This window comes from Hyperoodon ampullatus (assembly GCF_949752795.1).
Source record: "Hyperoodon ampullatus genome assembly, chromosome: 7".
In the NCBI taxonomy this organism is placed as follows: Eukaryota; Metazoa; Chordata; class Mammalia; order Artiodactyla; family Ziphiidae; genus Hyperoodon; species Hyperoodon ampullatus.
The window spans coordinates 13,137,249-13,200,752 of record NC_136920.1 but is presented as its reverse complement, the minus strand read 5'-3'; the positions used below and the strand labels follow the sequence as shown (position 1 = coordinate 13,200,752).

The 63,504-nt window shown below is 49.7% G+C and overlaps 1 protein-coding gene across 1 annotated transcript; it reads left to right on the top strand.

The window, feature by feature from the left end:
* Positions 1–13,941: 13,941 nt before the first annotated feature.
* CD6 (CD6 molecule) lies at positions 13,942–54,577 on the top strand (the record flags this gene model as incomplete). The annotated part of the gene is made up of 13 exons (XM_079708210.1): positions 13,942–14,002; positions 42,521–42,589; positions 43,534–43,884; positions 44,532–44,843; positions 45,586–45,888; positions 47,042–47,107; positions 49,588–49,728; positions 50,081–50,179; positions 51,263–51,385; positions 53,066–53,137; positions 53,356–53,616; positions 53,905–54,009; positions 54,513–54,577. The coding sequence occupies 13 exons, from the start codon at positions 13,942–13,944 to the stop codon at positions 54,575–54,577; spliced, it is 2,028 nt and encodes a 675-aa protein (XP_079564336.1).
* Positions 54,578–63,504: the final 8,927 nt, after the last annotated feature.

Here is a 63,504-nt window from a genome sequence, read left to right as displayed (position 1 = left end):
ATTTTGTCTCCCAGGCCCACCCAAGGCCTGCCACACACGTGCAGGACAATTTGGGTTTTCCTTATACCGGGCCAACCTATTCCCTGTACCTGTAGGGGATCCTGGGTTAGAGGATAGGTAGGAATCAAAAACAGAGCTGGATGAAAGCATAGCAGCGGTGGAGTGAGGAGGGGCGGATTAGAAGGAAGGACAGCGACAGCCCGGGGCAGTTCCTGGACGGCTGTGCAGGTGTCCACCCAAGGCAGCTTCCTATGCCAGGGGTGGCCAATCCCAACACATCCTGGGGTGTAGCAGGCACACCAGGAATGGCATGTAACCTGCAGCTGACATGTCTGTGTAGGACTCACATTCTCCACGAGGTGGGTAGCAGCACACGGAAGACCCTAGTTCCTAGTTGGGTTGTTGTAGGACAAGGTTGAAAACTGCTGGTTTATTCCATTCCCATGACCATCAGGAGAGCCAGGGGCCTTTAAAGGAATGGAACAGAGTGGACGCCTTTCCAAGGCGATGAATGAAAGCAAGACATTCCCAGGGCTGAAGGTCTGGCATGGTTGCGGACTGGCCTGTGGAAGGCCGTGGCCCCCAGGGGGCAGATGGCAGTAGGGGATGCGTCCTCGCATTGTCTTCCTGTCCCCTTAGCACCCATGAGTGTGAACATCCATGGATTGGGGTTTGGGTGGGGCGGCAACACATGGCAGATGACAGTTGTTACATATTATTTCCTTTTACTAAATGTCCATTCTCAACCTTTTACAAAATTGATGGGCCAGCAAGCCTGCTCCTCTTTCAGAATTTCCAAGGGTCCTGCCCCCAAGTCCCAGTGATTTTGCCAGACAGCCCTGTCTCATCTCCACCCACCTCTCTCTGTCCCGTGGCACTTGGCCCATTCAGGCTGCGTCCTTCCGTGCCTGGACCACTGCAGCGATGCCTTCTAGTTCATGGTCAGCATTGCAGTTAGTGTGCTCGAAACCCTGCAAGGGCTCCTCCCACCCCCTGCCAACTCCTGAGTCTCATCCCTCGCAGCTCCCTCTCCACAGCCCCTGCCCCCACTCTGCCTTCAGCTTCCAGTCCTGTCTCTCATCTAGAAATTGGCACATGCTGCCCCAGCCTCCCCAGCCTAGAACCTCCCATGACTAATGAATCCTGGTCCCTCAGGACTTGACTGAGATGTCACCTCTTCCGAGAAGTCTCCCCTGATTTCCCAAGGTTGTGTTAGCCCTCAGAGCCCCCTGCATAACTCATGTCATAGTTGTCTGCTTACTTGTCTGTTTCTCCCACTGGACTAGAGACTTCTGGGGACAGGGGTTGTGTCTTCTTCATCTCTGTGTCCTAGAGCCTGGCACCCTGCCTCCACAAGGGAATATACCCTGGGGTTGGACACCTGAGAAAAGGCTCTGTCTTGACCTCTTAAGAGCTGTGCGATCTTCAGTAAGCTACTTAACCTCTTCAGTTTCTTTATCTGAAAAATGGGGGAGAATAATACTCCTTATCTTACGGGGTTTTTTGTGAGCATCCAAATGAGATAACCCAGCACTGTGGCTGGTGTACAGTAAAGGAAATACCTGCGCTTTATTTAATTAATAAATTAATTAATGCATGTTTTGAGTTTGCTTACTATGTGCTGAGTGCTGTTCAAGGCGCTGAGGACATAGCAGTGAACAAAACGAACACAAATCTTTGTCTTCATTGAGTTGACATGTTGGGGGAGATAAATGAATAGAAGAGAAGAGAATAAAATAAAAGAGAATAAGATGTATTTAGTGTCACATATAATAAAGGCTATAATGAGAAAGTTGGATAAAGAGATGGAGATGACAGTGGAGGTTTCTTAGAGAGAGTATAATATATATAATAATAATAATTTATTATAAATCAGAATTTCTCAATCTCAACACTACTGACACTTCAGACCGGTTAATTCTTTGCTACAGGGCAGTCCTGTGCATTGTAGGGTATTTAGCAGTATCCTTGGCTTCTATTAACAAAATGCTAGCTGCATCTCTCCACCTCCGTGTGACAACAAAAATGTCTCCAGACACTAGCAAAATGTCCCTGGGCGGTAAAATCATCCCTGGTTGAGAACTATGGCCATAAATAAATGTCTGCTGTGAGAGGGTATCATGGGCTGAATGGTGGCCCCCCAAAAGATATGTCCACATCCTAATCCCTGGAACCTGTGAATATTATCTGATAGGGCAAAGGATGTGATTAAATTAAAAATCTTCAGAGGAGGAGCTTATCCTGGATTATCTTTTTGGGTCCTAAATGCCGTCACAAGTATCTTTATAAGAGAAAGGCAAAGACAAGAGATAACAAGTATTGGTGATGCTGTGGAGAAAGGGAACCCTCACTCACTCTTGTTGGGAATGTAAATTGGTACAGCCAGTATGGAGGATTCTCAGAAAAGTAAAAAATAGAACTAGCAGCTGATCCAGCAATTCTACTTCTGGGTGTCTATCTGAAGGAAATGCAATAAGTATCTTGAAGAGATATCTGCACCCCCATGTTCACTGCAACATTATTCAAGACATGGAAGCAACTTAAATGTTCACTGATGGGTGAATGGATAAAGAAAATGTGGTATATATACACAGTGGAGTATTAGTCAGCCATAAAAAAGAAGGAAATGCTGCCATTTGCAGCAACATGGATGGAACTTGAGGGCATTATGCTAAGTGAAATAAGTCAGACAGAGAAAGGCAAATACTGTATGATTTCACACATATGTGGAATCTAAAAAAAATGAATTCATAGAAACCGAGACTAGACTGGTGGTTTTCAGAGGCAGGGGATGGGGAGTGGGGAAATGGGTGAAGAGGGTCAATTTAAAAAGGGAGAGAGGGCTTCCCTGGTGGCGCAGTGGTTAAGAATCCACCTGCCAATGCAGGGGACACGGATTCGAGCCCTGGTCCGGGAAGACCCTACATGCCGCGGAGTGACTAAACCCATGCACCACAACTACTGAGCCCGAGTGCCACAATGCCTGAAGCCCAGGCACCTGGAGCCCGTGCTCTGCAACAAGAGAAGCCACCCAATGAGAAGCCCGCCCACTGCAACAAAGAGTAGCCCCCGCTCGCTGCAACTAGAGAAAAGCCTGCGCGCAGCAACAAAGACCCAAAGCAGCCAAAAATAAAAATAAATAAATAAATATTTTTTTTTAAAAAAAAGAGAGAGAGAGAAAGGCAGAAAGGCAGAGGGAGATTAGACAGACCCATACAGAGGAGAAGGCACTGAGAAGACAGAGGCAGAGATTGGAGTGATGCTGCAACAAGCAAGAAATGCCAAGGAACTCCTGTTGTCACAAGAAGGTGGAAAAGGCAAGGGACAGATTCTCCCAAAAAGCCTCTGCAGCCCTGCCAACACCTCGATGTCAGATTTCTGGCCTCCAGAACTGTGAGAAAATAAATTTCTATAGTTTAAGTCGCCAAATCCTTGGTAATTTATGACATCAGCCACAGGAAATATATCTAGAAGAGATATATCATCAGTGAGTGCGGTTTCACCGTTAAACGTTATAATCCAAGATTCACATTTCCATAGGAGAATTTATGAAAGAGGCCGTTGACATGGATGATGGGGACCCCATCTGCAGATCACACAGAGCTGTAAAAACTTTAGCCAGTGGGCTCCAGACACCAAAAGATGTCTAAAGGGCAGCTCTATATGGATGAAGTATACAGATTTGAATGTCAGGCTCTCTTCTTGGGACCCCAGATCCAGCTAGAAAGGGCCAGGATGACGTGGCTTAGCACTAGTAGGACAAAAAAAGCCTTACGGATTTTCATCAATGGTAAATTCAGGATGAATCAACATTGTTTGAGGTCACCCTTGGCTACAACCTAACAGTGGTTGTCAAGTTGATGAGATTATAGTGATATTTTTCTTTTCTTAATTTTCAGAGTTCCTCTACTGTGCTTCTAAGGCTTTGATTGTTCACAAAGGTCAAATCTGGTATCGGGGGTATCATTCTGCTCAACGCCAGGCTGATCAGACCCAATATGGAGTGTTGGGTTCAGCAGGTACCACATTAAAATTTCAGTGGGGAGTGATCAGGAGGGGGAGTGGACTTGAAATCCTGCCCGTGGGAGAGGAAAGACACCTGGGCAGCATGTCTCCATTGTCAAATCTCCACAAGGCTGCTCCTCCGAGAGGGCTTACATGTCACTGGCAATGCTTAGGAGAAGAACCAGGATATTCAAGATGCTGGGTTTCAGCTCTAAGTACCATAGCCCTTCCCACTGAACCAGCAGTTCTCAAAGTGAGGTCCATGGAACCCTAATGGGTCCCTGAGACCCTTTCAGGAATCTATGAGGTCAAAACTACTTTCATAGAGAAAGTAATTTTGAGATAACCAACAAGGACCTACTGTATAGCACAGGGAACTCTACTCAATATTCTGTAATAACTTATATGGGAAAAGAATCTGAAAAAGTGTGGATATATGTATATGTATAACTGAATCTCTTTGCTATACACCTTAAACTAGTACAACATTGTAAATCAACTATACTGTAATATAAAATAAAAATTAAATTAAAACTTTAAAGTATGAAGACATAATTTACCTTTTTACTGACGTAATTTGCCTGGTACAAAAGCAGTGATGGGTAAAACTGCCGATGTCTTCGCATGAATCAGAGGGGGGGCATTAAAGTGTACTAGTAGCCATTGAATTCTTCACCCCCATGCACCCAGAGTAAAAAAAAAAAATTTGCTAACTTTACCTAAGCATGTCCTTAAGGAAGCAATTAAAATGATTAATATGATTAAATCACATTTCTAATGTACACAAATTTTTAATATTCTACATGACAAAATGAGCGGTATAATATCATAATACTGTATAAAACACTTCTGCTGAATATTGCAGTATAGTGGTTGCCTCTGGGAAGAGCAGTTGTGCTATTGTTTACTTTGCCAGCTGAACTAGGTGTTTTTTTTTTTCATGGAACTCCATATTTACTTGAAACTATGGTAATTCAGACTTAAGGACTGGCAGACAATTTTTTGAAAATCAGTGAAGTGAGCTTGTCACTTCAGAGAAATCAACTGACAGTATTTGTTGCCAATGATGAAACTGGAGCTTTTAAGTGAAAATTGGAATTTTAGAAAACTTGTAGTAGCCACCATGATCTTGACAGCCTCCCAATACTTAAAGTTTCCTGATGGGACCAGAGATGATATTAATGAATGTGATTTTTTTTTACATTGTATAATGAAATATGTCAACCTTTGGAAGATCTACATAACTCTGTGAACCAGTATGTTCCAGAATGACTGATGCGTGTTATTTCAAAATCACGCATGGATAAAAGATCCATTCAAGTGCAAGACAGACCAATGGATTTTAATTTAATAGTGTATTAAAGTTCATTGATATGATTTCAGATTCCATATTGCAACTAACCTTTAGAAATTATCACTTAAGTTTTGTAGTAGTGTCAGAGAAGACTATCTAAAATTACCTAAAAAGACAATTAAAATACTCCTTCTTTTTCCAACTACATATCATGAGGCCACATTTTTTCCATACACTTTAACCAAAACAACATATCTCAGCAGATTGAATGAAGAAGCAGATATGAGAATCCAAGTGTTTTCTATAAAACCAGACACTAGAGAGATTGGTAAACATGCAATACAATGTTACCCTCCCCAATAATTTTTTTTTGGTTTGGAATATATATTAATGTTTTCATAAAAAGTGTTACTTATGTTGATATGTAATGAGTTTATGGTTGCTATTTATTTACCTTTTTATTGAGGTATAGTTAATTTACAATGTTGTGTTAGTTTCAAGTGTACAGCAAAGTGATTTAGTTATACATATATGTATTCTTTTTCAGTATTGTTGCTATTTTTGAGCAAATTACATAAATATTTTAAATTTCTCAGTTTAATTTCTAATATGGTAAATATGGACAGATATAATCCACATAAACAAAAGTTCTTTGGCGTGCTTGATAGTTTTTAAGAACATCAAGAGATCTTGAGACCAAAAGAGGTTGAGAGCTGCTGGCCTATTTGTGCTGAACGATAGCAGATAAACCACACAGAGATTTAGGTGGCTGCCAAATTGAGGAAGATTTGGGAGATCCAAAGGTCTGGGGCATGCTGGGGCATTGCCTCTAGGGTAAAGAACAAGCTTTGCACCTTACATACCCTGCCACTAAGAACAGCACAGTACACGGTGGACCTCTTTGGATTTTGGAACATAGATCACCTTTGGGGATTCTGTTCTGACTACTTCTCACGTGACCTGGGGAGCTGCTCATTCTGAGTGGGGCTCAGAGCAAGAGAATGTTCTTGTAGCAGGTCCAGGCAGTGGTGCAAACCACTGTGCCATTCTGTACCTAAGACCCATACAGTTTAATCATGCCAGAGACACCAAGGTGGATAAGGATGCTGTGTGAAGTCTCTGGAAGGCTCTAATGGAGGAGAATTTGTAGCACAAACCTTTAGGGTCCTGGAGCAAAGCCATGACTCCTGCCACAGAGAAGCACCTGTCATTTGAAAACCATCTCCTGGTATGTTACCGGGCCCTGGTAGAGATTGTGCCTGATGATGGGTCACCAATGACCAGGCAACCTGAGGGCCCGTCATGATCTGGACGTTATCATACACACCAGGTTGTAAGATCTAGGGAGAGGGTAGCAGTGATTCGCTGTACAACAGCTTCAGGCCCAAAGAGGCCCAGAAGGTGCAAGTTAGTTACATGAACAGAAGGTCCCCACCTCTGTTGTCTCCATGTTTCTCTTTTAACTCATACCTGTGGCTTCAAGGGAGCTGCCCTTGTTGGAGGCAAACTTCAGGCCTGGTTCACAAATGGGACAGCACAATGGTTGTTACTAACTTGAAATGGACAGAAGCTGCCTTAAAAACCTCACTTAGAGGTGGTCCTAAAGGATAACGATGAAGGGAAATGCTCCCAGCAGGCAGAGATGTGAGAGTACAGTTGGTCATCCACTGACCATGGAAGGAAAAGTGGCTGGAGGTGTGGATATACATGGACTCCTGGGCAGCAACCTGGAAGGAGCATGACTGGAAAATCAGAGATAAGGATATTGGGGTAGATGAATAGGGACCTGTCTGTGGGAGTGAGCATAAAGCATGCAGTTCTTGATGTCTTATGTTAATGCCCAGCAGAGAAGGTGTACACAGGGAGACCTCCAACAAGCAAGGGGGCATGATGTCTTTTCCTGCAGGTGTTTCCAGCGTCTCTCCTTTGGCCACACCGGTGCTGCTGCAGTGGGTGACAGGAATGCAGGCCACATGTGGGGTGGACATTTCTGAGGACCATCTCATAAGTCTGAGTTGGAGCACTAGTTGCACATAGTGTGACCAACTCAACGGTGCATCCTCTTACTGACTTTCCTTCTTTTCCTATTTCACTGCTTCTTGCTCCTCTCTCTGCTCCCTGGGATCCCATTCCCAAATAACCTACCTGCAAGCAAAGGCTCTATTTTGGGGGGGCGGTGGGGGCAGGCTAAGATATTACCCTATTTAAAATTATAACCTCTTCCTGGCACTCCTAACCTCCCTTACTCAGCTCTGTGTCTTTTCTCCATATAATTTACGTATTTATTATGTCTACTGTTTATTATGAGACTCTCCCACTAAAATGTGAGCTTTATAAGAACAGGAACATCTGTTTGTTCTGTTCAGAGCTGTGTGTCCCCAGCACCTAGAACACATGATACAGTTGTTTGAATGAATGGCTAAGTGATTAGGGCTAATGGCATGTACATTAAGGGGCTGAATATTTAGACTGTGGTAGAGAACTCTGGACCTCAGGAAAGACAAGGGTTGGCTGTGGCTGGTTTGAAGATTGTGGTCAGGACTCAGGAGTCTCAGGACTTGAGACTCAGCAGTAGGCTTGACTTGGGCTGGGGGCAGGGCTGGTCCAAAATTCAGAGTCCCACGGAGCCAGAGCCTTTCCTGGCAGAGGTGCTATGTTTCGGCCCAAGTCTTTATTGTTGTCTAGTGACAACTCCCCCCACCACCCCCACCCCCAGCAAGGCTGAATTGCCTGTGGTTAGAGGCAGGGTCTTGGGTCAGACAGACCTGAGTTCAGAGCCCAGCCCTACTACTCTTAGGTATGGGAACTTGAGCAAACTACCTCTCTAACTTCAGTTTTCTTGTCTGCAACGATGTGTTAAGGTTGGTACCTATTTAGTTGGGTTGTTGTGAGACTTGAGGGGGGAATCCCATGTCAAGTGTTTAGTACAATAGGAAGTGCTCACTAAGTATCAGTTGGCATTAAACTTTCCCCTATGTCACATGGCAGGGGGTGCAGCCCTAGGGCCTCCCTTCCTTCTGGTCAGAGTCAGATTTCCCTCAATAATGTTGCTTGTTCTTCTCTGCTGGGCCAAGGTCAGGAGAGAGATTCAGTATGGATGAAAAATGCCTGGTTGTCCACATGATGCAGGAAGATAAGGTGTTCTTGCAAATTGAGTTTAAAAAGTCCTGGCTCCAAGAGTTCTAAAAATGAGCACATAGATTTGGGCACCCAGCTGGGTACATCTGCCAGCTTCCTGTTCAGAGTTTTGTGTCCATGAAACATAGGCTATTTCAGGTGAATCATATGAGTTCCCAGTGATGCTTCCACCATGTGGTCCTCCCTCATCTTACCCTGTACCCTCCGCCAGGAGCACCCTTCCTGCCACCCTACACCTGTTTCTACCTGATGAACCTACCCATCCTACGGTTTGTCCTGCCTTTCTTATTTCACTTCTTTTCCTTTCCTTTATTGGTTTTATAGAAGGCTTTCCCCACTAATTGTCCCACATTTAACATGCACATTTAATTTAACAAAGTTAAAAGCTACTCAAAAATTTGTGTTCCTGCAAGTAATAGACCTTTTTTTTTTTTTTAACTCTGATCACTCCTTACCAATTCCTTTGTTATTGTTTCCTGGTTCTTTGTTTTTATCTTTTTTATTTTCCTAACCCAACAAATTAGACATTCTTACATTTATTTATTTATTTATTTATTTATTTATTTATTTATTTATTTATTATTTGTATTTTAGTGGCTCCTGTCAGAGGCTATTTATTTATTTATTTTTTAAATAGACACCTAGCCATTTTATTTTATTTTATTTTGCCACACCACGCAGCATGCGGGATCTTAATTTCCCAGCCAGAGACTGAACACGTGCCCCCTGCAGTGGAAGCGTCGAGTCTTAACCACTGGACTGCTAGGCAAGTCCCTGTCAGAGGTTATTTAAAACATAATCTTAGGGGGCTTCCCTGGTGGCACAGTGGTTGGGGGTCTGCCTGCCGATGCACGGGATGCGGGTTCGTGCCCTGGTCTGGGAGGATCCCACATGCCGTGGAGTGGCTGGGCCCGTGAGCCATGGCCGCCGGGCCTGCGTGTCTGGAGCCTGTGCTCCGCGGCGGGAGAGGCCCACGTGCCACAAAAAAAAAACCAAAAAAAACCAAACAAAAAATCCCATAATCTTAGACCTTCAGGGTCCCCTAGTTTAGTGGATGAGACACCATGAGGTTCATTCTTTGCCCAAGGTCCCCTTTGCTGCCACTGGGGTCCCCTGTTCCCAGCTGTTCTCAGACCTACTAAGAACTGTCCTTACAATTATTTTATACCACTGATGCTTATTTAATTTATCTCCATGTTCACATATTCCTATGGTCAGTATTCCTACTTGAATCATACTTTCCTTCTGGGATTATTTTCCTTGTCCTTGAAGAACATCTTTTAGAATTTCCTTATGTGAGGGTCTGTTGTAAATGTTTTCAATTTTTATCTGAAAATGTATCTGAAACATATTCAAGCTTAACAGTTATTTTCTCTTTGCACGTTGAGATGTTATTCCACTGTCCTCTGGTTTCAATTATTGATATTAAGAAGTTAGCTGTCTGTCTACTTTATAGCTCGTCTTCTCTCCAGTGATTAGCAGTTTCGCTACTGTAGGTGTTGGGTGCAGATTTCTTTTTATTTATCACACATGGATTGGGGGAGCTTCCAGGATCTGAAGATTTTGTCTTTCATCAATTCTGGAAACTTTCCATTTAGATCTTTTCAAGTCCTTGCTCCATCTTCTATATCTCTTAAGCTCTGTTTCCCATTTTCCATCACTTTGTTTCTCTGTGTTGCATTTTCCATAAGTTCTTCAGATATATTTCCAGCCCATGAGTTTTCTCTGTAGCTATGTTATTCTGTTTAATCTGTCCATTGGATTGCTAGTTTTTTTTGAAGATTATATTCATCATTTATAGAAGTGCTATCTTGTTTTTTTCCAAATTTTCCTAGTCATTTAAAATAGTCTCATTCCTCTTTTTAGGATCAAGTACAAGGTTGAAATGTTCCTTCTTTCAGGTTTCATGCAGCATGGTCTGGGGAGGAACTGGGCACCGAGTGGGGCTGAGGAGGTGACCCAAACCAGCAGGTCAGCCTAGCCCTGGGTCCAGCCTCAGCCTGAGCTCCACCTTGGTCCTCAGCATTCCCCATGTTTCTTCCCCTCCTCCCCAGTTCCATTGGGAAAGTCCAAACCTCCAGATCTACTTCTCCCTACAAGACCATCGATTGACCTGGCTGGAGAACCTGAGTGTAAATCAACATCAGTCCAGGGGTCCGGTGGTAAAGCAGAGTCCACGTCTGTCTGAAGTGCTTAGCAATAAAGCAGGCATGGTGAGTTTTAAAAATTAATGATAATAAAAGAATAAAATAATCTCATTCCATATATATACCACTGATAATTAACTTTTATTTCTTTAAGCATATGAAATATCCTTATTTTATATTATGTATACCATAATTCCAATATCCAAAGTTTATGAAGGTTTGAGTCTATTATTTATTGCTATGTGTAATTCTCACTTAAAATGACTTGTTGTGATGGTTAATTTTATGTGTCAACTTGACTGGGCCATATGCCCAGATATTTGGTTAAACATTATTCTGCGTGTGTCTGTGAGGATGTTTCTGAATGAGATTCGCATTTGAACTGGTAGGCTGAGTGAAGCAGATTGCCCTCCCCAGTGTGCGTGGGCCTCATTCAGTCCATTGAAGGTCTGAATGGCACAAAAGGACTGAGTAAAAGAGAATTGTCTCTCTCTGCCTGTCTTTGAGCTGGCATACTGATCTTATCCTGCCTTTGGACATGGACTCAGACTGTAACTTACACCATCAGCTCTGTTGGTTCTTAGGTCTTCAGACTTAGACTAGAAATACATCCCCAGCGTTCCTGAGTCTCCAGCTTGCCAACTGAGATCCTGGGACTTCTTAGCCTCCATAATCATGTGAGCCACTTCTTATAATAAATCATATACATATATCCTACTAGTTCTGTTTCTCTAGAGAACCCTGACTAATACACTTGTGTCTTGCATTTTATGATTTTTTTTTTTTTTGGCATATGAACTCATGTTCCTGTGAAACTTTTCTGTGGGGGTTCTTTGAGGCCTAAGTTTAAGGTGAGTTACTCCAGAGAGGATTTTCCTATTTGATTCTGCTGAGTACCTAGGGAACAAATATCTACTTTCTTTAAGTTCTCCCATTGTTTTTGTTTTCTGTTTGTTTGTTTGTTGTGTTGTTGCCACACACGTGCTGTGAATTCCACCTCCAGGCCCGTTTGGGGTCAGGCTGGTGGTTAGGAGAATTCAGGGGTGATGTTCCTTTTTCTTTCACTCAGTATCAAGGCTGAGCTTAGCAAGTTCTGCATCAGCTCCCTTTCAGAGGTTTTCCTCTCCTAGGTCATCCACTGTGGGTGTTATTTTTCATCATTTTGCTTTAAGTGGGAGCTACTGATTCTGCTTTTCACTTTGCTCAAGCTCTAGGTTTTGACCCATTAAACTGAAGTTCTTGGCCAAGTGGGGTCAGTAGGTCCCACAGAACAACCTGTGCTTATGCTCTCAGTGATCTCTTTGGATGTTTGTTTTTTGTTGTTTCTGGCCTCTGATAATTATCCTTAATTTCTTGCCACCTCTGCTAGGCATTTCTAAAGATGCTTTAAAATATTTTTTTCCAGATTTTTTTTTTTTTTAGTGGTTTGTTTCTGGAGAGCTTTCCAGCACTTGCTATCTCCTGTATTGCCAGAAACGGAAGTCTAGCTGTCTTTCCTGTGCGATCAAACATGTGTCTCTCAGGATGCTGCTTATTAGCAGGAGACCACCCACTGTGTCCATCCTACCCTGGCCTGTGGTTGGTCACCTGTGTTTGTGAACTACCTGTTCTTTGAGGGTGGGGCTGTGGTTTCCTCTCTTCCTCCTGAAGAGGTCTCTCTAAGCGTCGGTTGAATGGAGTTGAGAATGGAAGCGGGAGGTATCCACCTGCTGCCTGTGCTACCAGAACTTTCCACAAGAGGGCAGCCTCAGCTGGTGCCAGAACTCCATCCACCCCACAGGGAGGGCCAGGGGGGGCCCAGTTCCCTGTGGCTCCAAAACCTGTAACTTCAGATACTCCCTCTCCATTCCACAGGACGGGGAGATGAAGACAAGCAAGGATGAGGGAAGTGTCGAGCCAGGCCAGGTGAGTCTGAGATGGGGTCATGATGGGGAAGGGTCAGGACAGAAGCAACCTCCTCTGGACTCAACTGCTTCAAGGGTTCTGTTTGGACGACCAAATTAAGTGACCTGTTCCTTCGTTCACTCAACAGCATTTGTTCGGCATCAACTGTAGGCCCCACAGGGAACGCAGTGGTGAATTAAACACCCTTGGGGCTTCCCCGGTGGCGCAATGGTTGAGAATCCGCCTGCCAATGCAGGGGACACGGGTTCGAGCCCTGGTCCGGGAAGATCCCACACGCCGCAGAGCAACTAAGCTTGTGTGCCACAACTACTGAGCCTGCGTGCTGCAACTACTGAAGCCCGCACGCCTAGAGCCCGTGCTCCACAATGAGAGAAGCCACTGCAATGAGAAGCCCGCGTACTGCAACGAAGAGTAGCCCCCGCTCGCCGCAACTAGAGAAGGCCCGCGTGCAGCAACGAAGACCCAACACAGACAAAAATAAATAAATAAATAAATAAAATTTTTAAAAAACAACAAAAAACCACCCTTGGTCCCTGCCTCTTTCCCAGTGTCCACTGCAGCCCAACTGAACAGCTCAGCATTTCCCAAACAGCCCTGGGCGGCCTGCCCCCGCCCCTTTGCTGCTCCTGCTGCTTCTGGCCCAGCGATGTCTGCCCGTCACTGCCTGTTGAAATCCTGCTTATGCTCCTGGGCCCGCCTCCCGTGCTTGCTTCCACAGAGCAATGAACCTCCAACCCAGGACCCAGGGGAGAGGGGACTGGAGCCTTCTGTGCCATCGCCGGGGATGGTTCCAGCCTGCAGAGGGGGTGGGGAAACCATCTATCAGACCCTTCCTGCTTTACCATTCTCTGAGGGGAGGTGGAGGTGCTCCCTCTTGAAAGTGCAAGGCCACGTCCTCCTTCTTCCCAGCCATCTTTGCACCTGAGAACAAGGTAAAGCTTGGGATTCAATCCCATGAGAGCCAGATCCCATGGACTAGGACAGAAATGGGTCACTCATTCACCCTTCTAATATGTACTGATGGAGCGTTCTACTTACTATGTACCAGGTCTCCAGAAATGAGGCATGCCCCCTCTGCTTCCCTCTTCCTTAGGAGACCCTTGAGGCCCCTGTGTGTGTGTGTGTGTGTGTGTGTGTGTGTGTCTCACTCTGCGACCCTTGGGGTTCAGCCAGGCTGGGGGGGCTCACAGTCGAGGCAGCTGGGTTCTCCTCGACTATATTACCAGCCTTGCTTCCTGGAGACCAAAACCACAAGTAGAGCACAGAGGCGTGAGAGACACTCACAGGCTGGGTTTGGCCGCATGCGTGCAAAGGGGTGCTGTCTCCTGCAGAGAGAGATACATAAACGGGAGCAGCTAAGGGCAGAGCAGCTGCGAGGGGCACTCGGTAGCCTGCCCACCTTCTGGCCCTAGGATGGTGCTTCCCACTGGCGGGCATGCATAGCGGTCGGAGATGACACCAGACATAATGCTCTTCTTCGTGGTTGCTGGATTGCTGACGACAGCTCTCTCAGGTAGCCCTCTCCCCACCTCCTGTGACTCCTGCAGGAGCGCCTGGGACCTGCCCTCCTGGCCCCTTTTCTGCTTGTTTTCTCACGCTCACCTGTCTGGAGCCTTTTAGCCAAGACTATACTCTGGTACCAGGATGGTCCCAGCTGTGTCAACAGCATTAGGGGCCCAGAGAGGGTACAGGGACCCCCGTGAGGGGCTGAGGCTGTGCCTGGGCAGCGCTAAGAGGACCCTGAGGGTCAGATAATGTGGGTCGCATGTGGGGTGTCTTACCAACGGGCTCCCAGGCTCGGAGGAGGGAGACACCTCCCACCCACAGGCTCAGGAACCCCTGCATCCCTATTTCTTGCCAACTCTCAGGAAGGAACCGTTTGCCTTCCAGAGAACTAGGACCACTGACGATCGTATTTTCAACCCCAAAGCTGAGGCCCTGGGTTCACCAAGCTTGTACCACTCACAGCAGAGCCATCCTGAAACAGAATTCGGAAAGCTAAGCAGAGCTGGGGACAGCTGGCCACTGGTTGCTCCACTGGGGGTAGTTTAGGGCACAAATGAACAGAAAGGCTCTTGAGGCTCAGATCCTCCCTGATCTTGAGCTCCGCCTGGGTGCCAAAACACCCTTGAAACCTGGGCCAGGCATCGGGTGGCAGGAAGTTTTGGGCGCTGGGTTGTGCTCATCGGATGCTTGTTGACCCCTGTGGAGTGCAGGGTCCAAAGTGGCAGAAGCTGAGCAGGAGATGCTGTTGCTCTGGGCCCTCCCACTGGGGGATAAGGAGGTGGGTACGGAAACAGAATCCTGGGCCTGGGGGTCTGGGTCCACCTGGCAGCAGAGATGCTAAATGCTTTGAGTGTGGTGTTAGGGAGATCCAGGAAGGCCCCATCAGGAAGGCTGGAGCATTCGGGGAGCCAGGGGGGGCTCTTCTCCCTGCCTCTGTCTATCTAGAGGCACGTGCTCCCAGCCTCCTGAGCTCACACTGGTTCAAGGAAAGCCGTTTAGCTCTGGGATCAGGAATAGGTGCTCCTTCGGCCCCATAGGGGCCCCGGAAGAGAGGCTTTGCCTGTCTCACTCTACCAGGAGCCCCTGGAGCTTGGCCACTTTCTGCCCCCGAGCTGAACAGACAGATGGTCCAAGAGTGGGGCCCTCGCTCTGCGTCTCCATCCTCTGTTCTCCATGAGCTGCTGGCCTCGGCTCAGAATTAAGTCTGGGTCTGAGAGGTCTGCGGACCGGCCCCTGGGCCCTGGGATCTGGCCTTGAACAGTGCCTGAGGGAGGTGGGAACCTGGGCTGGGCAGAGCCCAGGAAGGTGAAGCGGAGGGTCCCTTGGGGCCCAGTTCCTCACACATCACCTTGTCCCTGCCCGGCCCACTCCACTCTCAGGATAGTTATTTACTTACTTCGTGTTTTCAAAACTGTGCTTATAGTCAGTTGACTCACTTGTTACGAATACAAGTTCAGTTTTGAAAGGAAACTTTATGTCACAATTATAAATGGAAAACTGACATCATTTGCCACAAATAAGAGGTAAAGGTAAGCATAAAAATAAATGGCGGTGAGGGCTTCCCTGGTGGCGCAGTGGTTGAGAGTCCGCCTGCCGATGCAGGGGACACGGGTTCGTGCCCCAGTCTGGCAGGATCCCACATGCCGCGGAGCGGCTGGGCCCGTGAGCCATGGCTGCTGAACCTGCGCGTCCAGAGCCTGTGCTCCGCAACGGGAGAGGCCACAGCAGTGAGAGGCCTGCGTACCGCAAAAAATAAATAAATAAATAAGTAAATAAATGGCGGTGAAAACCAGTTCCTCTGATATGTTAGTGAAAAGTTAAAAGAATGTAACAGCCCTTGAGCCTGAAGCCTTTGCCAGCCCTCTTTGTTAAAGGGAAGATGAGGGGATGATAAACACATCCTGCCTCCAAATTGTTATTTTCTTCTTGACTTTTCAGGGAGTCTGAAAGCCCTTTGGGCGGGAATAGTCTCCTCGCTATACGATTTAATGGCATTAAACGCTGCTCCCTTCGACCCTCCTGAGGGTGCGCAGTGGTATAGGTCCTAGTGCTGGGAAATAGGGCCTGGCAGGAGGGGCACTCTGGGCAGAAGGGAACGTGAGAAAAGAAAAGGAAAGAAAGAAAAACAACGGGGAAGAGGGGGGAAGGAAAGGGAGCTGGGAGAATGAGGTCCCTAAGGGAGCTCCAGGGCATCACCCCGAGGGCTGAACGTGGCCCGGGCGGGTTACCAGGCTGTGCCCTCAGACCACAGGCACGTGGAGTCTGGCCCTCCTGGGTCCTGGTAGACCCGGCCTCCCCTTTCCTACTTCCCTTTGCAGTCCCACCTCCAGGCTCCATCCTGGGCCTCACACAGCTGTTTCTCTGGCCAGGCTGGTCTGGATTCTGGGCCGGCTTCTCGGCAGGCCTTGGTTTGTGCTGATGAATGACCAGGGCCTAGAGAGCCATGCTTCCGAATGCTCTGCTGGTGCTCCATGGAGGCCTGGGTCCAGGACCTCTTTGTCCACTTATCCTCCAGTTCTGCCTCAGTTTTCAGATCAGCCAAGTGGTGATGGAGAGGTGGAGAGAATGAACTAGAAGCCCCTGACCGGGGAGGTTGGAGGAGAGGGGAGTCAGGAGACCAGCCGATTGCTGCCACCCTGCCTTTAATTCACCTTGTGACGGTGCTTCTCGGCTCTGGACCTCAGTTTGGGTGGAATGGGGCTCTTTGGGCAGATGAGCCTTAAGAGCTTGGTCAGATCTGACACTCTGCATTAGATGCAGGAACAAAAGACCCGGCCATGCCCACCAGGGCTGAGCAGAGGTCGGTGACTCGAATTCCACCCGGACCGTGGTTGGCGAGGTCCTCAAGGGCTGCTGTTGTGCACTTGAAAAGGCTATTTGTGGTTTTACTTTAAAAAATAGTTTCTTTTCTTTTTTTTTTTTGCGGTACGTGGGCCTCTCACTGTTGTGGTCTCTCCCGTTGCGGAGCACAGGCTCCGGACGCGCAGGCTCAGCGGCCATGGCCGCTCCGCGGCACGTGGGATCTTCCCAGACTGGGGCACGAACCCGTGTCCCCTGCATCGGCAGGCAGACTCTCAACCACTGTGCCACCAGGGAAACCCCTAAAAAATAGTTTCTTAAATTAACACATTTAAAAATCTATTTTTCCTTACCTTGTAAATTCAATACACAGATCTCATATTTTTTGCAAGTCCAGTAGTTTTTAACAATGGCTCTCAAGGGGCCTTTGTTTAATATTTCAGCAAGTCAGGTTAACAGAGTAAGCCTCCTTAAATAATAAATACCACTGACAAATGTAGCTAATTGAGTTCCCTTAGGTCTGTGATGTCTAATCTAGCTGCTACTAGAATGTGCCATTTGGAATGCGGTCATCTGAATGGAGGTGTGTTAGGAATATAAAATACACAGCAGAGTTTAAAGATGTGTTCAAAAAAAGAATTGTAAAATATCTCATTAGTAACTTTTATATGATTACATTGAAATGATAATATTTTGGATATGTTGGGTTAAATAAGTGTTACTGTTACAATTAAGTTTACCTATTCCTTTTTCCTTCTTAAAAATGTGCCTCCTAGAAAATTTAAAACGACATATGGAGCTCACCTTACATTTATACTGGCTAACAACACCTTAGATACTCTACACTACATTTATAAATTTAATGAATTTGATTTTCTTATAAATGCTTCAAATACCTCTAAGAAACACAACCTTCCCAAGGATTTAAAAGAATGCGTATAGATCTGAAAAAATAACTTATTAAGAAAGTGAATATTAAGTTCTCTTAAGTAGTCTAATCAAGTTTACAGATTTCAACTGAAGTCAGTTACTCAGTCACAAACATGAGAAACTCTATGGCCAAAAGTTCTTAAACATTAAAATACAGGATTTTATACACCAACATACAGAACTTGACCCAACATAAACTTAACAGAAAGGTACAGATACTATGGGTTTTTGTTTATTTCACACCTCTATTTTTTAAATTCTAATATTCCTGGGCTTAAAAATCACTTACCAAGGAGAAAAGAATCATACCATTGCATGTAACTTGGCTTATCCCGAGCAGGTTGGAGTTTCCATCTCAGTGGACTGAGATGAGGATAGCTTTTTTGTTGTTTTGCCAAAATATAAGATATGATTCTCTTGTGCTGCTGATGGATAGCCCATGACCTCTGATTGGGCTGGTTGCTCGACCCACAATCCAGGTTTCAAAATCCTAGTTCTCTCTGTCTCCCCCCAGCCCAGGGAGTTTTACCACTTGATTGGATTAAATTAAACAAATGTTTACTATTCTTTTTTTCCCCCCATGTTCTTCCTGCCTGGCAAGACTCCAATTCATAGATCTATAAATAACATATGACAGACATCTGCATATTTCTCCTAGCTTAGTCTGGCTCTCTGGTCATATGACTGGTGGGGACAGTTAGCATGGCCGTGACCATGGTGGTAATGTGAGACAAGGCAGCTCCTAGGGCGTTGGGTCTGGCATATTTAGCCAAACATAGATGAGTCCAGAGGGATCTAGAATGAGTGAGAAACGCTGCCCACAGCCTCCTTCGTTCAGTTCACATTTATTGAGGCCTGCTCCGAGCCAGCCTCATTTCTCACAGGAATGCTCGAAAATTAAATTGGGCCCCCAGCTGTCAGATTCTGAGGCTGAAGCATCAGCCGTCCCCCTGGGACAGGGAGGGGTAAGCAGGTGGCTCCAGATGAGGCTTTGGGACAGGGACCTGGAGGAAAATACCCCCCTGGCATGGGGCCCACCCTCCCCCTGCCTGGATCACAACTAAATCCCATGCCAGATGTTCAGCCTTGCGCTGAACAGACGCTGGTGGGGCTGGAATGCCTGGGTCGCTTGCCTGCCCCAGTCTCAGTGTCCTCCAGACCATCCATCCCACCCTCAGCACTGGCCTCCCATCGGCCAGGTCAGGGCGAGGTGTGTCCGAGGAGCAGCATTTCCTGGGGGCCCTCATTCCTTCCCTTCCCGGTGATTCCTAAGGCTGCCATCCTACCTGACAGTTTGCTTGATACTCTCAATGGATGTTTTAAAGTAAAAGGACATTTATTTTTAGAAAAATCTTTATATTGCTGCCTTCAATATAAAGCCATTGTAAATCACCTAATGGTAACAATGGTGAAAATAAACATCATGGAAACAATGTTATTCATTTCTGGCCAGACATGTGGCATTTAATACCCTGTCAGTGACCACCTAAATGTGAGCTTATAAATGTTACCCAGACAGGACAAAGATCTCTTATACGTAAATACAGGATTTAGGGGTTAACATGATGCCATTTGCACAATAAACTCATTTACCCAAGTGACAACCCCATGGTGTAGGTGAGGAAACGGGGGGTTAGCAAGGCTGAGGCCTGTCCAGAGTCTGGAGCTAAGATGTGCCAACGCTTGAGCTGAGGTGTCCTGACGGGAAAGAGTGGCCAGGCCTGTCTCCTGGCTGGCTGCCCCCGGGGTTCCCTCTGAGGATGAGGCATCTCCCCAAGGTGTTGTACCCTCCCGGGTTTGCAGCCTCAACATTGCATCCAGGGACAGCCCCGAGGGGCCTCTGGGGTCCTGGGACCCCATGGAAGACTTCTCAGGATCGGATGGGAGCAAATGGGCTGCCTCTTTCAGCAAAGCCCAGCCTTCATGGGTTTGCTGTGCACTTACCCTGCCCACCCAGGCCAGGAACGAATGAAGTGAAGCTGAAGAGACACAGTGAGCCAAAGGAAAAATTGCCTGGCAGGGGCTCCATCTACCCACAATTTATTTAACACCTGCTATGTGCCAGGTCCGGGGCTGGCACTGAGAATATGAAGGTTTGACCTTGAACATATTAAATGTTGAGGAAGGTGGCAAAACATACAAGGGTCATTCTGGGATAGATGTGACAACAGGTGCAATCCGATGACAGCCATAACCACCATCCACTGCAGGGGACTTACATTCTCCAAGCGCCAGCCATGCTTATCCTGTCCTACATTGACACTGGGGCACTCGTCTCCATTTTATAGGTGGGGAAATGGAGGCTCAGAAAGTTCTGTATTTTAGCCCAAACTAGTGTCTGATGCTGAGTTTAAATCCATGTCTGTAGATCTCCAAAACCCATGTTCTCCATCACTGGGCTGCACTATTTCTGGGAGCCAGGAGTCAGAACAGGGAGAGCTTGAGCTTCCCAGAGAGGGGGACATCACTGTCCCAGAGGGGCTGGACACGGGGGATAAGAAGGCTTTTGCATATAAAAGAAAGATGGCAAAAACATCCTAGGCACGAAGACATTTTTTTAAATGTGTTCATGCAAAGGCTCGTGAGATAGTCGCGTTGTGCCAGTATCAACTTCCTGGTTTTGGTAATTTACTGTAGTTATGGAATAGGTCACTGTCAGGGAAAGCTGGAAGACGAGTGCATGGGACTTCTCTGTGCTATTTTGGCAACTTCTTGTGAGTCTATCATTTCAAAATAAAAAGTTAAAGGGGAAAAAAAAGGCATTTCAGGCAAAAGGGCCCATTTGAGCAGAATCTGGAGAGCATGGTCTAAGGCCTATTGGGTAGGTAGGGCCCCAAATCCCAGAGGAGCTGGGCTCCAGGCTCTTTTTCTGCTGACTCATCCAGACTGCTGTGCCATGAGGATGCAGTGAGCATGCCAGACACAGAGACCAGCCCAGAGAAGGCCCACACAAACCGTACATTTACATTTACATTTGCCAGGCCAACAGATATAAATTCATATACCTGTCTTCTCCTCATCACAGCCCTGTGAAGTATGAGTTATTGCCCCCATTTTACTGATTAAGCAACTGAGGCTCAGAGAGGTGAAGTGACTTTTCCTGGATGGCACAGTAAATAGACTGTTAAAAGATAAACTGAGGCATATTAAAATTCTTAAACTGAGCAAAAATCGATTCAAAAAGGCGGCATACGATCTAGCAGATAGAAAGGACAGGTATAAAAGGGGACTTTTATACGCAGAAGGGAGTAGGAACAAGAAAGTTATACTAGGCAAAAAAGCAGATTGGTTACTGCAAAGTTACTTTGTTTTTGTCGTTTATCGTTATTTTAATTTTTTTTTAATTGAAGTATAGTTGATTTACAATCTTGAATTAGTTTCAGGTGTACAGCAGAGTGATTTAGTTATACATACATATATATCTATTTTTTTTCAGATTCTTTTCCCTTATAGGTTGTTACAAAATATTGAGTATAGTTCCCTGTGCTGTCCTTGCTGGTTATCTCAAAGTTACCTTCTTTTAGGGGATGGCGGGGTCTAGCAGGCAGATGACCTAACTAGTGCTGGTCAGGTGATTCCTGATTGACTGGTTTAAGATTCCATTTCTGGGAGAGCTGAAACCATAATTAAGTCTCGGCTTGGTGATGTGGGGCTTTAGCATAAACAGCTCCACTTGGGGCCTATTGTCTTGTTTTTTGTTTTTTGGTTTTTTTTGCGGTACGCGGGCCTCTCACTGTTGTGACCTCTCCCGTTGCGGAGCACAGGCTCCGGACATGCAGGCTCAGCGGCCATGGCTCACGGGCCCAGCCGCTCCGCGGCATGTGGGATCCTCCCGGACCGGGGCACAAACCCGTGTCCCCTGAATCAGCAGGCGGACTCTCAACCACTGCGCCACCAGGGAAGCCCTGTTGTCTTGTTTTTAACAAGACCCACATTTAACTAATAGGCGCCAGATCTTTAACTTGACTTTATGACTCCAAATCCACTATGTTTCCCAGCCCTGGAAGATGGGCGGGGTTTGGAACTCCAGCCACCTCAAGATTTTTATAGGAAAGGTCCCCCATTCTCTGGGGAGTTTTCACCTCAGCTACCAACAGCTGGGCTGTCATGGAACTTGGGTGAAAAAACCCTTGAAGGAACTTATGTGTCAGAAGCCACTTCCTGGCCAAGCTTCCACTCAGCCTCAGTTTCCCCAGCCATAAAGTGGGGTCAGTGGTAACCTCCAGAGCCCAGGGCTGGGATGAGGCTCCATGAGACAATGGCTGTGAAGTACTTGGGGAAACACGGGGCTTCTTGGGCGCCAAAGAGCCCCATGGCCACAGCTACTGTCGGGCCTGGGGACAGGGCAGGAGCTCGCGGAGGGAAGCCCGGGTTTCCGCCCACCATTTTGTAGACTCCTGTGGCCCAGCTGCCTCTGCCTGAAAGTGGCAGCTGAGACAGCCTCCAAGAAGCTGGGCAGGGAGGCAGGGCTGAGGGGCTGAGGAGGAGGCTGCGGAGCCCTTGGGAGATGCTGGATTAGGGTACCATAATGGGAAAGTGACCCCCTTACTTTCCCCTGCAAAGGGGTTGCCCCCGGATCTCCACTGAGTGTTAGAAGATGGCAGGGCACGTTAGAAGTTCCAGCCTGTAAGTTTCCAGGACACCCCCGACCGCTCTATCATGACCCTGAGCTGGGCTGGGCTTTCCTGGCAGGGCCAGCATAGCCCAGGGAGTCTGCACCCGGAGCTGGGGGCCAGGGCTGTGCGGGGACACAGGCTGTGTGAGTGAGGGGGGGTCCTCAGAGCTAAGAGCTTCTCAAGGCGTCCTGGCGATCCCATCTGTGTGCCCCACTTACAGTTTGGAAGTCACCTACTGAGCCCCGAGCCAGGGAGAGCACAGAGGTGAAATCACCGTGTCATCAGCCGTGTGCAAAGCCAAGCATGGCTCTGTCCATCTTGCAGAAGCACAAAGTGATGCTTGGAAAGCTGGAGCCACACAGCGAGTTGCCAACAGAACTGGGACCAGAGTCACTTTCTGGGCACCAACCAACCCATCCCCGCCAGCTGCCTCTTCCTAAGTGGGGCTTGGGGAAAGATTTTCTCTACACTTCAATAAAATGTTTGCTAGGATGTTCATCTTTTCCAGAAGGGGTGCCTGGGACCTGGGCTGGGGCGGGGGCAGAGGTGGAGAAGCATGTCCCGGACAGGGAGGACATCTGCTCCCCATTCTGCTCAGCGAGACCACCTTCCTCTCTTTCCTTCAGCTAAACTAAGTAAACACACTTGCCAAATGAATCAAACTCCTTGGAGAGATGTGCTGCACTCTCCAGATGGGGTTCTAGAAATACCGCAGCAGTATCTGAGCTGGAAGACTCCATCCCCAGAGGGCTGCCAGTCATTGACATCTACCCATTTGTCAGAGGAGGAAACTGAGGTGCAAAATGGGGAGTGAGGCACCCAAGGTCAGGAGCAGGGGTGAGAAGGGTCTGCAGGCTCTGCCCGGGGCCCCTTCCCCACATTACCCAGAGGGTGTGGTGCTGGCCTGTGCCCACAGATGCGCCCTCAGCGCCCCCCGCCTCGATGTGGAGATGGCAGGAGAGGGCTGTGGTCTGACGTGGGTCTGAGGTGAACACAGCTGACCCTGGGCTCTGATATATCAGCTTTGTGAGGCGAGGAGCTGGCTTCCTGCAGCCACTTTGCCTCCACCATCTCAACGGCTCCCCGACTGTTTTGTTTAGTTTTATTTAAAAAAAAAATTATTTCAGCACAGTTTTAGACTTACTGAGAAGTTGCAAAAATATACAAAGATTTTCCATATGCTCTTTACTCAGATTCCAGACTAGTAATATTTTATCATTTTCTCTATTTTTCTGTCTATTACATTTTTCTTGAACCATTTGAGAGTAGGTTGTAGACGTAACTTCCCTTTCTCCTAAATACTTCAACATGTCTTAAAAAAAAAAATAAGGGGGCTTCCCTGGTGGCGCAGTGGTTGAGAATCCGCCTGCCGATGCAGGGGACACGGGTTCGTGCCCCAGTCTGGGAAGATCCCACATGCCGCGGAGCGGCTAGTCCCGTGAGCCATGGCTGCTGAGCCTGCGCATCCAGAGCCTGTGCTCCACAACGGGAGAGGCCACAACAGTGAGAGGCCCGGGTACCGCAAAAAAAAAAAATAAAAAAAAATAAGGTCATTCCCTTATGTAACCACCGTACACATATCAAAATCAGATGATTAACATTGCTACAAAAATAATCTGTAGAACTTTTTCAGATTTTTGCCAATTGTTCCAAAACAATTTGCCTTAGAGGCAAAAGAAAATTCCATTGAATGTGTTGCATTTCATTCTCTTTATTTTCCTTTAATCTAGACCAATTGCTCAGATTTTTTTCTTTCAAGATATTGATCACTTTGAAGAGTACAGGCCAGTTATTCTGTAAAATGTTCCTCAGCGGGGCTTGTCTGATGATTCCTCATGATTAGTTGGGTTGTTTCTGGCAGCAGTATCACAGAAGTGAAGTTGTGTCCTTCTCAGACATGGTATCAGCTTGTCCCATTACCCACGGTCTAACTCTGATTGCTTGGCTAAGGTGACGTCTGCTAGGTAAAGTCACTCTTCTCCTTTGTAATAAATATGTCTCTTGTGGGCAGATTCTTTGAGAATACGTAAATTTTTTGGTTCCCTTCAAACCTTTACCCACTCATAGTATTATGGCTGATTCTGGCCTGAATCAGTTATTATCATGATAGTTTCTTGATGGTGATGTTGTGACGCCATCATTGTTTTACAGATACAGTGGCCGACTCAGCTTTCTCTGCTGGCTCAGTGAGTGGGAACCAGCTGGCTCAGTGTCTTGAAGGCTGGTGCTGATGGGGCCAAGAGTGAGCTCTCAGGCTGAGCCTCTGACGGCCGCCATCTTGCCTTGCCTCCTTGTGGAGCCTGGCGGGGCTCCTCCCTGCTCCCCGGCCCGTCCTCCCTCCACCTTCACAACTTCCTGCCATTCATTTGTGGAGCTCCTATTACGTGCTGGGCACTGTTTTTAGCCACTGAGAATGTAAGACAGAGTCCCAGAATTCAAGGAGCTTATATTCTAGTGGAGAAAACAGACAAATGAATAAACGTTTAAAAAATAGTATCGGGGCTTCCCTGGTGGCGCAGTGGTTGAGAGTCCGCCTGCCGATGCAGGGGACACGGGTTCGTGCCCCGGTCCGGGAAGATCCCACATGCTGCGGAGCGGCTGGGCCCGTGAGCCATGGCCACTGAGCCTGCGCGTCCGGAGCCTGTGCTCCGCAACGGGGGAGGCCACAGCAGTGAGAGGCCCACGTACTGCAAAAAAAAAAAAAAAAAAAAAAAAAAAAATAGTATCGTTTCAAAGCAGAAATAGAGACACAGACGTAGAAGACAAATGTATGGATACCAAGGGGGAAAGGCCGAGGGGAATGGGAGGAATTGGGAGATTGGGATTGACACCTATACACTATTGATACTATGTATAAAATAGATAACTAATGAGAACCTACTGTATAGCACAGGGAACTCTACTTAACGCACTCTGGTGACCTAAATGGGAAGGAAATCCAAAAAAGAGGGGAAATATGTATATGCGTAGCTGATTCATTTTGCCATACAGTAGGAACTAACACAACATTGTAAGGCAACTATCCTCCAATAAAAATTAATTTTAAAAAATGACTACCAAAAAAATATAGTATCATTTCAGAGAGGAATATGTGCAACAAGGGATATAGAGCAAAGGAAGGAAGACAGAGAGACTGGAATGGGGATCCAGGTAAGGCCTCTGATGACACGTGAGCAGAGATCTGATTGATGGGATGAGCTGGGTGTGCCAAGATTAGGGAGCAGGACATTCCAGGCAGAGGGCATGGCAGGTGCAAAGGCCCTGAAGCAGGAGTGAATTTCACATGCTGGAGGAGATTACAGAGGGAAGGGGAGAGTGGAGGAGATGGAGATGGAGAGGTTGACACGTGTCAGGGAAAACAGATCACGTACGGGCTTGGAATTAATCCAAAGGAAATGGGAAATCATCAGAGAGTTTTAAGTATAAAAGGATGTGATTTGATTTGCCCTTATGTATATACAATTATTTAACAAATATTTTTTATAAAATCAACTTCGTATGTAAGCCTAAGTAAGTTTATTTAAACCTAGACAACTTCTAGGTTTCATATATCTCAGACCAATGTTGCTTCAATAAATTGAATATATCTATATAAACAGATAAGACACTCAGAACAACTGCGTCATTCATTAGCCTGACAGCCAAACCCAAGTCAGCTCTCCCTTTGTTAAAGGCTTGTAATCCCCAGGACTGAAGAATTGGAAAAGGAATCATCTGCTTACTGTGTGATTCAATACTATTTAATCTTGGATCTTAAATTGGTCTGGTGTTGGATATACTGCGTTAACTGGTGGAAAGAGCAGTTTGGGGGAGGCAGTGGGGACAGCGGGGCTGTGTTGTGAGGGAGGGAAGCAAGGTCTTCTTGGCAACCTCACATCAGGGGCTGTCGGAGGAGGGCAGAGGGGACAGGGACTCACCCAAGGTCATAGCAATGGCTGGTCTCAATTCTACCATCTCTCCTTGTCACTCCCACCTGGTTCCAGCTGAAAATTCAGACACAATGTAAACATTCGTCATCCTTACTGTAAGAATGTTATAACAGCCACATTAAAAGAGATCTCACCCAGCACGCGCACACAGTGAGGCCTTTCGTTCCTGAGGGAGGGAGTGTGTAGGTCTCTGTAGCGTCGTGGGCGTTTAGTCGCATCAGCGCGGAGGTGGGTGTGCTGAAGGGCACTGTGTTGGTTGTGATGAATATTTGTCAGAACGGCTGTGAGAACGTGGATTCTGGGGTCTCGGAGACCAGCATGGGATCCCAGGCCGCACCACCTTCTCTGTGACTTTGGGCAAGTTTCCAAACCTCTCTGAGGGGAAATGGGTACAACCGGAACGTCAACTCCCCAATTCTCGCTCTCTAGATAGACTCTAGAGCCCCCCCGTGAAGATCTTTAGAGACCATTTTTCATCACCTGCATCTGTGGGGGCTGGCTCAGTTCCAGCCACGTGTCCATGTAGCCATGAAACTCAGTCCCACAAAGCACTTGTGGATTTTTTGACTCTGGAGATCTGGAAGTGAAGGCCGGCACATCCATCCGTCCTGCGGGTTCCCCTCCTCCTCTCTCCCAAGACTCCCTAGAAGCAGCTGTGGGCTCTTGCCAGCTTTTGCCTCCCAGAGGTGACCTTTGTTGTAGGTACGTGTGTGACTTAGCTTCCTAGGGCTGCAAAGTACTACAAAGGGGTGCATGAACAACAGAAATGTATTGTCTCACAATTCTGGAGGCTGAAAATTCAAGATCAAGGTGTCAGCAGGGTGGGTTCCTTCTGAGGCTGTGAGGGAGAATCTGTTCCACGCCTCTCTCCTAGCTTCTGGTGGTTTGCTGACAATCTTTGGCATTTCTTGGCTTCTAGAAACAAATCCCCATCTCTGCCCTCCTATGTGCATACGTCTCCCTCCAAATTTCCCCTTTTTATTAGGACACCAGTCATACTGGATTAGAGCCCACACTAGTGACCTTATTTTAACTCTGGGAAGACCCGATCTCCAAACAAGGTTGCATTCTGAGGTGCTGGGAGGTATGGACTCCAACATATCTGTTTTGCTGGGACACGATTCAGCCCATAGTAGTGCACGCGCGCGTGTGTGTGTGTGTGTGTGTGTGCACATGACTCAGGAGTGGAATTTCTGAGTCACGACTATGGAAATGCTTTCTAGAGTGGTTGTGACGGCTTTGTTCCACGCCCCCCCCCCCAGCAATGTACAGAGTCCCTACTGTTCCCCATTCTCACCAACTCTCCATATTACAACCCTTCTTAATTGTCGACAATCTAGTGCCTGCGCAACAGTCTCTCCCTGTGGCCTGACGTTGCTTTCCTCTGCGGCTGTGTGGCTGGGTGTTTTTCATATGTTCAAGGGTTCTGTGTGTTTCTTCTTCTGTGAAGGGCCTCTTCCTGCCTTTTGCCCATTATTCTATTGCTTGCCTTTTCCTCACTGGTTAATGGAAGAAGATTCTTTTCTGAGGAGGGTTTCCACTGGGGAAGGTGAGGAAAGAAGAAGATAAAGGGGGAAGTTAGGTCATCATTTCTGGCCTTAAATTTCGAGAACTCATCCACACAGCTGCTCCTTCAAGGGAAAGACAGGAAACCATTTCAGGCCCTGAGTCTCTTTCTGGAATCTCTGGGGCCAGGTTCAAATCAGAATCTAGAATGTTAGGATTTTAGAGAAGTGACATGTTTACGTTATGTAATGTCTCAGCAGGGGCCTGAGCAGCCCCTGTAACCAAATACCTTAACATTTCTGCAACAAAATATATGATTTTTCACACCATGTAGAATAAATAAAGACCACGGACAAGCCGGCATCATTTCAGGTCAGGAAGGCCACCCACAGAGTTATGAAAAATCCAGGGGTATCTGGGGCTTCAGAATTGCATTAAAGATTGTGCAAGCGTGTTGCCAAATAGCTATTGAGAGTCAGGCCCCATGACGATCATTTTCTCTTTTAATCTCCCAATAGCCCCAGGAGGTGGCTATGAACATCACTGCTTACGTGGACAAAGGTCACTGATGATACTAGAGTTTAGGAAAAAGAGTGCATATATGTATATGTAAAACTGATTCACTTTGCTGTACACCTTAAATTAACACAACATTGTAAATCAACTATATGCCAATAAAAAATTTTTTAAAAAGAAAAGAAATCCAGATCCTGGTATTAAGAGGAAGAGATGGGATTCGAACTCACATCTGTCTGACTCCAAAGCCCACCTGCTTCCAGCTCTGCCGTGCTGCCCCCAACCCTATGGAGGCGGCTTCTTGACTTCTCTGCTCCCCAGGACTCTGGAGTTTAGAAGCAGAGTCACCAGCCAGAGGGGTGGATTGGGAGGGCGGGATGCGGCAGGGAGGGAGTAGGTGGGAGGTCTGTTGGCTGAGCCAGACCCTCACCCCAAAGCAGTGGGTGCTGGTTGCCAGAGCTAGAATGCCCACCTCAAACCTCTGCAAAGCTTCCCAAGGGTCCATCATACTTTGGCATTGACCAAACATTCAGCTGGCTCTCTCCTTGCCCCAGTGTGAAGGCCTCCTTAGACACCGGAGGGGGAGACACTGACCAGAGATCTTACCTGTTGCTGGGGTTCAGGGACTGAGAAAGCGACAATGTCTTCCCAGCATTTAAGTCAGAGCTCGAGCACCTTTGCAAGGAAGGATAGGGAAGCCCTGTGGCGTCAGGCCACTGGTGGGGAGAAAGGGTGGCATGGAGGGTGGTAGGTCACTGCCCCACATGATCTCTCCTCGGAGCCCGCTCACCCCCTGGAAAGGTACAAGTTAGATCTCCCAGGTTGTTTGGCAAAGGCTCGGATATTTCCTGTTCTCCATCATGTTCTCATCCTTGAGAACTCCTACTCATCCTCTAAGGCCCCTCCCAACTGTCAGAATGATTCCCTCTCACCTCTACTCTTCCCAGAGCACTTTATTCTGACCCCTGGGATAGCACTTCTACCTTATCATAATCAACTCTGAGTATATCTTCGTCCTCTACCATGGCTTGGTGCCTGGCCCAGGGTCTGGCCAAGAATGAGGAACAAATGAATGAAGGAAGGAATGGCACCTCCCTGCCTAAGGGCTAAGATAGGCAGAAACGTGAAAGATTTTGAGTCACTTCAGAAGTGCCCTAGACGTGACTTATGGAGGGGAGTGTGGGGTGACCGTATCACCAGAGAGCTAAGAAGTGGGCTTGAATTTAGAGAGACCGGAAGTTGAATTCTGGTTCCGCATCTTAGTAACTGTGGCCTCGGGCAATTCGCTCAGGTTTCTTACCTGGAAAACTGAGACTTCAGTGGGCCCAACGGAGAGTCATAGGAGAGTGCGTGCTGTATGTAAAGCAGGGACACACACATGCTACCTCCTCCCAGGGAACCCAAATTTATTTCCTGAACATGAATTCATGGGCCTGGTTGACCTTGTGGCCGTTGGCTGCTGCCGGCCTTCAGCTGCTAAGGACACAAGGTGGCCGTGGAGATTCAGGCTGAACATCCCCCATGCCTCCCCAGTTTCCCCTTTGAATCTGGATTTGGGCCTGGATTTGTTTAGAGAGAGGAGGTGGGTGGTGAGGGGGAGGGGCCCCTTGGAGCTGATGGGCAGGGCAGCTGAGCCAGGGTTGGTCCCTACATCCCAGGAGACATTCTGGTCCCAGCCTGCTTGGGAAGGGCTGTGTTTCCTTCCCAGGAGGGATGATGATGATGACTTCCAACAGCTGCTAGATGCCTGATATTAAGGGGGCCCTTCTCTTAAGGGGGCTTTCGGCCACCTCAGGAAGGTGTCAACATCACCCCTGAGAGCTGGGGGATTTTCACCCCTTGCCCACACTCAAGTTCATTCACCCAGAAACTGCTGCTCCAGCAGCTATCAGAGACTTCGAACCAGAGTCACTCCTGAGAGCCAGTGGGTGGGGACGGGCCCCCTGGAAAATCCTGCATGGCCCAGCAGAATTTCAGCTTCCACTGAAACCCAGAAACCCAGCCCTGCCCTTCATACAGAGGCCAAACTCTGGGGGATTTTATTCTTGAATTTCACAGACTTGAGTTTCTAGCTTAACACAGCAGGCCCTGTCCTGCCTCCAGGCCTTTGCATGTGCTGTACCCACTACCCAAAATGCCCCTCTGCCTTCTCTCACTTGTGGAAGCTGCCTGACACAGTGGAAAGAGTGAATCTGGGGAACAGGCTTGGATTTGAATTCTGGCTCTTTCACCACCAAACTCTGTGACCTTGGAGTAGTAACAATTTCTCTGAGCCTCTTTGTCAGTTAAATGGGTTTCATAATAGCACTTCCTCACAGGGTCATCATGATGCTTCTGAATGACGTCTATAAAGCTCTCTGTTCAATAAATATGGATCTGTTCCCTCTGCCCCAATGAAATGTTCCTAGACCCAAGCCCTGGCCCAAAGGGCACCTCTCTTGCAGTAACTTCCTGAACAGGTGTAATCAAGGCAGCCCAGGAAACCCTTTGTCTGGGTTCAAATCCTTCTTTGCCTTTATTTATTGGCTGCATCCGGTCTTAGTTGCGGCACGCAGGATCTTTCGTTGCAACGCGTGGGCTTCTCTCTAGTTGTGGCGCAAAGGCTTCTCTCTAGTTGTGGCGAGTGGGCTCCAGAGCACGTGGGCTCTGTAGTTGTGGCACTCGGGGTCTCTAGTTGTGACGCACAAGCTTCGTTGTCCCGTGGCATATGGGATCTTAGTTCTCCGACCAGGAATTGAACCTGCATCCCCTGCATTGCAAGACAGATTCTCACCACTGAACCACCAGAGAAGTTCCCCTGCTTTGCCTCTTATGAGCCCTGTTGTTCTGGAAAGTTCCTCCACACCTCTTGGACCCTATATTTCCCCATTTTTAAAATGGGGATAATAATACCTTCCTCTGAGCATCATGATGGGGATGAAATAATTTAAAACTATTAAAAACCCATGTAAGCACACAAGACTCATTGGCAGGGGGCATTGATATGATTCAAGCAATTTACAAAGGCTTTTTCACATATGTTGTCATTTTAAAAAACTGTTGTTTTCATTTTCAACACTAAAATTATATATAATGTAAATAGTACAGAATTTAGCAACTACAGGAAAACAAAGAAAGAAATTTACCTGTAATGGTAACTATTGTTACCACCCTGTTATAGAATCTTCCAGGCATTTTGTTAGAGAGAAATATTGAAAAACACACAGAAGTACAGAGAGTGTTTCAACAACTCCTAGGCATCCCCACCACCCAGATTTAAGAAATGTTTACATTTTTGCATATTTGCTCAGATCTATTTTAATAAGGAAGAAAACCATACAGATGCTGCTGAAATATTTCCTTATCCCTCCCTCCCCAGAGCACTCACGCTCCAAGTTGTGGTGTGTGTACCTTTCTTTTCCATGTTTTTATACTTTTATTACATAAATATATATCAATACCCAATAGATAGTACATGTGCCATATTTTCTATAAATGGTATCATATTGGATGTATTGTTCTACAGCTTACTTTACTTGCTCAATATATGTTTCAAAGATCTATCCAAGTGATAGATATAGATCTAGTTCATTCTTTTAACAAAATAATTCAGTCTATAAATATAACATAGTATCATTAATTATTTCCTGATGATGAACTGTTAGATTACTTCTAATTTTCTTTGATTACATACAGTGCTGCAGTGACAATCCCTGTATATGTCTGCATGTGAACTTGCCAGCAAATATTTTTCTAAGCTATATATAGAAAAGTATCGTTTTGGAGTCAAGATATCAGCATCCTCAACTTTATGAGGTCTCTTTGGCCATTTTTCTATGCATTGTATTTACAAGAATATGATCATCCCGTGTATCTTGTTTATAATCTTTTACTGCCTATTACTCATATGCACACACACATCTATCACATATATACATTTGTCCTTGTTGATTCTGCAGGATCTTCTTCGCTACTTACTGGGGCCAGGTATTGGATTTTTGTGTGATCTTGTTTCAGTCCTGTGAGGTTTTTATACCTGTGAGGTGAGGGAGACAAGTTGGGCATATGAAGAGATTTGCCCAAGGTTTCCATAGTAAGGAAGAAGCTGGTTTTCAGACCCAGGCTTGTTCAGTTCCAATCCCATGCTCTTTCTGCTGCCCAAGACCTGGTAGACGGTTCTACTCAATCCACATGCTAGGGCCCCATCCAAGACCTACTGAATCGGAATTCTAGAGGAGGAACCTGGATGTCCATCTCCTGCATGCAATGGTCTGAATCCTTACGGGAGATCAAGAAGATGGGGCTTGTAAAAGGCCAGTGTCTCTGGCCTGTTGAGCTCACTTGGAGCAACTCAGTCATGAGTTGCTCATGATTCTCTATGCTTGGTGGTATCCCATATTACCATCTGGTAGCTGCAAAGAAGGTAGAGTCTGGCATGGGAACCTGAGCAAGCCTTGGGGCCAGGTCCACAGGAGCCTTTGCTTTTAGAGGAACTCCTGTTACCATGGCAACTGCAGTCCACATTTCAACTCTAGGAATGCTGGATGCCATGTTTGTAGAGCCAAGGAAGGGAATAGCGAGTTGTGAGTGTGAGGCAGCTCTCCTAAGCTTCCTAAGAAAGACAGGGAGGCAAGAGGAAAGAAGGCAGCTTTGGGGGAACTGGAATTGTCCCTTTGCAGAGAAAACTGAGGCACCCTCAGAGCCATCATTATGCCTTGGATGAATGAATAGATAGATAGTCAATGGCCAGCTGCCCTCCTATGTCCACTGGGGACGGAACAGGAGAAAGCAGGGTGGGGGGACATAATGGCAGTGGCCATGTACCACACCCTAAGCATGTTACATATGTTATCCATGCACCCCCTCAAAGCGATCCAATGTGGCTTATGTATTATGCCCAGTGCCAGGTTAAAACTGAAGTCTAGCAGGGCTCAGTGACTTTCCCAAGGTCACACAGCTAGTGATCGACAGAGATGGGTTCGGATCACTATTCTGTCTGTCCCCAAAGTCTCCGTTCTAAATCATGAAAAAAGAATTTCCTGTTTGTTTCCAGTTTGGCTATCACAGATAAGTTTACTATGACCATGTACATAAAATTCTTTATACGAACATATGGTTTCTTGCTCTAAATGAATGACTGTACACATCTGTATTCCCATCAAAAGTATGGGAGCAGTCCAGTCCCCCTGTGTTCCTCACCGGTTCTTGGTTGGTATGATCAGTACTTTGAATATTACCTGTTTTAAAAGTCTGGAGATGGGGCTTCCCTGGTGGTGCAGTGGTTGAGAGTCCGCCTGCCGATGCAGGGGACACGGGTTCGTGCCCCGGTCCGGGAGGATCCCACATGCCGCGGAGCGGCTGGGCCCGTGAACCACGGCCACTGAGCCTGCGCATCCGGAGCCTGTGCTCTGCAACGGGAGAGGCCACAACAGTGAGAGGCCCGCATACCGCAAAAAAAAAAAAAAAAAAAAAAAAAAAAATGGCGGAGATGTATCTCACTATGGTTTGATTGCATTTCCCTAACGATTCATGACGTTGAACATTTTTGTGTTCATTGGCCAGGTGTATGTCTCCTTTGATTAAATGTCTGTTCTTTTATTAGTAACTGAGAAGACAATAAAAAAATACTTCAAAATAAAAAAAAATTTCCCAAGAGTGGCAACTGTGAAGCTGATGCATTGGTGCTGGGAAGGCTGTGGACTCTCCTACTCCCGGGATCATCCCATTTACGCTTACTTCCCTAATACTTACTCCAGGCACCAGCACGTGGTACAAGTTCAGCAAGTGTTAATGGAATTGAATGCAGAACAGCCATAGACTCTTTTCTCAGCTTTCAGTAAAACATCGCTCACACGCCCTCACTTTCCTGAGCATGAGAGTAGGCAGGGGAGTTCCAGAAGCAGATCATACCCCAAAGCCGGTGGTGAACCTTGATTTGATCTTGGAGTTTCCTCTCACTGCAGATCATGAACTGTTGTCTTTTACCTCCCCTGGGTTTGGTGATGGAGAGGAGGGTAATTCAATCTGGCATGTAGGGAGGATGTCATGCAGGTGAGCATCCTCTGTTACATAATATGGTGACACATACAAGCTAAAAAGTCTGGATTTCTCTGACCTGAGTGACTGAGGACCTTTGGGGCTGGGACTCTTGAAGCCTTTGTCATCACTTTCCTCTGTCAGTCACGTGCTGCTTTAGCTTGGGCTGCTAGAGCAAAATACCATAGACTGGGTGGTTTAAATGTTTGTGGCTTAAACAACAAACGTTTGTTTCTCACATTTCTGGAGGCTAAGAAGTCCAAGATCAAGGTACCAGCAGCTTCTGTGTCTGGTAAGGGTCCTCTTCCTGGTCTGCAGACAGCCGCCTTCTTGCTGTATCCTCACACAATAGAGAGATCTTATGTCTCTTCCTTTTTTTTTTTTCCCATCATGAGGGCCCCACCTTTATAACCTCATCTACTCCCAAATTATCTCTCAAAGCCCCCACTTCCTAACGCCATCACAGTGGGGATTAGGGCTTCGAATATGAATTTATTCATATATGAATAAAATAAGAATTTTTAGGAAGACATACACATTCAGTCCATAGCCTGTGCATTGAGTTTTCCTTGTGTCCCTAAGCCCTTCCTAGGTATGATGAGAGAGAATGAAAACAAACAAACAAAAATCCTGTAAAATAAGTTAAATAAGCCTAAGACACCAAGTTGCTGACTTTCTCTTGGGTTCCCAGGGGGGAGAAGTCAGCCCAACCTTCTTGGGTTTCGAAAGTCCCCAGTGGGTACAGCCTGGTCTAGTCACATAGACATTGATGCCGGTCACCTCTGGAAGTGAGGACCACAGTGTCCAATCAAGCCCCCAGGACAGCTTCAGTCTCTGCGACAAAATAAACTCCACCTAACCTCTCCAAGTCCCTTCAAAGACAGGACCCTGCTGTTCCCTCTGAATCAAGTCATAAGTTATTTGTGCGAGCCAGCGCTCTGCTTCTTTCCAATTTTAATGGAATTATAGACTGTTTGTCTTTTCTTTCCAGTTGTTTTAACAATTGCTCTCCACCGAGTTTCGGACTGCTTGTACAGACTGCTCTATTTAAAATAGATAACCAACAAGGACCTACGGTAGAGCACAGGGAACTCTGCTCAATACTCTGTAATAACCTAAACCGGAAAAGAATTTGAAAAGGAATAGATATATGTATATGTATAACTGAATCACTTGGCTGTACACCTGAAACTAACACAACATTGTTAATCAACTATATTCCAATATAAAATAAAAATTAAAAACAAAAAAGCATTTCAGAGGTTTACTGTTCCACTAAAGATCACTAGCTATTAGTAAATTAAACTAGTTGTTTGTTTTTTTTTTGCGGTACGAGGGCCTCTCACTGCTGTGGCCTCTCCCGTTGCAGAGCACAGGCTCCGGACACGCAGGCTCAGCGGCCATGGCTCACGGGGATCCCAGACCGGGGCACGAACCCGTGTCACCTGCATCGGCAGGCGGACTCTCAACCACTGCGCCACCACCAAAGCCCCCCAAACTAGTATTAAGCTTAAAAAACAATTGCTCTCCATCAACAACCTCAAGAGAGTCTTTCAAAGAAAAACATTCGCTGTAGGCCCAGCACCCGCCCACTCGGGGCTCCTCCCCCTAAACTGCCTGGGGCTATTTGTCCTTGACTCTTCCAAGTAACCCGTTTCTCCTCTGGCCTCAGAATTGAAACAAGCGGGGCCGGAGCCAGCCTGTGTGGGAGAGTCGGTGGGGAAGGGGCGGAGCAGCTCATGGCTGGGCTGCCAGACCTCATCTTGTCCTTGTTGTGGGGATGGCGGGCAGAATGCCATCTCAGGGGCTCCTGTCCTAGGGAAGGACAGCTTCCTCACAGCTGCGCATCTTTAGAGTCAGGGCCCTTTTGGGAATTGGTCTCTGGGGGCTTGACTGAGTGCTGAGTTGTATCACCCTTGGAGGTGGGCTATCTAAGTTCAGGGCTGGCTGAGTGTGGTAGAGCTGGAAGGAGTTTGGAAGACCACCCGGGTTGTCAGAGCTCCCTGCCCCTCGCCTTTGGCATGGTCAGTCACTGAACCAGAAACCAGGATGTTGGATTCCAACCCAGTGGAGTACAGTGGTTAAGAGTGTGGGTTCTTGAACCATGCAGCCTGGGTTCGAATCCTAGCTTTGCCATTTTCTTGCTGTGCCATCTTGAGCAAATTACTGCTAAACTGTTTTGCACCTTGGTTTCCCCACTTTGTGGACTTGCCGTGAGAATTAAACTGGTTAATTCATCTAAAGTATTTTGAAAAGGCCTGGTATGTGAAAGTACTGAATACATGTCAGCTATATCGCTGAGCTGTGCCAGGAAGTCGTGGTGGGTACCTGGCATGTCTTGGGGCCTCCCCTTTCCCCATCAGAGCAATGGGAAGAATCACAAAGTCCTTCCCTTATCTCTCTACATTTCGGACTCAAGATGCCTGAGATGGGTAACGGCTCCCATCGGTGTGGGATGGAAATAGAACACTAGTTACCCATCTGGTTGTCTCCCAAATGTCCATCTGCAAACTGGGAATGGCAGTCCAATGCCCACCCAGTGAATCTCAGGACTAGGGGCCAGTGGATGTTTCTGGACAGCTGCCCTCTTTGAATATCTGGGCCCCAAGCTAGAGCCTGGGAGGCAGGTCCTCCTGGGTTCAACTAGCCTTCATCATCCTTGCTCAGGACATGAAAGGCTGGTCTGCATGAACACAATTCGTGGCGGTCTCCCAGCCAACGGTCCCATGCCACTTCCAAAACTTGTGGACACTGCAGTCCCTGGGGCCTGGTCCCAATCCTGGAGAGGGGCACACCCCACCCCCGGCCCGGCAGTGCCCTGGAGCAGCAGCCGGGCCAACTTGGGAGACCACTGCACTAGGAGTCTGTGGGCCTTGGGGTACACATGGGACTGTGTGTATTCAGAATTCAGTGGGACTGACAGCCACAAAGCTGCTCATAAATAAAATACGTAATCACCTGTGGCTGGGGTCACAGAGGAAAAGCCCAGGGTACGATGAGAACCTAGAACGAGGCATTGAACTTGGGTGCCTCTGGGTCCTGGAAGACCTTCAGAAGCTTAAAGCCAAGGCTGGGGCAGGAGCCTTGGGGAGAGAGAACTGTGTATCCTGCTTCCATCACTGAACCTGGCAACATGGTCTTCCCCTCACATCCTTAAAAACTCTTGGTAAATTTTTTTTTGCAAATAGTTTTAACATGCTGTGTTTCCCTAACCAATCCTTCAATCCCTTTTAGACAATTCAGTTGTCTCCTTGTCTCCAGTTTTGTTTTTGTTTTTTAACTATTAGAAGCCACATGGCCTCAGGCTTTTTGTCTAACAAGGCAGCCACTCAGGGCGCCCCGGCTACACCATCTCTCTTAATCCTCATGGCAAGCTCGCAACGTGGGTGCTTGTTGCTCCCGTTTTACAGGAGGGCCACCAAGGCTCAGAGAGGTCAATGATTTGCCTGAGTCACACAGTTAGAAAGGGGCTCAGCTAGCAAAAAGAATCGAGAACTTTCCAATTCCGATGCGTGGACACTAACCGCTGTGTAGTGTGGTATTCTGGACCATTTCTTTAGGATAGGTTCCCAGAAGTGGAATTACCGGATCCAAAGGGGCTGGTTTGTTCCTTTTTGTTTTTAAGGCTGTTGACACACGTGCTCACAGACGCTTTGCACTGATATTAAGGAGAGAAAGATGAGCTTCTGGCCAATGCTGCCTGCCACGCTCCCCCCACTGGTTCTTTTTGTGGGTTCCTCCCCCCATAGTTCTGTAGCCCTGCTCCACCGTGCCTTCCCCTCTATACAGCATCTCTGCATCCATCGTCCACTGGGTGAGCATTTACTACGCGCCTACGTGTTCCTCGGCACACCTGATGGAGCCAGGGCCGAGGGTGCCCTCAGCGGTAGCTGATGTTTATCTCACCCCCCTATGGGTGTGTGGCCAGGCTGGCATTCCACAGCCCCTACAGGGACCGGAAACTCTCCGTGCCAGCCTTGCTCTGACACTGGGCTGGCCAGCTGGGGCCTTGGCTGGGAGAACACCTCCCTTTCCTTCAGTGTCTGTGCCTCCTCCCTCCCTGTGTCGCTCACCTTCCAAAAGCTACAGGGAAATCCCATGGGCCTGGGTGACCCAGGAAGGGGACGAGAGGCCCATTTTCTCGGGTTCCTGGCAAGGTGGCTCTGCAGGGCTTTCGTTTGCCCCACGCTCTGTCTCCTTCACTTCATCCTCCCCTGGAATCTTCCTCTTGCTGCCCTAGCCAACATCCTGCCCCACTCTGCTTGGGACCAGCCTAAAAAAGCTGCCACCTTCCTTGGGGCTGCTGGGTAGCTCTCCCAACTTCTTTCGCCTCCCAGTCAGAAACCCTCCCCTCCCTCCCTTATCCCTCTTGGTCCTTAACTTTCCAGAATGTGAGGCTCAACCCAAGATGGTTTTCTGGGCACACAGGAGAATTTCAAGTGGTAAATGAACTGAGCATTGAATAACACCGAACAAAGTGGTAAAAAAGGTATTTAATTATTTTATTTTCAATGTTCTGTCATCCTCAGAGATCATCTGATCTCCTCAAAGAGTCTCTATTTGATGACGACATGTCTTTCAATATTTCTAACTTGGCTTTATTTCTAGTATACTTATTTTTACAATTCCCTTGTATTTTAGGCAAGCAATACAAAAAGCCCATTTATCTTGTTATCTTTTCTAGTTTTTCTGCATATCTACCTCTGTACCTAATCTTATATAGATGGAATCTATATAAAATGATGTATAATCATCTGTATATGTGATTTTTCTTAGTACAGCCTTTCATCTCTTTCTTTCACCACTTGTTTCTTCTCTCTCTCCCGCCTCTCTTCTCCCAGTGGCATGACTCACCCCCAGGACCAGCAACATAATTTGCAGGGCCCAGTGCAGTATGAAAATGCAGGACCCTTTGTTCCAAAATTATTAAGAATTTCAAGATGGAGACGGCAGAGCATTAAACCAAGTCCAGGACACTTAAGTGCAGGTCACACGGCCACGGAGCTGGCCCTGCTCTGTCCTTCCCTTGAAGCCCTCCTTTTTTTGGGGGGGGGTTGCCTTTTTTTGACTTGCAGAACATTTGTTCCCCGACCAGGGATTGAACCCGCCCCCTTGGCATTGAAAGCACAAAGTCCTAACCACTGGACCGCCAGGGAATTCCCACCCACCTTTCTAATTTACCCATTTTCATAACTTGGTTTGTGTTCTTCCATACTTCCCTCCATGTTCACATAGTCATACCAGTTCGTAAGAGTGGTTTTTTGGCCATTTTTTTACAAAAGATGTATCATATTATATTTTCTTCTTCGTATCTTGCTTCCTTACTCAACAGAGCGTGGAAATCTCTCCAACTGGTATAAGCCTATTTCATTCTTTATAAAGGCTGCATAAGATGCCATGCTGTAAATAGACCATATTTATTCTGCAACTTTCCCAACAGATGGGCATTCACTCTTTCCAATTGTTTGCTGTTCAAAAAACTGCAATGTATACTTTTACGTTTGGGCATCTTTGCATTGTAAAATAAATTCACAGGATAGGGTAAAGGCTCCTTTTCAAATAAATTTGTTGCAGCAAAAACGAGAATTAAATTTATAGAAAAGTCTGAAGCATAGGGCCAGGCAAAGGCAGTAACAAGGTTTGGGAAGTGCCGGTCCTGCGCTGGGTTCTCTGTGAACCGAGGCCTGGATGGAAGGAGGCTGAGAGGTAACTTCTGTTCCTGCACACAGAAGTCAAAACACAGAAGCCAGTCTCCCTTATTGGGATAGGGGACAGGAAAATGCCTGTGACACAGAAAACAAACCCTTGAGTATATCTGGTATCAATGAGCTGCCTCGGCAATGGCTGTCCTTGGAGCTGGCGGCCCCTGCTCACTCTTTCACTCATTCAGTCAATCAGCAAACACTGTGCTGGGCACTCTGGAGGTATGGGGCTGACCCAGCCTTTGGCCCTGCTCTCCAGGGTTTTCTGATCTAGCAGAAAACATGTGTGCCTTTATGCATGAGAAATAGTTTCTCAGCCCAGAGATAAGTATACAGAGGCATGTAGAGACCCCCCACAGACACATAGGCAGTCACAACAACATACACACTCACATATACACGCAGAGACATACACATAGTGGTACACACACTGTCACACCACATACACACACACACACCACGATCACACACACACGCACCGCAGCCAGCATCCCAGTCCCTCCATCCCCCTCCCCACCCCAGCACTTGTAGAAATAATAACAACTTCACAGGAGCACCGGGACCGTTGCTGTGGGAACCGGGATTCTGAAATCCTAACTTGGGAGCATTTGAATCCTCGCTCTATGACATTAGCTGCAGAGTTTGTGCTCTGAGTTCTGAGTCATTTCCCATTCAAGGGGTCAGGCTGGGCAGCCAACCGGGGAGTTGGTGAGGACAGGCAATTAAAGGCTTGATTACTTCTGTCTGAGTGATGGAGTAGCCCAGTTGGATGCTTGTAGGAGAGCTGTGTCTGCAGGTGTGTGTGGGTGGGGGTGTGTGTGTGTGTGTGTGTGTACGCTCATCTAGGTGTGAGTCCATGGAATATTCTCAGGTGAGGCTGGGAATGTATAGCAGTCGTGCCTGAATCTTCAGCCCCTGCAGCAGTCAGGCCAGGTCAGGCTAGGCTGTGATAATAAGTACATCTCAAAATCTTCATGGCTTAACACTAGAAAGGCTCACTTCTTGCACAAAATTCAAGGTGGGTCAATGTCCCCCTCCACCTTGTCTTTGCATCGGGAACCCAGGGCCTCTAATTTGGCCACAACAGAGCAGGAAGAGATGGAAGAGGCTCACTGCCTCTTATCTACCTTGGTCCTTCTGCCTAGAGGTCAATGGCTCCAACCTAAGGGCAGGAGAACCCAGAAGTGTAGAGGAACTCTGTTATGAGCACTATGGTCCTAGCCATATCCCTCCTTTCATGTTTCTGCCAACCGAAATATCCCTGTCCGGCATGGATCCAATTCCTCGGAGACAGTTCAAATCCTGGCTTGCTAGCTTGCTAGCTGGGCACTTGCTAGCTGGGTGACTTCAGGCCATGTATCAGCCAGGGTCCCAACAGGAAACAGGTGGCACGCTCACAATAGGAGTTTGAAGGGGTCTCATTTAGAAAAGGACTATTTAGAAAGGCTAATGCAGTAACCAGGAGCTCAGAGCAGCTGAGCTGTCATCACCCTGAGCCTGAGAAGACAAGACCACAGAGTGGTCACTGAGACCCAGAAGGAGAAATTCAAGGAGAAGTGACCCCGTGGAGAGGACCAATGACCTTCAGATGAGGGACACAACCTGCCCAAGGGATCCCACCGGGAGGGAACCAGGAGGATAAACACCACGACTTCACTCTCTTCCTTCCCTCCTCTCTCTGCTGGGACTCCTCATTGGCTGAGCCCAACAGAAGCCCAAGTGCCCTAGAAGATGCTGATTTAGTCGAAACAGGTCAGCCTCCCAGGGCAAAGTGGACAGAGGCTCTGGAGGGACAAATGGACACAATCTGGCACAGTCAATTGATTTCTATTCTCTGGACCTCCCTTTCCTAATTTCTAAAAAGTGGATGCTAATACCTACCTCACTGTGTTGTTGAAGGAAAATGGAATAACATATGCAAAGACCTGGCATATACTCGGTCCTCAGCAAATGTTAGTTTCTTAGTGTCTGAAAGTACTTCATAGTCCAGTGGTTCCCCGCTCAGTATGCTCCAATTACCCTAAAGTCTGGTATGAATTTCTCAGACAAATTTTCCAAACCGAAAATGTTTTTCCTGATAATAACTCCCATTTTTGAGCTTCTTCTGTATGTGAAGTATTTTACAGGTATTGCCTCCTTTTAGACTCACTAAACTTTTGTAAGTGTTATTGCCAACAAATTGGGACTCTGGCTGAGAGCAGTTAGTAGCCCCTCCATGGTCACTCAGCCAGTAAGTGGGTCTGGCCCCAAAGCCACAGCTGTTCCTCTCTGTTCTCCTCTGATTTCTGAGGATGCGTGCACGATTAGTAGATGAAGTGCAGGATGCTGCAACTCCAAAGCTTGAGAATTTCCCTACCCTGAAAGGAGGTAAGGGCACCCAAGGTCGAGGACCCTGTCCTATCAGAGGCCCCATGTAGCCACAGAAGGACCCAGAAAGTGCCCCCTACCTTTCAAGGCACCTGTGTGCCCTCCAGGCCTGAGCTCACTCACGGCTGTTGCTGGTTAATTTCAGGTCACCCAAGTCCAACCCCATCTGGCCAGCCCAACACCACCAGTGAAGAGAGCCAGCTCTTGGAGCCAGGTGAGGAAACAATCTTGTGGGGCTCACAGTCAACTTTCTGAGACCAAGTAGGTGGTCTGTTGGGGTGATGGGAAAGGGAAATGGGTTTTTATGGTACCAGGGAGGCTCCCCGACTTCAGACAACACTTCTCCTTCCTGACCCAATGCCTGAAGCTCCACCACTAGATTCACTTTGAGATCTTCGAGCTACCATCTTTGGGAGGCCACTGATGAAAAGTCATGCACATGTGGGCAAGGTATTCAGCAGGCATTTAAAGGGGATTTGTTGAGAACAAGCTAAAGGACACTTGGCAGGAGTGGTGGGGTCCATCAGATGGGTCCTCAATTAACTCAACAGATATTTAAGGACCTTCTCTGTGCAAAGTTGTGTGCAACCCTGGGCAAAAACAGGAGGTGATTCCCCCAGGAGGGGCTCTGGGGAAGGGGGGACCACCATCCACTGAGGCCACCCATCTTCAACCCCATCACCAACCCCATGTCCATCCTCCAAGGTTCTGGTGTCACAATGGCAGCCTCCATGGTAGTACCCTCAGAATAGCGGAGGGGCCTGGGAGGGGAAGCATGGCACCCACAGTAGCGGGGGAGAGGGACTCTCAACCCAGAACCCTGCCCTCCTTTCACACAAGAGTGACTTTGGAGACAGAGGCAAGAAAGAATAGTCTGTGGGGACAAAGTGGACACCCCAGGGCTAACCCATCCTAACCTCCAGTCACCTTCGGCCCTACCTTCTCCTGTCTCTAAGGAGGACCAAAGGGTCAGGGGATGAGGCAGCCCAGCCCCATTTGGCAGACTGGAAGGCTGAGGCTCAGAGCGGGTAGGGTATGGTCCAGGGTCACGCAGCAGGTCAGGGGTGGGACCCTTGGCAGCTGTCTGCCTTCACCTCCATCCCTGAGGTCGGCAGAATCCGAATCAGCCGAGGCTCAGCTAGGGTCTGGCCCTTCCAGGGGAGCGACTCCAGGTCCGCCTGATGAACGGGAGCAGCCGCTGCAACGGGACGGTGGAGGTCTGGTTCCGGCAGTCCTGGGAGCCCGTGTGCGGGGCACTCTGGGACCTCCGCGCCTCCGAGGCCGTGTGCCGCTCGCTGGGCTGCGGCTGGGCGGAGCCGCTGGAACAGCCCGTCCCGCCGACCCCGGCGCTGCCGCCTGGTGCAGCCGTGGGAAACGCCAGCTGGGCCCCGAATACCACTTGGGCCCTGGCGCCCACCGTCCAGTGCAGCGGCCCCGAATGGCAGCTCTGCAAGGTGGTGGAGCACGCGTGCAGCAGCGACGAGAGGCTGGTCCAGGTCACCTGTGCAGGTACGAGCGGACCTACCCGCTCCCGCCGCCGGCCTCCTCCCTGTCCTACCTCCCAGTCCTTTGGCCACTGCCCCGCCTCCTGTCCCCAGCCCTGGCCACCGGACCCAAGTCTCGTCCTCCGGACTTCTATCCCGACCTACCACCGACGCGAATACAATTGGTTCCCTCACCGGAGGGCTGCAGCGCCTCTACCCCCTGGTACAGAAATATGCCAGGTTCCCAGGATCTCTTAGCGCTGCCGCTCCCCAGCCCCGAGACCTGCTCTTCAGGCCCCGCCCACCCGGTCTCTTGCCCCACCCACTAGTCTGCCGCTCAGCCTATCCCGCCCGCAGCCCTGAGCCGATTCCTCAGCACCGCCCACCAGGTTGCTAGCCCCTCCCAAAAGGCTCCCAGCCCCTCCCACTAGGTATCCAGCACTGCCCCTGGGTCCCCAGTCTTGACCAGTTCCCCACCTCCTCCCCACCCCAGGTCCCCAGCCCAGACAGGCAGTGTTCCCCAGTCTTGCCCACTGGGTTACCCGCCCCTCTCACTGGGTCCACAGCCCCACCAGGCACAACTCTCCTGCCCAGTCCCAACAATCCTCCCCCTGACTTCCCTTTCTTTCCTCCTTCCTCACATCCACAAACCCCTTCTCCTCCTATCGCCAGAAAACCTCGATTTGAAATTGGTGGGTGGTGGCAGCCCGTGCGAGGGCCGCGTGGAGATGCTGGAGCACGGACAGTGGGGTTCGGTGTGTGACGACACGTGGGACCTGGACGATGCCCATGTGGTATGCCGGCAACTGAGCTGCGGCTGGGCAGTCCAGGCCCTGCCCGGCTTGCACTTTGCTCCTGGCCAAGGACGCATCCACCGGGACCAAGTGAACTGTTCTGGGTCGGAGACCTACCTGTGGGACTGCCTGGGGCTGCCGGGAAACGGCTACTGTGGCCACAAGGAGGACGCCGGCGTGGTGTGCTCAGGTCAGTGGGCGATGCTGAACCACAGTTATCCAACACTTACTGTAGGCCTGCTGGGCGCCAGGCCTGCAGTTAGTGCTGGAGAGATGGTCCCTGCCCATGGGAGGTCATAGTCCAAGAGGGAAGATGAGACCCAGACAAACATAATCCAGGAGAGAGAGTGGCAAATGCCTTAAGAAAGGAAGCCAGGTGGAGTTAAGAGACAGCAGGCAATCCAGAGCTGGAGGGCTAAGCCTGCCCACCTCCTGGAGTAGGTGACATTAGAGGTGAGGCTTTTTCTGAGTAGGAGTTGGTCACCTGGTTCAGAACAGCAAGAGGAGATGGAGGCTGGGAGGCCCTGTGGAGGCTGTCAGCAGCCCAGATGAGGACAGGAAGTTCTGGTCCAGCCATTACTTCTCTTAATGTGCCCAAGAGTGGGCAGGGAGGCAGGTCTCGTCCAATGTACATTCTGATTCAGTAGGTCTGAGGCAGGGCTTGAAATTCTGCATTTCTAACAAGATCCCAGGTGATACGGAAGCTGCTGGTCCAAGGACCACATTTGAGCAGCCGGGATGTAGACAGCAGCAGGGCCAGCTGGAGCAGGTCGGGGCAGATGAGAGGAGGGGTGCAGAGGCAGGAGGGAGGGTACACAAGATCTGGAGACCGATTGGCTCAGGGGAGTTTGCATTTGTGGGTCGGGGCTGGTGAGGGTTTCTGCCCAAAGGATCCTGACCTGACTCTGACCCCCCACCCCCACCCCCTGCAGAGCACCAGTCCTGGCGCCTGACCGGGGGCGCTGACCCCTGCGAGGGGCAGGTGGAGGTGTACTTCCGAGGGGTCTGGAACACAGTGTGTGACAGTACGTGGTACGAACCAGAGGCCAAGGTGCTCTGCCGGGACTTGGGCTGTGGGACTCTGGCCCGGGTGCCCAAGGGGCTGCCACACTCCCTGTCGGGCAAGATGTACTACTCATGCGAGGGAGGGGAGCCCACGCTCTCCGAGTGCTTCTGGCGGTTCAATAACTCCAACCTCTGCAGACAATCACAGGCAGCCAGGGTCCTCTGCTCAGGTATCCCTCCTCCCACCCACCCCACTCCCCCCACCCCCAGATTTGGACTAGGAATTGCATCTGAATCCATAGCCTAAGAACTTACAGCCCAAGGACTACAGCTTGGGCTAGATCAGGAATGGCAAATACTGGCATAAGGGGGACCGTTGCCCTTACCCTGCCCAGGCAGACATTACTAATTAATCAGGGCATTCTTTTCCCCAGATCCTTGACTCAGTCCCAGAATCATGGATCCAATCTTTATTAAGGCATTCTTATATGCGAAGCAGTGTTCCCTATTGACTGGAGCCAGCTCAGGAGATAAAGCCAATTTGCCATCCCAGGGCTGGTGATCATAATAAAAATAACATTAGGAGACACTAATAATATTAGCCACAGTGTCTGGAGCCCTAATCAGGTGCCAGGCATTGCTAGGCACTCAGTATATATTTCAGCAGAGCCTCCCATCTGCTCTATGAATTGGGTTTCACGAAGTCTAAGATGGCATTGGTGATAAGTCACACTGTTAGTATTTTATGTGCCATAAAGGACAAAAATGCTGCCATTGATTGTAACGATAGATGTCATCACCCCGATTTCTGAGGTGTTAAAATGTGAAAAAGCAAGAGTGTTACACAAACACAGCGTTAGCATCTCTATGGAGTTCAGACACCAGGCTATGAATTCCAACTCTGCCAGTTACCAGCTGGGAGGCTTCGTCTTGTGAATATGTGGATGCTGATACCAGGCACTTCACAGGGTAGCAGGGAAGTCAGATAATATCCACCAAGGGACGTGGTAAGCCCCATCCCTTACCAGTCAAATGATTATGATAATGACGAGACTGTCAGATTCCCACCTCCTGAGGCAGGTGTGAAGACCAAATCCAATACTAGATGGAAAAGGGAAATACTCGTGTTCTATAGCAGATTATACAGAAGGAAAGGCTAATTCTTTCATTAGCCCTTTATTTAAACCAAAAAACCTTCCTGGCATTTAATCCATGGGATCCTCCTTATTGTGGGGTGTGGGAAAGACTCAGCCATGGGCCCCGGTGGGAACACACCCCCAGGTGCAGGCCACTTGTCTGTCTTGTCCAGTTTCTAGCACAAGGCCTGGCCACAGTAGGTGCTCGGGCACGTGTGCTGAGTGAATGAACAGTGCTTTCTGACAGGTGCCCGGAGCCTGCTCAACCTGTCCACTTCTGAAATCCCTGCAACTGGTCAGCCGGTCACTGGGGGTGAGTGTCCCTGGGGATGCAGTTTCTCAGAGGCTTAGGTACATGCGTGTGTGTGTGTGTGTGTCTCTGCGGGAGGGGTCTGACGGTTTGTCCCCCATCCCCTACCTCCAGACAGTGAACTTGACTCCCCCCACCATCCCCGGGGCTCTCTGGCTGCTTCGTGCTCCTTTCACCTCTCCTGCCTCTATCATGTCAGCTCCACAGCTCCCTGAAGCCTGGTATTTCTTGGACAGGAGTCCTCTCCCCACTCTCTGTGAGCTCCTGTAGGGCAGAGGATAGAGCTGTAGAGAACTGGAGCTGATCCGACACCAGCCAGGGGGTTGGGGACACCGAGGGCAACAGCCAGTGTGTTTATAATGTTCTGGGCACCTGCCAGTGCTTTATAGTCATTATTTCCCAACCCTTTAATCTTCCCGGCAGCCCCCTGGGGGAGGTCTTCCCACAACCCTTACATAGAGGAAGAAGCTCCGGCTCAGAGGGTGAGGTGATGGCCAGCAGTGTCAGCTGGAATTTGCCTGCAAGGCTCTGAACTCTGAATCCACACTTGGTCTGTCCTCCACTTGTGTGTAGCCAACTCCTGGGGCCCAGCCCCCAGCTGTGCCTCTTGCTAGCTGTATAATGTTGGGCAATTCTTAACCTCTCTGAGTCTCAGATCCCTTGACTATAAAATGAGGATGATAGGGGCTTCCCTGGTGGTGCAGCGGTTGAGAGTCCGCCTGCCGATGCAGGGGACACGGGTTCGTGCCCCGATCCAGGAGGATCCCACATGCTGCGGAGCGGCTGGGCCTGTGAGCCATGGCCGCTGAGCCTGCGCGTCCGGAGCCTGTGCTCCGCAACGGGAGAGGCCACAACGGTGAGAGGCCCGCGTACCGCAAAAAAAAAAAACAAAAAAAAAACGAGGATGATAATCCTAGTACTTCTCTCCTAGCATTGTTGTGAGTCTCCAGTAAATTAATTTTTATAAAGTACTTACAACAGGGCTTAGTACATAGTAAGCACTGTCTGGGCCTCAGTTATTCTTATTTATTGATTATTTAGTCCAGGCAGGGAGCCCCGGGGCAACCCCGAGACAACCACAGGGGCTGGCCCGGATTCACAGGCTTACCCCTTCCCCTGGCTCCTGGCTCCCTCTCTCAGACCCTCTCCAGAGGTGGGTGGGCGGCTTGGGGAGGAGACAGAGGGGCACCAAGTCCTGCCAGGGAAACTGGCAATGGCTGAGGGCACGGAGAGGGTATGAAATGCTGGGGACTGTGCAGGCTGGAGGGCGAGCTCCTGCCAGGACCCACACACCCTCGCACACTCTCAATTGCTGAGGTCAGGGTGGGGAGCCACGTCGCCCTCAGAAGAGCAGAGCTGTTATGGAGAGCCGGTCTCCAAGGAGCACACTCCAGCCCTTGGTTCTGCAGCCCCTCCCTCAGCCCCTGACCCTCTTGGCCCACATTCACGGGTCTCCCCATAGACCCCCACAGTCCCGTCTCTCCCTTGCACCTGCTTGCTGCTGCTAAAGCCAGTTCCTACCCCAGCCCAGTCTGCCCCATTTGCAAACAGAAAGGGAGGGGGGAGAAAATGAGGATGGGGGGGTGGGGGTAATCTCCCAGCAGGAGCAGACACTGCCACCAGCCATGGGGTCTGGGTGATCTCATCCCCCCAACCTCCTGCGTTACTGTCACTACTCATCCTCCAGCTCTGTGGCCTGCACACCCCAGGCTTTATGCACTGAGCAGGAGATGGTTCGTGTCTCTGGGATGATGAGGGTTAGGGCCTCACTGCAGCTTCCAGCCATTCTCTGCTTTGGGTTCTTTTCAGCAGGGGTGAGGCTAAGAGGGAGGGGAAGGTAAGAAGTCACACCAGGGCTGCAGAGCTGGGAGATCTGGAATCATGGCCCTCAGCCCCGCCCTCAGGGTGCATGTCTGGTAAGAAGGAGCCATCTGGGGCAAGGAAAGGAGATCTCGCTCTCCTAATGGTCTGTTCCCTGCCAGCAGATGCTCAGAGCCACCTTCTCTGGGGATCCAGCCTTGGTCTTCCCTGTAGAGAATCAGGTGCCCCTTGGAGGGCCGCATGCCTGTCTATACCTTCATCACAGCAGGAAACTTACTGAATTGGATTGAGTCGGCTTGTCAATCTTCCCACTAGACAGAGACCCTCAAGGCCTGTGACACTGCCGGCACATTTGTCTCCCCAGGTCTAGTGCCTGGCACACAGTGGGTGCTCAATAATTGTTGAGCAGAGACAGATCTCCTGGCTTCGTGGCCAGGAGAAAGTTTCATTCAGCCAGTTATTCATTCAATATGCATTTCTCAGACACCTACTATATACCAGGCACCTAAAAGCAGATGGGGAAATTCAAAAGAAAGAAGGGAGGAGGAGGATACGTGCAAAAGGGAAGTGGGTCAGATGCAGAGAAGAAGGAGGGGTGAGAATGGCAAGGAGAAGTCCATGTCCTTTCCTTTTTCTCCCTGATTTGGGGTTCTTGCTTCCAGAATCTTCTGTGACGGTGAAAATGAAGGACTGGGAATCTCGAGAGCTAATGCTCCTCATCCCTTGCATCGTTCTGGGAATTCTCCTTCTTGTCTCACTCAGTTTCATAGCCATCATCCTCTTGAGAATTAAAGGAAAATACGGTAGGTGCAGAGTCCCAGGAGCCACGGGAAAGGCCCAAGGATGAAAAGAAGCAGACCTGAGGCACAGTCCTCCCAGGGGGACATGAGCCATGGGGAACCTCAGCAGGAATGGCAGTAATCCAGCAATGGCCACCCAGCCCTGGCCCCAAGAAGCACCTCCTGATGGGAAGGATTTTCCCAGCATGCCCCCCAGAAGTCGTCCACAAGAGGACCAGATTGTGTGTGTGTGTGTGTGTGTGTGTGTGTGCGGGCGTTTGGGGATGGGGGAGGTGAGGAGGGAGGTGTCCCCATGAGATCAGAGCCAGGAAGATGCAAAAAATGACTTGTAGGATCTCTGCCTCCCCTTCCTCAGCCCTCCCCGCTATGGTGAACCACCAGCACCTACCCACCACCACCCCAGCGGGGACCACACGCTATCAAGAGGTTCCCATCACCATCGCCAAAGAAGAAAGTAGGATGTCACCCACCCTGGGGGTGAGGAGGGCGGGGGAGGACAAGAAGGGGATATTTTCCAGAGGGTCAGTACTGCTTAGGTCAAAGCAGTGCCCCAGCTGGAGATGAGACCTGGGCCAGCCCACGAGTGGCTGTGGGACCTTGAGCAGCTTCAGCCTCAGTCTGGGCCTTGATAGGCCGATGACTTTCCAGTGCACTCATTCTAGAACTCTAAGCTTTTGAATTCTGGACCAAAACAGGCCCAGGGCATTTTGGACCTTGGTTCTCAAAGGAAAGCTGTGTTTTGCTAATTGGCCAGTTGGTTTGTAACACCACTGCCTCTTCCAATGGTCTGCCCAATCAGCCTCCCTGCAAAACCCCATCAAGATTTTCCTGGAACATAATTTTATTTCATATTTTCCGAGTCAAAAAAAATGGGATCAGTTGTCCATCTTTAATGATACAGCAATGCATTACCTCTTGAGAGTCTTGTGAAGAAGTTTGAGTTTAATCACACTTCATTATGAATATATTAAATCGCCTTTATTTGAAAGAGTTCAGGGACAAGAAAACCAATACAAAACTCAGCCATATGTTATAAAGATTCTTTGCACACAGGATATCCATATATTTTAGAAGAGAGTATGAACACAGACCTAGCACAAGAGTAGGCACAGAGCAGCCGCTCACTGAATATTATGGTCTAGAGGTTAAGAGCCACATTGCCTGCTTCTCTAGGCAATGTGAGAATCTGTCTGTGCCTCAGTTTCCCCAGCTATAAAATGGGGACACTAACCTAGCTACCTCACAGAGCTCTTATGAGCATTAACTGAGGTAATATTTATAAATGTTGGAATAGTGCCTGGCCTGCAGGGACTACTATGTGTTTGTTAAGTAAATAAATGTTATTTAGTTCCCCGTGTTTGAAATGGATGCGGGGGAGCTTGGAAAACCCAGGCCCGACGGTCTTGTACAAGATGGGCTGCCTGGCACACTCCCTGCCCCTCTGTCTCCGGTTCCCACTGTTCACGCTCTCTGCTGCCTCTCTCTGCAGCTTTCTGCCCCCTGCCTTGCCATGCTCCCCACTCTGTTCTCTCCCCAGTTCCCAAGCTGCCCATCCAGGTCCAGGCTCCGCCCCCTGAAGACTCGAACTCCAGCTCGGACTCAGACTATGAGCACTATGACTTCAGCAGCCAGCCTCCTATGGCCCTGACCACCTTCTACAGTGAGTGCCTGGGCCCGGACTCCCAAGGGCCCACTGGCCTGCACCAGGGAGAGGGCCAAGCTGGCTGGGGGACCTGCACTCGTTTCCCCCCTCGGTGACCCCTGCATGATGAGAGTGGCATCTCCCTCGCTGTGACCACTGGACTGACTCTCAATGGTCCCGCACTGAAGTTTTCAAAGTGCTTTGTGACCCTGGAGACATCTCAAGTTATTTCCCCTTGGACCACCTTCTCTCCCATGCTTGTCTGTGGTCATGCAGGTCTCAAGATCAGTCCCTTGACAGTCATCTAACTGTGGCTGCGTCTGTGTCTGATGCGAGGCACTCCAGTTCAGATGGCTTCTCGCGTGCTCTCACCCCTTCTGTGTCCCGTCCTGCCCCGTCAATCTCACCTCCTTGTCCACCTCCACCACGAGCCCAGCTCGCACTTCTCATCCGGCTTCTCCAGCTCTGCTCTCTGCCTGTTGGGGATATAGAAGGAGGAATGCCAGTGCTCAGGCAGGGGTCACGCGAGGCCGTGAGGTCGGACGAGAGCAGAGACTCTCACATCTATTGTGAAATCCCTTGGGAGCTCACCGAAACTTCCTGAGCCCCACCCGGGACCTCCTTTATAAGCTAGGATGAGAGTTTGGCTGTGTGTGACACAGACTCCAAATGACATCATCCGGAGAAGTTGGAGGGGGCCCGGGCTCCTTTCTTGCTACTCTGCAGTCCCTAAGACGTTGCCCGGTCCACATGGTCCAGAGTGGCTCACCACCATGTCTGCATTCTAGGCCGCCGGAAGGGGGAAGGTGAGGCGTGCCCTGCCCTGTATGGCAGGACGCCAGGGATGCCCACACAGCTCCCACACACTTTCCACCAATCAGAACTTAAACCCAGCAGCTGCGAGAGAGACGGGGAGACAAAGCCTCTGTCCTGGGCAGCTGTGTGTCCAGATAAAGCCCAGAGGTCTCCTAGTACCGGGGGCGGGGCAGTAGGATGGGTACTGGGGACAGCAGCCATCTTTGCCCCACCTGCTAAGGCAGGGCCTCTGGGGGGCAGTGTGGATGATTCCACTCTGCGGGGGCCATGGTCCAGCATTTGGGAACCACAGAGATGAGTGTCCTTAGAACCTGAGATTCTGAGTCCAGGCATGTAAGATGCAAGACCGGGAGTCCCAAATCCTGTGACACGGAGACTAAAAGTCAGTAGTAACACATTCAAAAAGCTGACTCCCAGATTCCAGACACAAGTTCTTAGGATGCTATGAATCTGCACCGCTCTGATTCTGAAACAGAGGTACCGCAGAGCCCAGGATACAAAGATTCCAGACCCTCAGCTTCACTCTGGGAAGGCTCCTCAAGGGCAACATCTGGCCTTTTCCTGCCCTGAGCTGCCCAAGCAGAAGAACTCCCCGTGTTCCCTTACGTGGCAGGAGGGACGGCTGGGCCTGGGGAGGTACAGGGCACTAGGGTTTCTGGCCAGAAGCAGCCTGTCCCCAGGCCGGTTTCAGATTGAGGCTCGGGGTCTGCCTGGACTAGGACTTGAGCCTGGGATCTGATGAAAAAGACGAAGCCATCAGGGTTGTCCTCCTGCCCTGTTCAGCCTCCCGAATCCCACAGAACACCAGCCTCTGCTCCGGACTCCCCGGACAAGGAGGTGGAGCCTACCCACCTCCTTCCTCACCGCCATCTCTGCTTGTAGATTCCCAGCGGCACCGCTTCACAGATGAAGAGGTCCAGCAGAACAGGTTCCAGATGCCCCCCTTGGAGGAAGGTGAGTCAGGCTGGGGAGGGACGTGGAGGGTGGTGATTAGGATGCCAGCCCTGCCTCCAGGCTTAGCAGGTCACTCGCCTTGAGAAGCATCAGCGCAAACTCCCTCAACAGGTCTTTCCTGACTTTAACAATTCCCCTTGGCAGTAAGTTCTTTCTCAAGTTTAACTTAAAGCACTCTTGCTGCACTGCATCTTCTTTATCATGATTCTCTCTTTCAGGCCCAGGACTCGAAGAGGTGCATGCCTCCCAGGTCCCACCTGCCAACCCTGAACACTGCATTGCAGACCCCCGCTCCACGGGCCCTCAGCGCCACCCAAGGAGCAAGGGCGGCTCCAGCACATCTTCTGGGGAGGGGTACTGTAATAGCCCCAGCAGCAGGCTACCTCCGTGGAACTCTCAAGTGTTTTCTTCAGAGAGGAACCCCCTGCTGGGGCAGCCCCCGAACTTGGAGCTGGCTGGCTCCCAGGCAACTTTTCCAGGTAAGGTGGGCCCAGGATTGTGTGCCTGCTCCAGCCTCCCATCCTATAGCCGACCTGGCCAGAGGAAGCGTAAAGCTGGGAGCCCTGAGCCAGTCTGAGTTCAGGACTCTAGTTCCAGCTCGGCAGCCACGTGCTGTGTGACCTTGGACAAGTCTCCTCCCCTCTCTGGGCCTTCATTTCCTCAGGTGTCAAGCTAAGGACCTGACTCTACTGAGTCTTGAGGGCCTCCCAGCTCTGGCACTTTGCGAACTAGCCTGGCAGAGGGTGACTGGCTCTGGGGGTTTCCAGCAGGGCCCTCGGCTGATGACAGCTCCAGCACCTCCTCTGGAGAGTGGTACCAGAACTTCAAGCCACCGCCCCAGCTCCCATCTGCTGAGCAGTTTGGATGTCCAGGTGCCAGGGGCAGGGGAGGGGGATCTGGGAGGGGGCACAGAGAGGGACTGGAGGGTGGATGAGTGGGGTAACTCTGGATACACTGGCCCACAGGGGAAAAAAGAGAAGTAACGGGATTTTTTAAAGCAAACAAGAATATAGGGAGGTAGGGAAAATGGATGTAGGTGGGGCAGAGAAAGATTTAAAGAGAATGCCTTGAGAGGAAGTGAGCTCCCCATCAGTGGAGGCATTCAAGCAGAAGGAGCCAGATGGCCCCTTGGGGGAGATGGTGGCAGCAGAGAGGCTCCCAGCACTTGGGGACTATAGCCCTGAACTACACAGACAAGACTCTGCCTTCAGAACTGACATTCTAGCGAAGGAGGTAGCCATGAACAAGATTATGAGATGGTCTCACACAGCATCCCGGGGGAGAGGAATGTGGACCCAGACCTGCTCAGCTCTGTCCCTGCTCAGCAGGCACAATGACTGGGCCTCTCACTGACCTGAGTCTCCCGGCCACACAGGGTCCCTCACTCCCCAGCCTGACTCCTCCTCCAATGAAGACTATGATGACATTGGAGCAGCCTAGTCTGGTCCCGGCACGGCTCTGTGTGGGCTGTGTGTGCTCCCTGTCTCCGGACTCCGGCTTTGCCTACTCCCCCTGCCCTCCCCCCACCCTCCCCCTCCTGCCCCAGGAGCTGAGAGTCCTCCCCTGGAGACGTGAAAGGAACCTCCACACCTAGTATGGCCCAGCCACCATCCATCGACAGAACCTGCCAGCACAGCCCTCCCCCAGCCCCAAACAGCAGCCCCAAGGAAGAGGTGCTGCCTCTGAAAGGGGCCGAGCTCTCCGCCTAAGGGGTGAACAGGCAGAGTCTAGGCCACTGCTCGGCAGGCCGCGTGGAAGGTTTGAACTGGAAGATTCCTGAGGCCCCTTCCGACCCTCATGAGTCTGAGGCTTTGGTTGCCTGAGTCTCTGACAGCTCAGGGCCCAGAGGTACTCTGCGAGGGGCAGGGAAGCCCCATGTGCAGGGGCCATTGGACTGCTGTTGCTCTGACAGGTGGGTGCTAGGGCTGGAGGGGGGAGCCGCCAGCTGACCCAGGCTAAGCTCAGGTTGGCACCTGCACCCGGCAGGGAGTCCAGCCTTCCTGGGCGCAGCCCAGGATGGAACAGGGAGCAGGATGGCTGCCCCTCCTCCACCACCCGGGGCCTGAGGCCAGCCCTGCCTCTAGAGAGCCTCGGAGGCCACCAGAGACACAGCCCTGATCTGCAGTGACCATTCCTGGGCAGCAATCCTTATTCTGAGCTTCCAAAGGTTTACAAAGATGGTCCCATCCAGCCCTGCCAGAGACCCAGAGCGGGGCTCAGTCCCCGTGGGGCAGAAGCACAGAGATGTCTTCCAGGAGGGGCCCAGAGGCTGCACTAAGCCCCGAGTCCCCATCTGTCTGCTTGGATGGATGGGATCCTCCCCGATGAACACACAAATATCAGTGTCACTCCTAGAGCTGTAAACGTGTCCAAGGCAGCCTCCAGGGAGAGGCCTGAGGGCTCAGGGCCAGCTTCTGGTGTCCTGCTCTGAGTATCCCAAGATTAAACCAATTGCGGAATGAAACCGGGGGTGGAGTGACAAGTCTTTGAACTCACAGCAGAACCCAGGCTCTGCCTCTGTGTGTGTGTGTGTGTGTGTCTGTGTGTGGCGGTGTGTGTGTGTGGGTGTGTGTGTGTGTCTCTATGTGTGTGTTGGGTTGGAGGCAGCTCTATCCATCGAGGTGCAGATGTCAGGGTGAATTGGAAATGTATTGAATACTGTGGCACAGCACCATGAAAAATGCCGGGGATGCAGCAACAAGAAGACACAGGCCTGCCCTCCTGGAGGTGATGGACAGGTGCCTGTGAGTTCAGCACCCCCTTCCTGATCTGCCAATGAGCCCTGATCAGCAAGGTCAGGCTTGCTGCGCTGAATGCATTTTGACCTGGGCCTCCAAAAGCTTCTGAGGTAGGGGAGGGTGAGTAGATTTTATCTCAGACCTGCCTGGAAAAGGCATTGATCCCAGGTTGCTCAGAGGCTGGGGTTTTAGCCCAGCTGCACCAGCCAAAGCCCAGCTCTGCCTTCAGGGAGAAGGCCGGGGGTCAGGTTTCCTCTGAGCCCTCCCAGAGCCAGGGATGGTGGAGAAGGCCACTCAGTGGATCTTGCCCTGAGCGGCTGAGCAGGGCCTGTTTTCCGTTCACTTCTCCCAGAGGTGCAAAGAAAGCTGGCACTCCCCAGGGCAACCGTCACAGGATGTGGTTGCCCTGTGATGGGGCCCCCTCCTCCGGCCCTCTGAACCCTCCTGGGGGTGCGGGGGATTCCTAGGGGAGGAGCTAGTGCTGGGGTGGGCGGGATCAGACTCCCAGGGTCTGTGGGATTTGTGGAAAGCCTTTTTTTTTCAGACAGCCAGGGTTCAAATCCCAGCTCCACCCTGTCCTGGCTGTGTGGTCTCCGGCAAGCCAGTCTACATCCCAGAGCCTTTGCTATAAAGTCTTGTCTGTAAAGTGCACACAGCAGTGGGTTAGAGGCTTGGCAATAAGTGGTCCCTCTCATTGGTAGATGAATCAGTGGAGGCAAGAGATCTCCGTAAAAGGAGAAAGGGGAGAAGAGAAGACAGCAATTCATGGGGTCTTAGCACATTGGTGCTGGAGGAGGTTTGTCTCACTCTCATTTTACAGAGGAGGACGCTGAGCCCTGGCAGGGGAAAGGACTTGTCCAAGGTCACTCAGAGAGTTAGTAGCCAAGTCACAATTTGGCCCTACCCCTCCCCACCTTTGCCCCTTGGGAGTCAGACAGGGAGATGGTGACACCCTCTGAGTTCTCCCTCACTTCTCACCAGAGCCACCTCCCCATCCCTGGGCCCCCCTGTTCCATACACACTGAGAGAAATTGGGGAAACTCTGAGACATGTCTCCCTTGCTCCCTCCCAGCCCCCAGGCAGCCTGGGACCACCAGGGTCACACATGGCAGGGGACTTTCTCAGGGCTGGCATCCTGAACCACAAGGTCTCCTGCCAGAGCTATCCTCCTGGGCCTGGTGATGGGAGCTGCTCCCAGGAAAGACCTTCCCCCCATCTCTATGCCTCCAGAGCACTCAGACCATGCCTTACAGAGCCAGGCCCTGAGCTGGGACTGGAGAGGCTGGGTTGAATGACATCGCTGTGACCTGAAGGAACGGAAGCCGGTCAGGGGAGTCACAATCGTAAGTGGTGCGCTTACCCTCCACTCTTTAGAGACCTTGCATTATATATGCCTCAGTGATCTGGGAGAGGAAACACAAAGATGTGAAATGGATGTGGCAGCTGAACCCCGATTTCAGAAACACTGATATGGGGGAGGGGCTGTATCTGAAATGAAGGCGCTCCAGCAATTTTCCGGCTCTGCGAGTGCAGTGAGAGAACGAAGCACAGGGAATGCATGGGGCCCACAAGAGCCCCTGACCCTGCTGGAGGCAGGCCATCCTGGAAGGCTTCCTGAGGAGGTGATGCCTGAGCTGGGTCGTAAAGGATAGGTAGGAGTTAGCTATGGGAGTGGAGAAGGATGGGCATTCCAAGTTGAAGGAATAGCATAAGCAAAGACAGAGCAAGAAACCAGGTGTCTTTCAAGGTAAAGGGTGGTCCAGCCTGAGAAGAGGCTGAGGACAGCCAATGCTCATACCAACTCTATTTCATATGCGAGAAAACTGAGGCTCAACGCAGTTAAGTAAAATGTCCAAGTCACACAGCTAAAAAGCAGCAACACTGGGATTTTTTTTTTTTTGTGGTACGCGGGCCTCTCCCTGTTGTGGCCTCTCCCATTGTGGAGCACAGGCTCCGGACGCGCAGGCTCAGCGGCCATGGCTCACGGGCCCAGCTGCTCCACGGAATGTGGGATCTTCCCGGACCGGGGCACGAACCCGTGTCCCCTGCATCAGCAGGCAGACTCTCAACCACTGCGCCACCAGGGAAGCCCAACACTGGGATTTTAATATGTGCCATCTGGCTTCAGAGTCTGAGCGTTAACCATAGCACTTCCAGTGGAAACCCATCCCTGTCCCTGTGCCCACTGGAGCTACACTGTTGGGTACAGAGCCCCAGCCAGCTCTGAGATCTGGAGACACCAGCCTGTCTGTCCACGACAGCACAGGCACCTTCTGGGTGCTCAGATGCTAAATTCAGGGATGGGATAACTCACTGCCTGGGCACTCATATGTGGCCAGGCTCTATGCTGGCCCTGGGGCATGGAGAGGAATGAAACCTGGCCCTTCCCTGCAGGAGACAGATACAAAGACCAGTAACTGCAATATTCCATGGGTGTGGTGGTGGTGACCATAATGGTGAAAATGATGACAGTGAGTGGCAATTACTATGTGCCAGGCACGTATTATTTCTTATAATCCACAAAAGAGCTCTCTGAGAAGTTAGTATCCTCCCTAATTTATAAATAAGGAAACTGAGGCCCAGAGAGGTTAAGTGACGAGCCAGAGGTCACACAGCCTGGCAAGTAGTACAACTTTTCTACCTAACTCCAAAGCCCAATGTGAAACCACCACACTGAACGATGGGGGCGCGTCATGGGCATATTTAAACCACAGGAACTTAAGTGTATCTACTCAGCCTCAAAAGAGAAAGAAAAAGAACAACTGAGCCCATCATACCCCTCAGTGAACAAACACCCGGGAAGAGAGACGAGAGATGGGAGCTGGGACTCTGTTCCCTCAGACCCTGAGAACCATTCACTGAGTGGGCATCTTACCACACCGGATGGGATCTTGGTTATTAATGATTCACATTTTTCATATGTGATGGGCTTGAAACACAAGCCCGTTGCTTCATCTGGCTGCTCTAACATTGGAGGGAGAAACATCTGGTTGGAGGCAGCACAGGACAGACTCAAATACAGGAGACTTCATAAGGAGCTTGCATTTTCTTTTCCTTCCTTCCTTCCTTTCCTTTCCTTCCTTCCTCCCACCCTTCCTCCCTTCTTTTAAATAGTAAATATGTTCACATGCTTCAAAACTCCAAACAACATACAAATGTATATCATTAAAATCTTGTTACCCACCCATCTACCCTCTCCCCTCTCTTCCCCATCCCCAAGTAAACACTTATTTCTCTGATGCAAACACCAGCAAATAGGAACACCTCTTGCTTCCCCACCACCCATCCTTATACAAAAAAGGGCATTCTATCCACATTCCTAGGCGCCTTGCTTCTTTTCACCTCTCAAGGGATTTTCAAAAGTAATATTGACCGTATTCAAATTTTGTCCCATGTGCTACCCAAGCACATAACCTCTGCCTCATTCAGGACTCCAGAACATTGTAGAGAGTGCTGTGTGGACAGAGGGGAAGAAGCCACCAACTGCCAGAGTTTGTTGGAGATAGCATGACAAAGAGGGAACAAAAGAATAGGCTATTGAAGGATGTATAGGAGTTTGCTAAACAGTTGTGTGGTGCATGTTGGCTGAAGCCTGGGGCTGGGAAGGGAGTGCATAAGTGGGAAAGGTCACTGCAGAGCATCTCAGAGGGTCTGTGAAACTTTCCCAGGAGTTTGGTTATTGTTCTAGAGGCACTGGGGAGTCATGAGTAGTTTCTAAGGCAGGGAATTGATCTGATGAGATGGATGCTCTAGAAAGATCGCTGCTGCAAAGTGGAGGTGGGTTTGAGGAAGGCTACCTGGGAGGTGGCCATGGAGCACTAGTGGCCAGGACTGGAGAATGGGGAAGGAGTCTAAGATTTGGAGAGTGATCACATACATGGGAGGTGATTTCCCAACACAGCAGCCTCCAGCCACGATGGTAATAGGACAGTGACATTAATAATAGCTTCCATCCCTGAGTACCTACAACGCATCAGGCACCGTTCTGGGCATAACACAGGTACTGACTCATTTGTGCTCACAACAGCCCTGTGAGGTGTTATTATTATCCTCATCTTATGGTGGAGAAAACTGAGGCTCGGGATGCTTCTGAGTTTTTCCCGTAGCCGCCAGCTCATCATGGTGTGGCTGGGCTCTGCTGCTACTCCACGTGGCCTCCTGAAGTGGTCAGGTCCACACTAAAGGCTCGTTTCTGTGCTTACAAATCGGAATGCCTAGCCGAGCATCTTATTGCTCACAGTTCTTCTGTGTCCTCCAGATCTGGCTCAGCCAGGGATGAGGCCAGTAGGAGACTTGGGCAGGATACCCCACTAGGGTCTCCGGCTCCTGTCTGCTCTTTGGGCCGCACTGACGTGGTTCCAAGTCTCTGAGACCACTCCCAGGGGCACAGGCTCAGGCTTCCCAGCCCTGGCTGGGCATCGCCTACTGGTACCTTTTCCACTAGAAACCTCACCTCCGAGGCACATCTGCCAAGCCGCCGCTCAGCTCCCCATCCCTCCCTTATCACCCCACCTGTGGTTTCCACTGCCGCCCCTCCCTGAGACCCTCTCGGAGGTTCTGGAGACGGGCAGAGGGGACTGGAGCCCTGTGTGGCCACTCGGCGTGGATGCCTCTTGGCCGTGGCCCCAGGCCCTTGTCCCCACTTCACAAAGATGGGACGGAGTCTCCAAAGCGGGGAGGAGCTGGGGAGACCCATCAAGGAAGGGATGAGTTCAAAGCAGCCTCAGTGGAAAGTTCATCTCCCACCACATCCTTCAGCTGTTTACCAGTTTGACGGGGTTCTGCATCCTGACATGAAAAGAGGCTCATCCCTCACTGCCAGCATCGAGGAAGGACCAAAATAGCAACAGAGGAAGACAAAGAAGACAGAGACAAAGAGAGAGGAGAGGGAGTGTGTGTAATGAGACAGAGGCGGGTAAGAGGAGGCAATGCTGGTCTGAGCAGACAATGGAACAGACAGCAAGGCCCCACCAAGCTGCCTTCCTCCTTTATCTGTGCTTCCCCCGAGCCAGGCGCTGTCCGGCATCCCTCATGCCTGTGGCCCCAGTTAATCCTCACACCCTCCTAGGACAGTGAGGTATCCTAATTTCCATTGTTTTCCAGGTGAGAAAAGTGTAGCCCAGAGAAGTCAAGGAACTAGTTCAAGGTCACCCAGCTGCGGCCTGGGAGCCAGATTCTCAGCCAGTCAGCAGGGCTCCACACAGCACGCAAGAAGAGGAACAGAAAAGAAAATGAGAAGGTCAATGCTGGACAGCAACGGGGATAGGATGGAGGCCGAGGGAGGATCGAGATGCATCCTTCCTTGGGGAAGGAGTCCTCCCCCACCCCGCCCCAAGGACCGCAGCCCATCCTGGCTGAAGGCAGGTGCCCCTTCCTGGCTCCCTTTCCCCCGGCCCACACACCCGGCCACCCACAAGTGCAGAAGGAGGGGCAGCTGCCCCCCAGGGCCATGGCTCTGCTGGAGATTCAGCTTCCTGCTGGGGGACTGGTTCCCAAGCACCCTCCCTGCCTGTGGGGTCTCCTGCCCTCCAGGCTGAGCAGAGCTAGGCCCACAGTCTCCCCTCCACCCTCACACGGCGGGCAGAGAAAAATGATCCACGTCCTGCACTCACGAGCACGCTGTCCCCCACGGCCCCCCAGGCCGTGCATTGCTCTCCCTCCGGAATACACGAGCGTCCAGCGAATCCCGGTCTCCCCTCTGGGGTATGGCCACCCCTCCCCTGGGCTTCACTCAGACTCCCAAGCCCCACATGGAGGCCAGTGGAGGTGGCTCTCATCTGAGGATGAGATGCTGAAACACCCAGGGGTCAGTAACCACCACTACCCCAGCTCTCCTGCGCAACCTGGACACAGTGACACCCTTTGTGTCACCCTTGTGACGGTCACCCTCTTCTCCCCCAGCGCCGTGGCCCCTTCTGTGGCAGGCCCTGACTTCCCAAAGTTTGCTGTGTCCTGCTCTTGCCCTCGTGCATTAGAGGCACCCAGCAGCCCCAAGACGTAGTAGGCCTGGCTCCCTGTGGACCAGCCGGCTCATGCCCACACTTACCCTCTGGCAAGAGCAGCCCATCCCTCGAGAAGGCCCTTGTGGGGTCCAGGGCCACAGAAGACCATCCTGGCCATCAGTTCCCAGGCCACCTATCCTGGGGATAGGGCCAGAGATAGGCCAGTCACCCTGCATCTCCGGCTGTGGGGAACCTCCCAGAGCGTATGGGTGACGGCCACAGCATGGACTCTGGAGCCCTACCCAGTAAAGATCCTGAGATCCCCCACTTCCGGTTCCAGGAAACTCACCTCTTCTCCTGTCCACACACGAGTCTTCCAGCTGCTTTGTCAGGCTTTCTTCTCCATCCCTGACTTTATGGCCTGTTCTCTGGTGACCTACACAGCTGGGATTTGCATGCACCGTGGACCCACACGACAGCACACCTTCCTCCCAGCCACTCACCAGCACCCAGGAGAAAACCCAGCACCCGATCCCTTCCCCCCTAGGGTGAGCTCACGCCCAGAGTCTGGAACAGCCTTTGTCCCACGCTTTACCCACTGTCCTTTACCCAGAGTGCCAGCCCTGACCACTCCAGAATGAAGTTGATTTAAACCAGTAGTTCTCAAACCTCGGTTTTCTGTGTGTTTGTGTGTTTTTCTTTTCTTTATCTGTGAAAGCTTTGTTCTCTTGCTTACTTAATAGTTTTTCTTTAAGTAAAGTCATGTTTTTTAAACTTTATTTATAAAGAAATCTTAGCCATTTTATAAAATATCTAGCATGCACTTCAAAAATGCTATTATCACAAAATACAAAGACTCAAGAACTGTTTCAGATTAAAGGAGCAAAAGAGACACAGCAGCTGAATGCAAGGCATGAGCTGGGATTTTTTTTTTTTGCTATGAAGGACATTACTGAGACAGATGGTAAAATAGGAATGAGGTCTGCAGATCAGATAATAGTATTGTATCAGTGTTAAGTGTACTATAGCTATGTAAGAAAATATTCTTGCTTTTAGGAATTACAACTGAAGTATGAAAGTATTTAAGAGTGAAGGAACAGCCTATTTTTTTTTTCTTTTCTTTTCTTTTTTTTTTTTTTTTTTGCAGCACGCGGGCCTCTCACTGTTGTGGCCTCTCCCGTTGCGGAGCACAGGCTCCGGAAGCGCAGGCTCAGCGGCCGTGGCTCACGGGCCCAGCGGCTCCGTGGCATGTGGGATCTTCCTGGACCGGGGCACGAACCCATGTCCCCTGCATCGGCAGGCGGACTCTCAACCACTGCGCCACCAGGGAAGCCCGACAGCCTATTTTTAAATGGTTTAAAAAAATAATCCATGTGGGGCCGGGGTTGGGGGGAGGGGAGAGAGCCAGATAGACAGACAGACAAGTGAGACAGAGAGTGGGAAAAGCAGTAAAACATTAACTCTAGGGGAGTCTGGATGAAGGGCATCCAAGAATTCTTTGTATTATTCTTTCAACTTTTCTCTAAGTATGAAATTGTATTAAAATTTAAAACACATTTAAAGGAAACTTTATCGTTGCGATTTTATATGGAAAACCAGTATCACTTGCTACAAATTGAAGGCAATTCTAAAATAAAGCAACGCTCTTACTCTTGCTAGATACATTGGTTTGCTGAATCTGAGCCTA